The sequence below is a fragment of the Henckelia pumila genome, chromosome 4 (assembly GCF_033568475.1).
Source record: "Henckelia pumila isolate YLH828 chromosome 4, ASM3356847v2, whole genome shotgun sequence".
NCBI lineage: Eukaryota > Viridiplantae > Streptophyta > Magnoliopsida > Lamiales > Gesneriaceae > Henckelia > Henckelia pumila.
Window position 1 is genome coordinate 118,630,069 of NC_133123.1, and position 50,993 is coordinate 118,681,061.

Consider the following 50,993-nt stretch of genomic DNA (forward strand, 5'->3'; position numbering starts at 1 on the left):
TTTAAATTCTAATATTCTTAAAGTATTTTGGATTGAAATTGAATTAAAAAGAAGGCCGAGGACTGAATTGCAATTAATGAAGACTTGAGGGATTAAATTGAAAATATGCAATACATATCTGATTTTATTTGGATTAATCAGTATGTAACGTGTAGTATTCAGAAGAGAATCAGAAATCCGAAGAATAGAGCTCGAACCCCTTTCATTTTCATTGATGTTGATTCTTCAAATAGCCGTAACTTTTGATACGATTGTCCGATTTCGATTCCGAAAAGAGTTCTGGAATCCTTACGATGAGGGCTTCGATCTAATGTAAGTTTCTGATTACTTCGGTATGCTTTATGGAGCGAAATATTGCAAAGATCAGCTTTTGGATTGTATGATCATGTTCTTCAACGTTTATACGATTCGATATCGAAACCGGATCAAAGAATTTATCGTATTTGTATTGAAGCACGATTTCCAGTTTATATATGATGTTTATAACCGCTGGTATGAAGATTAGAAGTATGTTTTGCTGATTTTAATAGACTTGTGAATTGAATTGATGTTAGATTCGAATTCGATATTTCGTCGGTTACTGATTTTCAGTCGCTACGCCATTGATTAATGTTTTGGAGCCGTTTTGATAGCCTATAACTGAGATAAGATATTCGTCTAGATGTTATTGACGATATAGCAATTTTATTTCTCAGTTTCAGACTACTTTTGAAAGCTAACGACTCAAGACTCCGAATTCAAACCAAAGAAGATGAAGTGAGGTTGAAATGAATTGTATTGAAGAGATATTACTGGTTTTGAATAGATTTTGAATTGATTGAATATAATGAAGATTGATATGAATGTTTTGATGCTATGTTTCAGATTTTAAGCGTTCAAAACAGAAAAAATATGAAGGTATAATTACGACATCGCGAGTCAGGGATTTGAAACTCAAGAATGACTTTTCTTGAGTTGTCCCGCCAAAACCACATACGTATTTATTGTTTTGATTTGATTTTGATGTTGTCGATCCATCCGAGGTAGTGGATCTTTGATTTGAGTCGATACGATTAAGATACGAGGCTATATTGAATTGATTCTATGCCAAGGTTGCGGTTAACCTTATTTTCTAGTCCAGAATGACTACGATAGATGGATATCCATGTCAAGATCGGATACAAATCTTGATGGCAATGATGAAATATGAATCAATTCTTAATCGAGATATGCGTTATTTACTCTATTGTTGAGTCGTTACAAATAGAGTTGATATGATTTATTTAACGCTTTATATGTCGATTATACTGAGAATGTTTTCTCACCGGAGTTTATCCGGCTGTTGCTTTGTTTTGTTTGTGTGCATTGCAACAGATGGGGCAGGAGCTAGTCTGAGATGACGTTGATAGCTCGGGAGCGAGATTTAGCAAGTGTGGACTTGGGTTTAAGCTGAAGAATGGTAGTTAGATAGCATTGAATTTGACATGAAACTTGTGATTTAGAAGCTCACTTTTGAGACTTAGTGTAGCTTATCATTTCATGTTCTTACGTTATTCGATTGATGTATTAAATGCATGATTTGATACTTGAAACTTTATACATGTTGATATGCATGTTTTAGAATTTATAAACCATGAATTGAGTTGATATTGAATGCATTTGGACTGATGAGGCAAGGTTTGACAGCAAGATAATATTGCTGTCATTTTCTGGAAAAGGAGCCCGCTCGATCGGGTGAATGTTACCGATCGAGCGAGGCCTGTTTTTATCAGGCAGAAAACTTGAATTTTCCTGCTCGCTTGATCGGTAAGATTTTACCGATCGAGCTAGACCGAAAATGATGCAGACCCGAGAGCTTGATTTTATAGCTCGCTCGATCGGTGAAGTTTGACCGATCGAGCAAGGTGATGGAATTTAAAAAAAATAATTTTGTGCTATTGGTTTATTTATTCTTTTAATGTTTGATTAATTGTTTAATTAATCATTAGTTATCCTAAGATGAGATTAGCAACCGAGGTCCCCACAGATTGACACTGGTGCATCTCATACATTTATAGATGAGAAATTTGTTGCATTACACGCTTTGCCTATTGAGCCTTTGCCTTTTGTATTTGCTATCTCATCGCCTATGAGAAAAGATAAGGTATTTGTGAGCTTCGTCAGAGGATGTGAATTACAATTTGATGGCAATAAGATTGAGCATGATTATGTGGTACTTGAGATATCAATTTAAGTTTTTAATATAGATATTGATGCATTAACCAGTACAGTGCAACTGTAGACTATTTTCAGAAATTAAACAGAATCAGACCAGAAATGACAGTTGAATGGAGATTTTATAGTCTGTGTTCTAAAATTAAGATTCTGTTTATTTGAGTGATATTGATAAGAAAAAAAGATGTAGTCGATAAGATTATGAATTGTGTATCACTAATAAGAGTTTATAAATCTGATAAAGATAGGAAAATCAGTTACAGTTGAGCCTTTCTCTTTCGATTATGCTGAAGTTATTACATCAGACCGGATATATGATTCTTGGATTGCTTGATATCGACTTTGGGGTATTGACTCTCATTTCTTTATATAATAGAGCCTGATTTGATTTACTTACTTTGAGTTATGAGATGCAAGTGAGTTGTTTTCACTTAGCAGAGCTTGTGGTCCAGAATATTTGACTTTAGATGATCATGATTGAGAGATTATTCTCGATCTTAATTCATTTCTTTTGATTCTGAGAATTATTGATCCTTTGATGGATATGTTCAACGTATTTTGAGTTTGTTGGCTCGTAACTGATATAGAGATTTAGAGTACCATTACGATTTGCGGGTTGATCGTGTGATTTGCGAGCACTTGGGAAACAAAAAGAGAGAATTAGATGAGCACTTGATCATTTGATTACAGATTTCTGTGTTTTTTGGCTTGAATTTTCAGACAAAGGCACAAATAAACGGAATTTGTCAATTAAAGATGAGCCAAACTTGCTTGAAATGATTGAAAAAACACAGAATCTAGATCAAAGCATTTAAAATTCAATAGAGAACGTCAGATCAAGACACGAGTTGAGGCATCAGATCAGAGTGTGATGGATTCTGTTGTGAATAATTATATTTTTGTGTCAGATGTTTCAGAAATGAGATATCAGATTCTGAAAGAGACTCACAACAATAAGTTTAATATCCATTCAATAGGTTTGTTGTCAGGAGGAAATGAAAGCAGATGTGACCGAATTTGGGTGTTTCAGTATTTAACTATCAGCAAGAAATTACGATGTGGATCTTGGAGCTTTGAATAGAATGACATTGTAGACTTGAGATATATTTTTTCCAGAGCATAAAACGATTTGAAAAGATAGTCAAGAGGTCATTGAGCTAAACAGTTAGCAATTTAGCATACAGATTAGCTTCCTCGAGTTTTTTGAGGTGATAGAATTGAAGAATTATTCTTCCAGTATCTAAGTTGAGAAGCATCATCCATATTCTCTTCTATGTACTGCATTCAGAAGAGGCAGAATTGGATAAGTATCCAGAGTTATATGATTGAAGTGAGTATTACTTCAGTTTTTTTGGTCAGTTTATCATATATTAAGATTGAATGCGATTTCGAGGACAAAATCATGTCTTATAGGGGGAGAATTGTAAGGCTCCGAAAAAGTTAAGTTATTAATTTTCGAAATTAGAGATTTAAATTCAGAGTTGAAAATATTTAATTTTAGGATATGCGGATATTAAGATTTAAATTCAGGGATTCTTAAATTAAAAGATTAAAATAATGGAATTAGATATTTATGGAATTTGAGATTTAAATTCCGAGTTTCAGAAATAAAAAGGATTGAATTAGAAGTTTCAAATTTGCTCTTGGACTAAATTGTAATTCTTGGAGATTTTTGGGGTCAAAGTGCAAAAATCCTAATGGTGAGTGGGACACTTGTCAAAGAGAGATATTATACATGTAGATATATCATTTCATCATCCTCATTACACGTTGAAGAAGGAGAGAAGGTTGAGAGAAGCCATAGCCACGCTTATTCAAGCTTTCAAAAACCTTCGATTCTAGTCATTCGCCCGTCAGAACTCAAGATTGATCGTATATTTTCGAACACTGCATCGAGAGCTACGTTTTGACGTAAGTTTGGCTAAATTCTATCAAACTTTAATTTTGGGATTTTGTTAGATTCAAATTTTGATAGTATAAAAATGTTCTTGAGCTGGTAGCGATAGCATATCTAAGACGGATCGAGAAAAAATCGTCGTTTGAGCATGTTTTTTAATTTTTGAAGATTTTTGAAAATTCTGAATTTTTGGGGCTATGGATTTCGAAATTTGTGTGTTGATATGAGGATGATATTGTGTTAATATGATTGTATAGATGAGGTTTAAGTTGTTGGTTTTGCTGTTTATAGCTGTTATGACGCCGGTTCGAGAATTGTTGGTTTTGGATTAATTGGTTGATTGAGCTAGTAAACAGACCTTATTCTGTGTGTTCTGATGTATGAACCCCTTAGGTTGTTCCATATAAATGGTTTCTTCAAGGTCACCTTGTAGAAAAACAGTTTTCACATCCATCTGCTCAAGCTCCAAATCGAGCTGGTTCACCAGTGCTAACATAATTTGGATGGAACAATGTTTGACAACTGGAGAATAGACCTCAATAAAATATATCCCTTCTACCTGACCAAAACCCTTTGCAACCAATCTGGCTTTATACTTGATCTGTGTTTTACCAGGAGTTACTTCCTTCTATTTATAGATCTACTTGCACCCCAATGTCTTCTGATGCTTCGTTGTGTCTACTAACTTCCAGGTTTGATTCTTCTCAAGTGAGTTCATCTCTTCATTCATAGCTTTTATCTACTTGTCTTTGTGTTTACTAGTCATAGCTTCATCATATGTATTCGGCTCTGAATACTCCACCTCCTCAGCTACTGTAAGTGCATACCGAGCCAGATTAGCTTCACCAAAACTCTTTGGATCTCTGATCTCCTTTCTAGTTCTGTATCTTGCAAGATTATAAGTACTTAAGTCCTCTTTTGGATCACTTGTTGTCACATTCTCATCTTGAATCTCTTCTGACTCAGTGTCTGGCACAGAAGACTCCTCAAACGGTAATTTAAGATTCTCATTGATCTGACTTTTCTTTTCATCTGTATTCATTTTATATCTCAGTTTGGTTTCATCAAACTTTATATCTCTGGCGTTGAATTACTTTGGACCTCTTGATTCCAGGTTCCAAACTTTATAAACTTTCACACCATCAGGATACCAAATGAATATGCATCTCACTGTCCTTGCTGAAAGAGTGGGTGCCCGGTGAGCCAACTTATGGCTAAGAGCTTTGATGACTCTTTGTATAAATAATCTTTTGTTTAATATAATTTACACTTTTATAATGACGTTTACTTTATCTTTTATCATATTATTATGTTGTGACATACTATAAGATGTTTAGATGAAGACCTTGAATATACTATAGTGTATGTAAGATGTGGTAGCACATGGGGATGGCTATCATGAAACACATCTTATAGTCACTGTATATTCTAAACAGTTCCTAGTCGATTGAGCCGTCCGTTAATAAAGATAAGGATCGCTCGAGATTGAGACTAGCATTTGCGATGCCGAGTACCACGTTTCATTGGTATGGAACATAGAGATGTTCAAAGCATGCAAATGGATATTCATACGATGAATGATCGAACTACCCTATCCGGACTTTCCAAGTGGTTATCACTTATCGAGTGGATAAAGTCCGTGGTTTTGGTTGTACACCATTAGTCCTTACTACTTGAAACATCATTGAGACTCTATATGCTAGTACTGTACTTTGACTCGTTTACCGACTCTATTGGGGTCATCAGGTGTCGGGATTGGGTACAGTTACGACACATATAGGAGTCGATGCTTTGTTGTCAAGGATTCACCACATACTTGCTAGTGTGGATATCCTATGCAATCTGAGGAGATATTAGTGTGACGAATCTCTGGCCAGAGTACATGATGTGTTTTAAGAAATGGTTTCTTAGTAGCACATGCGATGCCACTATTTGATCTTCAAGATGCATTGCATAGTTATCGAATCTTGAACGACTCTCGATTTACCAATGGTTGTTGATTCGATCGGGATATATGGATGAAGGGACCGTACTGTACGCTAACCAAAATCTATTGGTTCTTGCAGGCACTATCAGTGATACTTAGGGAATCATGGGGCGATGTTGCTAGGCGCTCTTACCATGATTCGATGGGCAAGTCGAAAATTGTTGTTCCGAGTCACAAGGAGTTGTGAGCCCACGGCTAGCTGTATCCCTGAACCATTTAGGGTCACACAAGTAATGGATTTTTAATTTCCGTTGAAATAGTTAAATTTAAATAGTTAAATTTAATGAACAAAAAAGTGGGACTTCTTATTTAAGAGTAGAGGAGTAAGATTTCCTAAAATGACATAGGGATGGGCATTTTTGGAAACCACTGAATTCGAATTCAGAAAATTTATCTTGACTCTAAAAGATGCAGAAATGGTTTCTGTGAACATTGGTGAAATTGGTTTATCAATCTGAGTCACGATGAATTTTATATTAATTTCTGAACATGCGGGCTTTGCTTGTCAGGCTTGAACTTATGACTAATGGGCCCTAAGCTGTTAGCAGCCCACATTATAAATAAGTTATTGCAGTACAGAAATTACACAACAGAGGTCACAAAATATTTTCGAAAACCCTAGCTGTGTTTTTAAAAGTGGCCGCCCCCCTCCCTCTCTGCTCGGGAAAATCTAGCCTGTGAATTTTGATTTGCAGTCTGGTTTAACGGATCAAATTCGTTAATTCTCTTCGTAGAAACTTCTGATAGATTTTCTAGTGCAATCTATCAGAGGGATTAAATCTCTGTTCGTGGACCTGATTGAAGAATTGTTCGTCCATCAGTTCCTGGGATATACAACAAGAGCAGAGTAATCTGTTGGTGTCCATAATCTCGATTCGAGATTGGAGGTAAAAATTTAATTGTTATTTAATTTTTACACGCACAATTTAATCGTAAAGTTTTGATACCTATTATGGAATCGTTCCATATAAAATTTTTAAACTTCCGCTGCACCGGGTATCAATTCTGATTTATCTGATCACCGTTCTCCAACAGTGGTATCAGAGCCAGGTTGCTCAGATCAAGCAATTAAATTAATCGATTGTACAAAAATTTTTAAGCCTCGGTTTTTGAAACAAAATAAATTTTTTAAAATAAAATTTTTTTTTTCGGGCAAAACACGGGCAGCGATTGGATCGCTGCCCGGGGGGCAGCGATGGGTTGCCCGGCCCGAGCCCCTTTTGGGGCGCGGGCCGCCCGGGATCGTCCCAGGCGGCCCGGGAAAATTTAATTTTTAATTTTAAATTAAAATTTTAATATGTTAAAATTCTATTTTTGGTCCGATCGAAAATTGTTTTTGATTGGTCCACGAGGCATCGGATCGAATTGTTCGAGTTCAAAAATTTTAAAATTGATTTTTGGATAAATTTGAATTTTTGGAAATTTATAGATTTTATCCGTTAAATCAAATTTTATGAAATTAATTATTTTTGGTACGATTGATGATAAGATATGATCTTATGGAAATATTGAGTAAAATATGATTTTATGTATAAAATTGGATTTTATATGTAAAATATGATTTTATTTGATAAAAAGATAAAATATGATTTTGCATGTAAAATAAGATTTTATATATGGAATATGATTTTATCCTTTTAAATTTAATTGACATTGCATGTTATCCAATAAATTAATTTTAAATTAAATATTATTGGATAAGGATGATCGATTGCCATGACCAATTTTGTAGGTGTATGTTAGGAATTTACATTTGTTTTATTGTTGTAGGATTTATTAATGGGCCTGGTTTATGACCCAATATGAATTGTCATATGTAATAAAAGTGGGCCTGGTTTATGGCCCGTTCCCACCCCTTGAAATGTATCCCCTACTTGTCATAGTTATTTATTGTAAATACATTAGACTTAGTGGGAGATGAAGATTTGAAGACGGAGGTGGGCCCAGCAGACAATAAAGACTGAAGAAATGTAAATTTGAAGCTCAATGTAATAGGATTGCATTGCATACCTGCATATTACCTAGGATTGGACTAAGACTCGTGATTGGCAACCATGGGTCGATTAGAAATGGAATCGATCATCCTATATAATATATGATATTATCGTTGTATGCATGTTTTAGACTAAATTGTATGAATCCCGCAAGCATACAAATTTTAAATGATGAGACAAATTTTCAAATTAAAATTCCTCATTTTAAATATGATTTAAAATTGATATCAAGATAAATAAAGGAAATTTAAATATTGTTTAAATGTTTCTACCTTCCATTAACGATCAATGTATGAGATGCTACCCGCGGATACGGTCCGGCTCATATTATTGGGGGGGCCCGTTCGTCGAAAAGCTGTACATTGGATCGACACATGTTGTAAGTTGGGTGGAACTTCCATGGGATCGGCTCATATTATTGGGGGATCCACATGGCGACCGTCCGTCACAACTTAATATTGATGGGTCATCTTGACATGTCACAATAAACGGCGTCATATTATTGGGCCCTTATTGGACATGAGGTAAAAACTTGGAGGTTGCTTTGGAAGCAATTGGGCTCTACCTTTTGAAAATTATGGTTGGCTGATATTATTCGGGACCATAGTTTGTCAATTGGACTCCATGTTCCCACTAAGGAAAATAGTTTCCCGTTTTCACTAGAAGGTAGTGAAATCGTTAAAATAGTGGGAGTGAGATTCATAAAATAAATTTTGCCTATTTTATGTCTTAGTAAATAAATTAAACAATCACTGATTATTGCCTGTTTCTTTTCAGTATTTCATTAAGATGAATTCGCGCAATCCACTATTCTCTATCCTTGAACAAAATAAATTGACTGGCGCAAACTATACGAAATGGTTCCGTAAGTTGAAGATTGTCTTGACCTCGGAGAAGATGCTCTACGTGTTAGAAAAATCTCCTTCGAAGGAAGCACCAGCTGATATAAGTCCGGAAGAGTTGGCCAAACTTGATACATGGTGGGACCATGATATCAAGGCCAAATGTTATATGCAAGCCTCGATGTTTGATGAACTCCAGAGGCGATTTGAGGATACCGTGAATGCTGCTGACATTCACGTACAACTCAAAGAACTTTTTGGGGCTCAATCGAGAGCTGAAAGGTTCGCTACTGTAAAAGAGCTAATGACGTGTCGCATGCGTGAAGGGACTTCGGTCCGTGATCATGGGGAACGAGTGATTTGGCTCATACAGAAGTTGGTAACGCTTGATTTGGTGTTGGAGCATGAACTCAACGTGGACTTATTACTTCTCTCTCTTCCTTCTTCGTTTGACGGTTTTGTGGTGAATTTCAATATGAACAAGATAGAGGCCTCCCTTGAAGAGATGGTCAATATGCTTGTAACATATGAAGCCACTTTAAAGAAGGATAAACCGGCTCTCTTGGTGGGCTCCTCTTCTTCTGCTAAGAAGGGGCCAAGTACAAAGGGTAAGAAACGTTCTGCCCCACCCAAGAAAACCGGACCCGAGAAGAAGAACAAGACAAAGGCTTCAAACATGGAAAAGTCCAAGGATGTTTGCCATCACTGCAAGAAACCCGGTCATTGGAAACGTAACTGCAAGGAATATCTAGAGCAGTTGCGTACTGCGAAGGGTATGTTCTATATTGAAATAAATGTTTCACTTAATACTACTTCTTGGGTATTGGATACCGGATGTGGATCTCACATTTGCAATGATTTGCAGGTGATGACAAGAAGTCGCAAGCTTAGAATGGGTGAGACCCAGCTGAGGCTCGGAAATGGTTCTAGAGTTGAAGCAAAAGCTGTGGGAGACGTTTATTTAATTTTGCAGAACGATTTTAAGTTACTTTTGAGAGATGTTTTATTTGTTCCAGATTTGATTAAAAACATTATTTCTGTTTCTATGCTTGATAGAGATGGTTTTTCTTGCAATTTTGTGAATGGGATTTGCAATATTTACAAGAATGAATGTTTGATTGGAAATGGACAACTTGAAAACGATCTATATAACTTAAAATTAAAAGACGTTCCAATAAATTATGTTGATAAACCGGTAACAACGAACAAAAGGAAAATCAATAGTCAAAACCCGGCAAACCTTTGGCATGCTAGGCTAGGTCATATTTCCTCAAGGAGGATGAACAAGCTAGTGGGAGAGGGCATGTTTGATATGTCTGATATTAACTCTCTATCTACTTGTGAGTCCTGCCTGAAAGGAAAAATGACTAAATCTCCTTTTAAGGGGAAACCTGAGCGTAGTCAAAATCTGTTGGATTTGATCCATACATATGTTTGTGGTCCATTTAGAATTGGTACTCAATTTGGCCACACCTACTTCATTACCTTTACTGATGATTATTCTAGGTATGGGTATTTATATTTAATGAAATATAAGTCTGAAGCATTTGAAAAGTTCAAAGAATTCAAGGCTGAAGTAGAAAACAAGCTAGGTAAAAGTATTAAAGCACTTCGATCGGATCGAGGTGGAGAATACTTAAGTACCGAGTTTTTGGACTATCTGAAAGAGAATGAGATTCTCTCTCAGTGGACTCCTCCTATGACACCTCAGCTAAATGGTGTATCGGAGCGTCGTAATCGAACTTTGTTGGACATGGTTCGATCCATGATGAGCTTCACTGAGCTTCCACCTTCGTTTTGGGGCTACGCGCTTGAAACGGCGGTATTGTTGTTGAACAACATCCACACCAAAGCAGTGGATAAAACACCATACGAGTTATGGAATGGCAAAGCTCCTAAGTATTCGTACTTGAGGATTTGGGGATGTCCTGCTTACGTGAAGCAGACAGTGGGAGATAAGTTGGATAGTCGATCCACCTTATGTTATTTTGTTGGGTATCCGAAGAATTCAATCGGATATTATTTCTATCATCCTACTGAAACAAAAGTGTTTGTTTCAAGGAATGCCACCTTCTTGGAGAAGGAGTTCTTATTGGATAAGAAAGGCGAGATGATGGAACTCGAAGAAATTCGAGAAGAACCCGAAATACAAAATAATGATCCTACACCTCAGGAACCATTGATGGACACACCTATACCTAGAAAATCCGAGAGGACTTCTAGACCTCCTATTCGATATGGTCTTCTTCTTGAAGGGGATCAAGATGAACCCGATGTTGGATGTGATCCAAGAAACTTCAAGGAAGCAATTTCTGATGCGGATTCAAATTTATGGCTTGAAGCTATGCAGTCGGAAATAGATTCGATGCATATAAACCAAGTTTGGTCTTTAGTAGATCCTCCCGATGGAATTGTTCCAATAGGGTGTAAATGGATCTACAAGAGAAAGCTTGGGCCTGATGGTAAGGTATTGACCTACAAGGCACGATTGGTGGCGAAAGGTTATACTCAAAGACAAGGAGTTGACTATGATGAAACCTTTTCACCAGTTGCAATGTTCAAGTCCATAAGAATCCTTATTGTCATAGCTGCTTGGTATGACTATGAGATATGCAAATGGATGTGAAGACTGCATTTCTTAATGGAAACATTAAGGAAGAGATCTATATGATGCAGCCTGAGGGATACACATCCATGGGAAGCGAGCATAAGGTATGCAAGCTTCAGAGATCAATCTATGGTCTCAAACAAGCATCAAGAAGTTGGAACCAGAAATTTGATGAAACAATAAAGGATTTTGGTTTCATCAAGAACCCGGAGGAACCGTGCGTGTACAAGAAAGTAGTTAAGGATGCTGTGACATTCTTAGTACTTTATGTTGATGACATCCTACTCATTGGGAATGATGTAGGGATGTTGCAGTCAACAAAGATATGGTTATCAGGTAGATTCTCGATGAAGGATTTGGGTGAGGCATCCTATATTCTAGGGATACAGATCTATAGAGATAGATCTAAGAGAATGATAGGACTCACTCAATCAACTTACATCGAAACCATATTGAAAATGTTTTCAATGGATGGGTCCAAGAGAGGACATCTACCTATGTGTCATGGAGTTTCTCTATCCAAGTCCATGTGTCCCAAGACTGATGAAGAGATAGAGAAAATGACACATGTACCATATGCGTCAGCCATAGGTAGTATCATGTATGGGATGATATCTACCAGACCGGATGTAGAATTTGCTCTGAGTGTCACGAGCAGATATCAAGCTAATCCCGGTCAAATGCATTGGAAAGCCGTGAAGGACATTCTTAAGTACTTACGAAGGACTAAGAATATGTTCATGGTATATGGAGGAAGAGAACTGAAATTGGAAGGCTATACCGACTCTAGCTTCCAAAGTGACGTGGATGACTCAAAGTCAACCTCTGGATTTATGTTCATGCTCAATGGCGGTGCTGTCTCTTGGAAGAGTTCCAAGCAGGACACCACAGCGGATTTCACCACTGAGGCAGAATACATTGCGGCATCAGCTGCTGCTAAAGAGGTCGTTTGGATGAGAAATTTCGTCCAAGAGTTGGGCGTTATTCCTGAAGTTGTTGGTCCAGTCCCGGTGTACTGTGACAACACGGGTGCCGTTGCTCAGGCAAAGGAACCAAGGTCTCATCAAAGATCCAAACACGTACTGAGGAAATACCACATCATCCGGAAGATCGTGGAAAGAGGAGACATCACTGTCGAGAGAGTGGCCTCTGCAGACAATATCGCTGATCCACTTACTAAGCCCTTGCCAGGACCATTATTTGACAAACATCGCGAAGCAATGGGACTGCGTAGTATGACTAGTTGGCTTTAGGGCAAGTGGGAGATTGAAAGAGTGGGTGCCCGGTGAGCCAACTTGTGGCTAAGGGCTTTGATGACTCTTTGTATAAACAATCTTTTGTTTAATATAATTTACACTTTTATAATGGCGTTTACTTTATCTTTTATCATATTATTATGTTGTGACATACTATAAGATGTTTAGATGAAGACCTTGAATATACTATAGTGTATGTAAGATATGGTAGCACATGGGGATGGCTATCATGAAACACATCTTATAGTCACTGTATATTCTAAACAGTTCCTAGTCGATTGAGCCGTCCGTTAATAAGGATAAGGATCGCTCGAGATTGAGACTAGCATTTGCGATGCTGAGTACCACGTTTCATTGGTATGGAACATAGAGATGTTCAAAGCATGCAAATGGATATTCATACGATGAATGATCGAACTACCCTATCCGGACTTTCCAAGTGGTTATCACTTATCGAGTGGATAAAGTCCGTGGTTTTGGTTGTACACCATTAGTCCTTACTACTTGAAACATCATTGAGACTCTATATGCTAGTACTGTACTTTGACTCGTTTACCGACTCTATTGGGGTCATCAGGTGTCGGGATTGGGTACAGTTACGACACATATAGGAGTCGATGCTTTGTTGTCAAGGATTCATCACATACTTGCTAGTGTGGATATCCTATGCAATCTCAGGAGATATTAGTGTGACGAATATCTGGCCAGAGTACATGATGTGTTTTAAGAAATGGTTTCTTAGTAGCACATGCGATGTCACTATTTGATCTTCAAGATGCATTGCATAGTTATCGAATCTCGAACGACTCTCGATTTACCAATGGTTGTTGATTCGATCGGGATATATGGATGAAGGGACCGTACTGTACGCTAACCAAAATCTATTGGTTCTTGCAGGCACTATCAGTGATACCTAGGGAATCATGGGGCGATGTTGCTAGGCGCTCTTACCATGATTCGATGGGCAAGTCGGAAATTGTTGTTCCGAGTCACAAGGAGTTGTGAGCCCACGGCTAGCTGTATCCCTGAACCATTGAGGGTCACACAAGTAATGGATTTTTAATTCCCGTTGAGATAATTAAATTTAAAGAGTTAAATTTAATGAACAAAGAAGTGGGACCTTTTATTTAAGAGTAGAGAAGTAAAATTTCCTAAAATGACATAGGGATGGGCATTTTTGGAAACCACTGAATTCGGATTCAGAAAATTTATCTTGACTCTAAAAGATGCAGAAATGGTTTCTGTGAACATTGGTGAAATTGGTTTATCAATCTGAGTCACGATGAATTTTATATTAATTTCTGAACATGCGGGCTTTGCTTGTCAGGCTTGAACTTATGAATAATGGGCCCTAAGCTGTTAGCAGCCCACATTATAAATAAGTTATTGCAGTACAGAAATTACACAACAGAGGTCACAAAATATTTTCGAAAACCCTAGCTGTGTTTTTAAAAGTGGCCGCCCCCCTCCCTCTCTGCTCGGGAAAATCCAGCATGTGAATTTTGAATTTGCAGTCTGGTTTAACGGATCAAATTCGTTAATTCTCTTCGTAGAAACTTCTGATAGATTTTCTAGTGCAATCTATCAGAGGGATTAAATCTCTGTTCGTGGACCTGATTGAAGAATTGTTCGTCCATCAGTTCCTGGGATATACAACAAGAGCAGAGTAATCTGTTGGTGTCCATAATCTCGATTCGAGATTGGAGGTAAAAATTTAATTGTTATTTAATTTTTACATGCACAATTTAATCGTAAAGTTTTGATACCTATTATGGAATCGTTCCATATAAAATTTTTAAACTTCCGCTGCACCGGGTATCAATTCTGATTGATCTGATCACCGTTCTCCAACACTTGCTTCCAACTTGTCCTGTTTCAGATGAGCATATGTAAGACATCCGAATACTCTCAAGTTTGAGTAGTCTATAGGTGTCCCACTCCACTTTTTCATTGGAGTCTTGAAGCCAATTGCACTAGATGGGCACCTATTGACCAAATAGCACACAGTAGATAATGCTTCTCCCAAAAAGACTTAGGAAGAGAAGCATTAATCAACATACATCTGACTCTTTTCAGAAGAGTTCTGTTCATTCTCTCTGCTAGACCATTATGTTGTGGTTTTCCTGCCACTGTTTTGTGTCTAGTAATGTATTTCTCCTTATATAGCTTAATAAACTTATCTGATAAGTATTCCAACCCATTATCTGTTCTCAGATGTTTAACTCTTCGGTCACACTTGTTCTCAATTGCAAGCACCCATTCTTTGAATTTGTCAAAAGCTTCATCCTTAGTCTTTAAGATGAATATCCATACTCTCCTTGAGTAATCATCTATCAACATAAAGTATCTGCCTCCACCATGAGTTTCTGTCCGAGAGGTACCCCATATATCTGAATGAATGTAGGTCAATGGTTGCTCAGTTGTGTGACTTCCTTGACCAAATGCTACTCTTTTTTATTTTCCAAGAGCACAACTATCACACAACTCCAGTGATTCAATCTTATCTCCATCCAACAGACCCTGTTTAGACAGCTCATGTAATTCTTTCTCACTTACATGTCCAAGCCTCAAATGTCCTAGCTTGGTTCTGTCTTGCTGTTCCTGAATACTTGCTGTACTTTCTGTGACTGTCTCACCTTGTAGTACATATAGGAGGTTCCTTTTGACAACTTTCATAATGAGTAGAGATCCTTTTTACACTGAGAGACTTCCTGCTCTGATTTAAGTGAGTATCCTTGAGCATCAAGTGTTCCCAATGATATCAAGTTTCTCTTCAACTCAGGCACATACCTCACATTAGTGAGTACTCTGTAAATCCCATCATGCATCCTTATTCTGATATTCCTAGAGCCCTTTATCCTACATGATTGATTATTCCCCAACAGTACCATGCCCTGATCAGATTCTTCCAACTTTTCAAACCAGGATCTTATAGGACACATGTGGAAGGAGCATCCGGAATCCAATATCCATTCGTGGTTTACATCACCTTTACAAACCACCAATACTTCTGCTGAGTCATATCCACCTGAAGCTATGGCCAGAGTACCATCATCTTTGGGTTTTTCTTGTTGCTTCTCTTTCCTTTCTCGACAATCTCTCCTAAGATGCCCAACCTTATGACATGCAAAGCACTTCAGATTCCCCAAATTTCTGTTCTGGTATCTTCCTTGACTCTTTGATCTGGGTTTTGGCCTATATTTCCCATTGGATGTTCTCTTGTCACTTCTGCACCTTACCATAAGACTCTCTCCATGTGATTCAGTGTTTGTGTTAGACTCTTTGAAGTTTTTTGGATTGAATAGCAGACATAACCTCTTACAACGTTATCGTCTGTTCTCTTCCATAGATCAATGCATCCCTAAAGTTTTCATAGGTTTTAGGGAGTGCATTCAGAGTATCAAAGCCCGATCTTTATCCTCAAACTTTACTTCAATATTCTCCAAGCCATCCAATATCTTGGTGAATTCTTCGATCTGGTCTTCGAGATTCTTATCATCCTTTATCACAAAGGAGTACAACCTCTGTTTCATGTACAAACGGTTAGCCAGGGATTTTGTCGTGTATAAATTCTCGAGTTTAAGCCACACAATCGCTGCAGATTCCTCTCTTGCCACCTCTCTGAGTGGTTTGTCACCCAAACAGAGAATTATCGCACTGTGTGCTTTCTCGAGAAATTCATCCTTATTCTTGATATCATTAGGCATCTCCTCTTTCTTCTTGAGAGCTTTCACCAAACCTTGCTGTATCAGTATTGCTCGCATCTTAATTCTTCAGAGCGAGAAATCGTTCTTGCCAGTAAACTTCTCAATATCAAATTTCATTGATCCCACCATCTTTTCATAGTATTTCACAAACGGCGCCACTTGTTAGGAATCAAATAGAACAAATTCGATATTCCGAGAATTACCAGACAAACACAGACAACAAAACTCAAGAACACAATCTCAACAATGAATAAGAACACACAATGCAGATCAAACAGCAACTCACGCAAAAGCGATTAAACAACACAAGTATTTACGTGGTTCGGCAATGAATTTTCCTACGTCCACGGAAGAGCAACACAAAATTTTTATTAATCATGAACAAGAGTAAAAAATCCAAGCTCAAACCCGATCTTATTACAGAACCAGACTAGACAACTCTAACGCTAGATACAGACTCAATTTAAGCTTTAAATCCTTGAATCTTCATGTCATAATCTACGTCCCAGTTCTCTATCTCTATCTGAATTCTCTCTTCTCTTCTCTTCTCTCTCGAATATTTTCTGGAGATTGAAAAATCTGTTATGTTCATTATTCCATCACGAAAAGTTTTCATCTGCTTATATAGGAAATCCACCGAATTTCTTCTTGGGCTATTAGGTCTACATCCCAATCTTAAAGTCAACAGGCCCAGCTCCAATAAGCTACCAGTTTGATCTTCTCTTCACACTTCGATCTGCCTTCAAGCTTTACTCCAGCTTTACGGACAATCGATCTGACTTTATACCAAGTCACAGTATCCGGGCACTCGATCTGCTTGAACTCATCTGCCCACAGACTTCGATATGATCCCAGTATTTGATCTGGCCATGAACTCATTTGCTCACTGAGTTCACCTGATCTCTACTCGTTTATCTGATCTCATCTTTTTCCTTTCCAGTCGAGCTGACAGAAGCACACTTTAACAGATATGTATCACCAAGTAATAGATATGTCGATAGACATTCTTCATCCGTTAAATATATTGGGCCAAAAATATGATCACAAATATGTGTCAAGTAACTGAATTTCAATTCAATCTCACTCTTATTCAATTCACACTTCTTGTATACCTAATCATTCAGTCTCGATATAGTTGCTCCAGTGTCACCAAAATTTACGACTACATATCGACCGTTTAACCCCGAGCACCGTGCAGGTTCTCCATGATGATTGTTTGCCCATACTCCATTATATCGAAGCAGAACAACATTGTGCATCATTTTTCTGTTACAAAAAATATATATGGTTGTAAATAAAATAAATAGGTCACCGAAAATAAGTTTAGCAAAAATGATAAGTTTCTGATTATTAAAGTTTTGAGTGTTCTGTCTCTATGCCATATTCAATTAAATAGAATTGAAAATAACCAGAATTTAATGTAAGTTTGTAAACAGATGAAATTATTTCACGTCTTATTTAATTTAAATAAATTAATAAATCTAATGGTTGGTATATGAATGAGACACAGACACTTCACTTTCTTTCACAATTTCTTTGCATCATTAATCCCTTAATGTATTATGATATCGGTTCTTCACACAATTTAAAAACAAAGGAATAGCCACCAAATTTTTTTTTTAAAAAAGAACAAATTAAAGGAATAAAAATTAAATAAATATAAACAAAGAACAGAAACGATACTTACAATTAGGGACGCAAACGAGCCGAGCTACTCGTGAGCAGCTCGCGAGTAGCTCGGTCAAAACTCGACTCGAGCTTTGTTTGACCGAGTTCGAGCTCGAGTTCGAGTAGCTCGAACACACATCGAGCTCGAGCTTTCAATGTATGTGATCGAGTAGCTCGCGAGCTACTCGATCACATATATCATGTATATATATATATATAGTATAATATAATATATATATATAAATATAATATATGTAGTGCAAATTGCTCAAAAATCCCCAATGCAAACATGTTTTGCTCTGCACTCCCTAGCCACTTTTTTGTACTACAATTTTTGTTAATTTGTACCACATCTTTTATGATTTTGTACCACATATTGTATTGTTTTGTACCACATTTTATGACTAGAGACCCCAAAGCAAAATATGTTTGCATTTGGAGATTTTTGAGCAAATTTCCCATATGTATATAATATTATATTTATTTATTTATTTATTCATATATTATTTATTTATTTATTTATTTTTCGAGCTCGAGTAACTCGAACTATTGTCGAGCTCGAGCTCGAGTACAAAAATAATTACTCGATCGAGCTCGAGCTCGAGTTCGAATAGTCAAATACGAGTCGAGCTCGAGCTCAAGCTCGATAGTATGATACTCGGCTCGGCTCGGCTCGGCTCGGCTCGACTCAATTGCACCCCTACTTACAATGCTTGTAACATTGAGTGGATGATTTGGAATTTTTTTTTTTTTTTTTTTTTTTGTCTTGGTTATGGAGATGTGGAAGAGGTAGAATTTTAGGAGGGAAAAAAGGTCAAAATAAGTATAATGGAGGAAGATGAGAAGGAATAACAAGGAGGCGGCAACAACGATGAGGAGGCAAAATCAGAATTGAATTTTGGGGGATTAGTCTAATTGGGATTTAAATAATTAAATAACATAAAGATACTTTGGATATATCTAAATTCAAACTCTAAATGAAGATTAGTTTACAAAATAAAAAATTAAGATGATAAAAAATTTAAGTAATGAGTAAAAGAGGGTTATTTTTCAAATTTTCCGGATTTTTATGTGTGTAGTTGCAATCTTCAATTTTCATAATATAATTTAAAATTTTCAAATGCATAAATTATTAAAAAGAAACAAAAATCATACATTTTTACTGTTACCATTTGGTTTGAGTGATGAGATAAATAATGCATAGATAATTAATATAATGTAATAAAAAATAAATAAATAATTATAGTTAATATAGTATTTGATTTGATTGATAGATTATAGTCTATTTGATTTGATTGATTAAATTTTATATAAAAAATATAAATTATTATTTTATTTTTTTAACAATAAATAGAATATGAATAATATTATTTATAAGGGATAATATTGCAATTTAAATTCAGTGATTTTATTGATTTAAGATAAATAATTAATAATTTGATTTAGGTAAAATAAATAATTAATAGATGTATAAATAATATGACAAAAAAAACGTGAAATTGGATAAGATAAATTATAATAGATTAATAATATACCGTACCAAACGGTACCTTAGGTTATAAATGAATTGTGTTTTTTTATTTACAAAATATAATAAAAAAAAAGATATATTTATTATTACTTTATGATATGAGCCCACAACTTTGTGATTTGGAAGGAAAAGAAGTGAAATAAAATAAAATTTTAAAAAGTTGATTGCTTGGAAGTTTTTTAAAGGAAGAAAAAGAAAGGAAGGGATAGGAAAAAATTTTCCATCTCAACTAAAAAATTTTCCTTCCAAAAGTGGACCGAAATGGGAGGAAACACAAACAAAAAAAATTGATTTTAAATAAATTTAACTCATTTTCTTTCTTTTCTTTTTTTAACTCTCAAACAAATAAATACATCATTTCTCTTCTCTCATTTTCCTCACCTTCTTTTCTTTTCTCTTATTTTCTTTTCCCTTTCAACTTCCAAACTAAGTTAGAAAAAAACGCTTGTTTTATTTAGGTTAATGAGACTTTACACTTAAAGTAATACATAAATCATGCATCCAATGATTCATATCTCTACATATGAGCGTAATTAATGATATATTGTTGACGTGACAAATCATGAAACATTATATCTATGATTAAAGTAATGTCCATACAATAAGTTGAACTCGACCCATTATTCACTACTGTTTTTCAAATTAAAACCTCAAACCTTTTGACAACAATGATTAAAGCTTTTTGGTTCAAGTTCTTAATTTGAAAAACCTCTTAAAAATTTGGGCCCGGGAGTTGCCCTTAGCGTCATAACCCTAGCGTCTCTGATTTTACTTTTGTGGTATGGGTAGGGGTGTAAACGAGCCGAGCTACTCATGAGCAACTCGTGAGTAGCTCGGTCAAAGCTCGACTCGAGCTCGAGTAGCTCAAGCATACAATTGAGCTCGAGTCGAGTTTTGAAACTAAGTGATCGAGCTACTCGATAAGCCACATATATATTAAAAATAATATAAATAAATATATATAAATATAATATATATAATATTATATTTAAATATTAATTTATTTATAATATTTATATATTTTATTATATTTATATATTTATTTATTTTATAATATATATATAATATTATATTTATTTATTTATTAATTAATATATTTTTAATTTATATATAGAGTTATTTGCATCAAACACCCTTGTGAAATATTGAAAATGCACACTTCTCCCCTGTGAAATTTTAATAGGCATCTTCAAGGGCTAATTGCATCCACACCCCCTGTGAAAAGTCTAAAAGGCATAAAACCCCCTGTGTAAAATTAATATCATGTTAGACCCTATTTTTTAAAAAAATTAGCATAAAAACCCCTATGAGAGGGTATAAATGTGCCCGAGTTTGTATAACATAGGGGTGAAATGTGCTACATTTTAAAAAACTGAGGGATGCATTAGCCTATTAATATTTCTTAAGGGGTTTTATGTCTTTTAGACTTTTCACATGGGGTGTGGATGCAATTAGCCCGCATCTTCAACCCTAACCTTTAAAAAAAAATAGCACACTCGTCTCTTCAGATGAGTGATTGTTGCGCACACGCCCCTCATGCGACTGGGCAAAGATTTTGATATTTTTTTTTGCATCAAATACCCCTGTGAAATATTAAAAATGCATATTTGACCCATGTGCAAATAATTTTTAAATCTATTCAACCCATAATATACAATTTTTTATTAAAATCTAATTATAAAATATTTAGCAAACACTTTTTCGTTTTATTAATTTTATTTTTAATTTTTAATTTATTATGATTATATAATTATTTTCTAAAAAATATAATTATTATATCTTGTTATCATTATTTTATTAAATTTTCTTCTTGTTTCCAACTTCTCGATTAAAAATGCATTCATAAACGAGATTTAAATACCTAAAAGTACCAAAATATTAAATTAAAACGATAATTTCATGCATATTACTTTTTAATTTAGGATTATAGATTTTTGAACCAAAATCTAAATTTTTTAAAATGCAATGAAGAATTTGCATTAAATAATAATACACAATATTTATTAAGATCTAATTATAAAATATTTTTCAAACATTTTTAATTTTATTTATTTTTATTTTTTAATTTAAATTTATAATTTATAATTAATTTATTTCTAAAAAAATTATTACTTTATCTCGTTATCATTATTTTATCAAATCACTTCGTGTTTTCAACTTTTTCATTAAACATGATTCATAAATAAGGATTTAAATATCTAAAAATACCAAAATATTGAACCAAATAATAAGTTTATGAATGTTACTTTTTCGATTTAGAATTATATAAGCATCTTATTTTTTATTATTTATTACAAATTGTGCAATGCATATTCTCGAAAAATTTAAATTTTGGTTCAATAATATATAGTCCTAAATCGAAAAAGTAATATGTTTAAACTTATCGGTTTAGTTCAATATTTTTGTACTTGAAATTATTTAAATACTTGTTTATGAATTCATGTTTAATGAAAAAGTTGGAAACAAGAAAATAGTTTAATAAATAATGATAACAAGATAAAATAATAATATTTTTTAGAAAATAATTATATAATCATAATAAATTTAAAATTAAAAATAAAACTAATAAAACAAAAAGTGTTTGCTAAATATTTTATAATTAAAATTTTAATAAAAATTGTGTATTATGGGTTGAATAGATTTAAAAATTATCTTCACAGAGGTCAAATATGCATTTTTAATATTTCACATGGGTATTTGGTGCAAAAAAAATATCAAAATCTTTGCTCAATCGCATGACGGGCGCGTGCACAACAATCACTCATATGAAGGGACGAGTGTGCTAATTTTTTAAAAGGTTAAGGTTGAAGATGCCTATTAAAATTTCGCAGGGGAGAAGTGTGCATTTTCAATATTTCACAGGAGTGTTTGGAGCAAATAACTCTATATATATATATATCTATATATATATAGATATATACACACATATATATATATATAAGCTCGAGCTCGAGTACTCGAACTACAAACAAGCTCGAGTTCGAGCTCGAGTAATGTGCTACTCGAGCTCGGCTCGGCTCGATAACACCTCTGAGCGTGGGTACAAGTACGAGGAAAAATAATTGATAAGATCATTCTAACAATCACTGATATTTGGCAAACTTCCATAGGGAATTTCTTTTCTTTGGGGCAACACCAAGTTGAAAGCATTTTAAAAGATTTAAAGTGTGTAGCATAATAAATTTAATATTAGTAGTAAAGTTAAAAACTCTTGCAATTTCAATGTTTGTAAGAATAACTTATTCTATTAGAAATCAAAAGATGAGCAAAATTAACCAGACCTGTAAGATTCTCTAATCAAGTCAAGGATTACAAAAACAATTATTTTCTGGTAAAACTAAAAATTCTAAACCTAAATATTTTTCTTGATTGCAGTTAATACTACCTACCCAATACCATCAAAAATAAATTTCTCAAAACTTCTACACTATACAACTTTCTTTGAACAAATTTAGATTCGTAGCTCCCTCTCAAGCCATTGCTTTGATTTCGTTTTCGTGGCCAGTACAACATCATCGAGGAATCCTCTCTGTGGAAATTCCTCCGGCACAATACCTCGATATATCTCAAATTTCTGTTCCGCTTCATCCTTTTTGTCCAGTAGGCTGTATATAATTCCCTGCAACATGTTTCACCAAGATTTAACCGAGGAATATCTCTCTGTTGTATTGGGATCGAAGTTCAAATGTTGTGCAAGTGACGTAAAACCAGCTTCCCTTGTCATCTTCTATGGACATAGCTAAAGTCATCGTTTAAGTTTCGAAAGGAAAGTTAGCATTAAGTTAAAATAATGATTGCATCATCTCTAATATCTCAGGGTTTCAGGACAACCGGTTTTAGCATTGTCAAGACTAGGAGGTCAAAAGTTCAAAGATTCATAGCATGCAACAAAACCGATTGTAGCTCGGGTGGCCTACCATGATATCCTACCATTTGCACATGTATATTAACTCTCTGGCTTACTCGTGGAGGGTGTGTTGCATTATAAAACTCTTAATTGTACTAGTTTCTATTAACTTGAACTTTTAAGACATGGTTTTTCAACAGCTAGCTAGTAAGTAGCAAAGGCGTTAGGCGCATTTATCAGCAGGAAAGCATACCAACCAAAATCATTGCTGGTATTCAATTATACTCGTAGACCAAAATTATATTTTAACTAAAACTCATGAATATGCCCAGCCTATTTTCTAGATCTAATGAACCATCATTAGAAAGTGAAATAGTACATCTGTAGTGAGGATATTAGAACTGGTGGATGTGGCAATTCAAATTACCTGGCAAAGATAAGGGCGAAAATCCCTTGGATTTTCATCAATCAGAACTTGAAACTTCTCCAAAGCCTCCTCCAAATCACCCTGCAATACAAAATACGTTGAATTCCCTAAATACAATGTACGAGAATATTGCACTTGCGATGAAATTCATTGTCATTTGACCTTGTTTGGAAAATTCATACACTCACAGATTGTCCTTGCTTCATTTTTCAACTTTATGGACTGTGGTTCTTTGGTTATTCGTTTTTCCCATGTTACTTTTCATAGACTATGGTTATGACATGGAGTAGAAACACATAAAACAATACAGCAAAAACGAATAAATGAAATTTAAAAAACCCGAATAAAAGAGGATGGTCTTGCTCTACCTTGATGACATGCATTTGTGCAACTAAAATGCATATGTTCCTCGCTTCATCAACTCTTTTGTCCCGTTGAGCAAACTCTAAAGCCTTTTGTAGCATCTCAAAAACAGCATCCCCTTCACCATTCTTATGCATCACGATTGCTAACCCCTATAAAAAAAACAATCCCCACTTCATGATTCAAAAGCAATTTGGCACAAGAATTGAACGATCGCATACATTGATGTTGTCATTGTTCACACATGAAAAATTAAATGCATTGATATCGTCGTTGATAGTAGAATATGCATTGAATTTGTTGTTGCAAGATTCATAGAGTAAGCAAGGTCATTAAGAAAAGAAGTGGACAATAAGAAGCATGATCTGTGCTCACGGAGCATAAGCAAAAGCTAAACTAAATAAATGACGCAGGGTCTAAATAAAAAAAACAATAAGCCTAAAAATACATGTCATATTCTGTATCTGAAAATTAGTTCCCGAAACTGACCTAATAAATGCATGACATGTAACTAAGGAACTGTCTCAACTATTAGTGTCGCTGAAAATGCTCATGTAAATAAATCAAAATCAGAATCAGAAGCCTCTCAATGGAAACATTTCCTTCGAACTCTTTTCAACTGGCAGAGAACAAACTAATCACTACAGAAGGCAAGTTCAATCGGTTATAGAGTCTTGTTCATCAAGACAATTAATCCATTGACACAAACACATCGTCATCAAAGGGAGGCAACGATAATTAAGTCAAATCATGTCATAATACAGACAAATTTTCACTAGATACAAAGGGAAATATAATCAACGACCCTTTTCAAGTACTATGTATATATATTCATTAATCTTAATTCTTAAACACCAAGCAAAACATTGAGAAAACATGCAAGCAATAGAACATCAAAGGCGAAAGGCGAAAGGCCAACACTGGTCCTTGGAGGAATTTCAGAAAAATGGAAATTTGGAATTTCATATCCACAAGTTGTTGCTACACACAGAATCACACAAATAAATTTTTGGATATCCAAATATGATCTAAATCCATACCAAACCACAAGACTTAGCTTGTCCTTCGAGTATTGCAGTAAAAAGTGCACTACAAAGAGAAAGTAAATATGCAGAGTCGTACGCTTTTAACCGGTTGTAAGGAGATTGTAAGATGTCTATGTAAATTAAAATAAAAGGGTTTTAATAGCTATTTGCTTCAGCTTTCCGGCACCATTTTGCTAACTCATCGAACTTGAAGCTTAAAAAATAGTTCAGTTATTTCCCTTCAAATTCGCTGATCAGGTGGAGCAGAAAGAAGACAAAACTGCAAATATATGGGTGACTACGGTATCTACTGCATAAAAGTAGCAAATCCCTTAATCTACTGCATGCAAGTAGCAAATCCAGAGGTTGTCAAATCCTCAGCAGTCAACATTCAACAGTTTTCCATCTGAATCTTGAACTAGTTCTTGAATAAAGATCAAGCCACAGATATCATCCATAACTATGCCCTGGACAGAGGATTCCTAGTAAACATTAAGCAACCAAGCGCATATGTCATGCAAATTTATAGTAAAGAGAAATGGAAAAAAGGGTCGTTTCTTGTTTTAGTATGGGAACGAGGAGTAATTTACGCATTCACAACACAACCACCAGATAGTTTTAGCTGAGCGCGATCCCGATGAATGAAAAATGATTAAAACTCAATCAATGTGCACAGAAAACAATAGAAAATAATGGAAGGTAAGCAATCTTACATGCAAAGCTCTCAATAAGAAAGGTTTCTGCTTTAGAATGTTGTGGAACAAGCTCTTGGCCTTGGCTAAATCACCCATCATCTCATAACAAAGAGCCTGCAGAAGCCTCCACTCCATTTCATTGGGTTGCAGCTCCATCAACATTTCAACAAATCCCACAGCCTCATCAGTCTTTCCTCTCTTCATCTTCACATTCACAACCATTTTCAACGCCTCTATATTTGTCGGGTTTTCTCGCAATAACCTTAGACACATCAACTCTTCTTCCCCATCTCTCCTACGCTCAAATCTCTCAGTTTCTTGAACAGGAACTGCCAAAACCGGCCTTGATTTCAAAGAACCCATAAAAATCAGCGACCCCACTAGCAAAGTTGCCAACTTTTTTGCACAAACCTGGGAAATGCGTCTCTTGGGTAGTAACAGAAAAGGCAAAAGCGATGGTTTTGATGGCACTTGGAAACGTAATCTGGCGTGGTGATGAAGAGGTGATCTGAGAATCTTGGAGAGAGTAGCACTAGGGAAATATGAAGCCATTTAAGCGAACGCAGGGAAAGGAGACAGACGAACTCTAGAATTTTTCCATACGCTGGTTCCAGAAAATGAACATCAAGAAACACTTTATCCCCCTCAAATCCAATCAAGTTTATGAATGAATAAATTTTGAAATCGATTCCTCAAAAGAGGTTCATGGTGCAAACTAAAGCTTTATAAGCCCGTTTTATAAATATTTTATTCGTATTCGAGCATATCGAACTCGAGCCGAATTCGAACATGTTCGAACTTTTTTTCGAGCCGAGCTCGAGCTAAAATTATTATATTCGATAGTTTGCGAATAGTTCGCGAGCCTTAATATTTAATTAATATAATATAATTATTTAATAAATATATATATTTCGAACTTTTTCGAATATTTTGAGCTTTTCGAACCATAATATCCAAATAATTCACGAATAGGTTCGAATATTTCGAGCCGAACTTGAACTCGAACTTCATTTCGAGCCGAGCTCGAGCCAAAATATTTGAAATTATCGAACTTCGAATCGAGCTCGAACTCGAATATACTCTTATCGAGCCGAATTCGAGCCTTAAAATTTTACCATTATTCGGCTCGATTCGGTTCGTTTGCACCCCTAATTCCTACAAGTTTTGAATTGAAACTAGAACAACCCATGGTGAAGAGGACCGACCCATCAAAACCCCACCGTTTGGTGGTCGAGGATGGGTCAGCTTACCATCCTGGCTGAAAATCCTCAACTCAACGTAATTTAAGATGGATGCGGGTTAGATGGATTGACTTGCGGATTGACTTATTACAAATAAAAAAAATAAAAATCATTACAATTAATTATAAATTTTATTTCATTTCATAAAAATTAATAGAAAAATATTAATAAAACTTTTAATTATTGATTTCTTTTTTTTTTCAACCAATTATTGATTTCATACGTGTAAATTTCATAAAAAGTAATTAATAAAAAAATTCACAAATTTCATTAAAAAAAATTACATATATCACCATAAAGTTTAAAAAAAATTGTCAAGACCCGCCGCGGGTTGGCCCGATTTTAATTGGGTTGAAATAATTTCAACCCAACACACTTAAATTGTGTGGCAAAGCATGCCGACTTGGCAGGTCTACCCAAATTGACGGCTCTATCAATGACATCCCTTGTTTGATTGTTTTAAAAGCAGTATGTTATTTAAAGGTGTCAAAATGGGTTAGTTTACTCGGATTGATCCGCCCGTCATATAAAATAGGTAAATTGGGTTGGATATTTCCAACCCACCAAAATGGCAGGCAACTAATGGTGGGTTGCGATTCGTTGGGGGTCGGCCTTCCTCAACCCACCATATTATACATAAACCAACTAGGTTGGCCCATCTCACCACTTAAAATAAGTGGGGTTAGTTGATATTTTCCCAACCATCTTAAAACAAGGGCGGCTCGACCAGCCCCGCGCTACCTAATACTCGGTTGTGGGTCGACTTGCTTCGATAGTCCATTTTGACACCTCTAATATTACTATTAATTAACATTACACGACTAAATATCATTCAATGAACAACCGTAAGATGCACACAAGACAGATCGGTACGAAAACGACATAAAATGAAGTGCAAAATGACAATACTTATTGTGTCTATCAAACCTCCACACTTTAACTTTTGATTGTCCTCGAGCAAACTTTAGATGAAATTAATTCAAATCTTCGATTCAACGTAAGACACAATCCACCACACATCCACCAACCAAAACTCATCATACTCGATTGAAAGAAAACTGCTTCGAAAATCAAGAAATTTTACTTTCTGTGAGAACCCGATTTTTTTAGGAAAATCCCATAGAAATTGGGATGATGCAACCCCAAGAATTGGGACAAATTCGGCTCATATAGATTAATTGTTGCAACCCTATTTTCAAAACTTGCATCCCAAGAAAATCAAAATTTTAGAAAGGGAATCAATCATGATTAATTAGCCACCTTATTTTCATTCTTTAAAATTGTGATGACCAAAATAAGGGCCCAAATCCTCCTATAAACAGAAAGAATTGAGGCTAAATTTGAAAAGAAACTAAGGTCATTTGTAACCCCATATTCATCATTATGATAAGTCATAATGAGGTTATTAAAATACCATAAAACCAAGGTTAATGACCCTTTTTTAAGGACAATAAAATGTGACCATTAATGCCATTTAAGTGGGAAACTTCCATATACCCTTTTCCCCCATAAATACCACACCAAAGTGAAGGAATGAGCATACCAAACACAAGACTTATTCCTCTAGAAATTCGAGCAAATACGGGTTAGGGTGCTGGAAATTCCATCTAGTATTAGAGCCAAGGTCTGCCCAAGAATCGAGCAAGGAAGTGCTGGCCGATTTCAACAAGGTTTCTGCTAAAGAACAATCAATTGAATCCCCTTCTTTTCGTGTGAATCAGGTAAGTGGGCTTACATATTTTTTAAAATGTTATGTATTGCGTTAAAATTTGGTCGTACACCATTTCGTTCATGTTTTGATATGTATAAATTTGTTCTATTCTTTATGGTACCTTTCATATGCTCTCAGTTTCCTTATGTCTACGCTTTGAAACATAATCATTCAGTTTTGCAATCCGATCATACATCATGTGTTTCGAGTACTCTGATTTGTATACGTTCAGCAACTCTTGTTATTTGTTTGTTATGCTTTGAGTTGTTCACAGCACTGTTATGAATTGATTTTGAAGTGAAAAAAAATATGATATGTTATGGACCTGTATGGTGGGTATAAAATCATACTTATGCCCCTATACGATAGGTATAAAATCGTACTTATGGCCCCCCTTCGGTGGGTATAAAACCGAAACAATGGCATCGTCTCTTAGAGGAGTAACATATAGAAGACAAAAAACAAACCATGAATAATGAAATGAAGTTTCAGTCTCATCTATATGTTTTTGTTCTGTTTCTGATGCGATTTACTGCTTCGTTTTGAATTCTGTTGCTATCATAGTTTGAATCATGTTGTGACACGTCCTGTAACATGTCACATCCAAAATTGTATGTATATGTCATGACTGTTATAAAAATATTTGCAGTCAAGAAATGAACCTTAAATTCTAACACACATCCCATCACTAGATATGTAGTTATCATCTTCTTATCCATAGGAGTAGATACAACTAAGTCAAGATCTAGGAACACATAATGAAATTTATACTTCTTGACAAAACAACTAGATATGAATGAATGCGATGCACCAATATCAATTAAGACAAGTGCATGTATGCCACACAATAAAAAAGTACCTGCTAGAATACGGTCACTTTTAGCATTCTCCTGGTCCTGACTAAGAGCAAACATCTGTCCTTGAGTCGGAGTTCACAGAGTAGAAGTACTCGGAGGTACTGACGGCTGATATGGCTGGACATAAGCTTGAGATCCACTAACAGTTCCAAAACTAGTGCCTTTTTTCCGATGAGGACAATCTCGACGCAGATGCCCTTTCTCGCCGCAAATAAAAAACGCTCCAGATGCCCTCCAACATTCCTCAGTCGGGTGATTCTTGCCGCAGTTATCACAACGTCCTTCCTTCTTCTTCTTTTTCCCAAACTGGAAAAATCCTTGTGCTCCAGAAGAAGTAGAAGTCGAAGTAGAAGTCGAAGTAGAAGTAGAACTCTGCTTCTTGAAAGGCTGTGAGCGGGGTCCAAGTGATCCACTGGGTTGCGAAGGCATTAGTGCCTTTGCACGCCTCGCACTGTTATCTTCCTAGAGGCAGTGATTAACCAGAGTCTCATAAGATTTCGGATCATCACAGATCGTGACCCGATCAAAGATTTCCTAGTTTAGTCCTTGAAAGAACAGATCATATTTGAACTCCTCACTTGCATTAATATAAGAAAAGAACGACAACAGATCTATGAATATTTGGTGGTATTCGTCGATAGTCATCAAACTTTGCTTCAAAGTAAGCAATTCCATAGATCGCGCTTGGTGAACAGCTCGAGGAAAGTAAAATTTCCAAAATTATCGACGGAAGTCTTCCCATGTTACCTGGCTTTTTTCTGTTAGTACCTAGGCAGACTTCGCTTTCCACCATTTCCTAGATCGCCCCTATAACATGAATTCAATCAACTCCATCTTTTTCTCTTCAGTGCAAGCAAAAGCTTCGAAACTATTTTCGATCCTGTCCAACCAATCCTCAACAATCTCAGGGTTCTCACCTCCTACCAAGGGTTTTGCCCCAACCTGGAAGAACTTGTTCAAGGTGTAGCGGCGTCGACCCTCATGATGATGATGTCCACATTCTGCAGGACCTATCACATGATGTCCCTCTCCTTGCCCGACCATTATTCTGCAAGGATTATCAACTATTAAATCCCGATTCATCATACTAAGTCCCAAATGAGCAAATTAGCATGCTCCGATACCATAAATATAGTGACCCGCCCGGATCACCTACTAGCTAACAGTCTTAAGCATGTCATTAGTTTAATATAAAAACATTAATTATTCAAACTTAACAGAGTTTATTCCGAAAACTTAAAAACTAGTTAAACACAAGATAAAACGGCGGAATACAACCGGCATTAGAAACCCAAGTGTTTTCACCCAAAATATATATAACATAAAATGACTGTAGCAAGTAACTTCTGGCATCTCCAGAACATGCAACTAACCTTGCTTTGATCCACCCACGCCATCCAGCCTGAGACATGCCCCGTAAAATGGAGTGTCCAAGATAATACCAAAGACGTGAGTGACTAACGCCCAGTACGTAAATATGAGTATATTTTATGAAATTTACGCTCGCAAGCAAACGATTATCAATTTTTAGTAAAGTGATAAATAGAGTGTCGATCCCCGTGAAAATATTCAGTACTTGTAATTATAATAGTCTAAATTTTATCTATAAAATTAATAATTTAGAAGGTTTACAGAAAAATAAAATAATCAATGGACTTTAATAGCACACTAATAATTTTCAGAGACTAATCAATCAGAGGAAAAATGGTCTAGAGGTTTAGATTTCACCTGGTTTCAATAACAATCACTCCTAATTAATTTATTTTCATAAATTCCTTTCAATTAATAGCCATGAACACTTAAATTATTCTATTTCCCTCTCCCGAGCAACAAATAGATTATATTAACTACAGTTCAATTCTAATATCCCTATTAAAAATCTACTTGCAGTGATCTATGTAAAACAATGTTCTTTTTAAAGCTCTTTTAAAATTATATATTTTTCGGAGTTATATAAATAATTAACAGTGTTTTTTCTATTGGTCCTATTCAAAATCTCCTCTCCCGAGTACCAGATTTCAAATAAATATTACAATTTAATTATTGATCAATTAATTGAAAGACATTTAATTTTAGAAAAACAATTAATCCAGAGGAACTCAATTCAATAAAATCAAAAACTTGTAATTTATTTCATAATAATATTCTGATAAACACAAAACATGTTTAGAAAAATAAACATAAATGAGAAATAAATATAAATAATAATGAAAGAAAACAAATTCAAATTTTGTTGTCGTGTCCGAACTCTCAATCTTCAAACTATGTTTTTCAATTAAGCACAGATTTCTTTCCTCCAAAATTCTCGATTAGCTTCTCCCAATTATTTCTCTGTAGCGGCGGCTCTCTTTTCTTCATTCTGACTCCAGATTTCCTTTTATACGTCACACAGAAGCCCAATAAAAAGCCCAACAAAAATATGAAAATTTTCTTCCTGATATAATTAAAACACTGAGAATTAGATGGGGCGGGCGCTCAATATAACTGCGTGGGCGCACATAAGCTTCGCAATTTAATTCCCACATCTTCATGAAAATAGCGTGTTAGCCTTTAGTTTAACTCCTTAACGCTAAAAGTTAGCGCTCTCTTTTCTTCTTCTTTCTTCTACATCGTTCATTCTCTTCCTTTTTTTTCCTTTTTCTTTTACCTTTTCTTTTATTCTTTTTCTTCTTTATTCTTTACAACTTCTTTTCTCATTTTTATTCTGTTCTCTTCTCAATTCGTATTTTTCTTCTGCTTTTCATAATAATTCAATAATTTCCTACAACCACACAAACAACAAAATTTGCGCATAAATCTGCTCGAAACAAAACAATAAACCATTAAAATCATAATCAATTTAAGTGTATAAAATACACTTATCAAATTTCCCCAAAATAGCAAAACTATTAAAACAAAACAAACAAACCAACTTCACACTAACAAAGATAAAATCAATTAAGCAAACCAATAAGCCTCAGATAACCAACAATTAATCCATGTATAGTTAATTTTCTCAAGAGTTCTCGTGCGTGTGTGAATTACCAATCCCTGTCTATCCACCTAGCTTTTGATCCATTAATGTAACAAGTTCGTTTCATAGAATCATCAACTCCGCTCTCTAGTTTCAAAACACTTTTCACCAAGTTCAAATTCTACTAACTAAGATCAAAAGAACTTTTCAAGTTATTTCATATTATTATTATTATTTTTTTCATAAAATTACCGGATTTTGCACCCAATTTTTATTTAGCCCCATTTATCCGCCGACTTAGTCTCGTCTATAGCTCGGATGGAACATCAACCCCATTATTTTTTTTTTCGCAAACTTAGCCATCGACCAGTGAATAGAATTTCAAACACTTTCCAAGCCCGGATGGAGTTGTAAAATTTTTTCAAAAATTTATTTTTTTCACTTTTGCAACCCCATTTATTTCGCATACTTAGCCAATGACAAAGGAATTAGGTTTCAATTCCTCATCAATGACCCGGATGGAGTTGCTATTAAGTTATTGCCTAAATTATTTCTAAGCTTGTAGAAGTCTACCTCAGTTTCAAGCATAAATCATCAAAGTTAGGAGTCAAATCATCCAATTCACTCACAACATCGCAAAGCTTTTCTAATCACTAGGGTCTAGACAATCATGACATAGTGCATATTTTTGTGAGAACTCAAGAAAAATTTCACCAATACTAGATTTAAAATTCTATTTTCACCTCATTCATCATCATAGGCCAAACACCACTAATCAACAATATCATATAAAGTACATCTCAACATAAAATTCAATTTCTAACATCAACTTCTTCAACTTCAGACATGCAAAAATATTATTCACCCCCCAAACTTATTACAATCATTGTTCTCAATGATTAAATGCAAGAAAAATAAAAAAGACTTGTACCTTTGGCCAGGGACGGATCTAAATATTGGAATTAGGGTAGGCTTGAACTTAAAGTAATAAATTATATATTATGATAAAAATACATAATAAATTTTATTAATTATATATTTTAAAACTCATCTGAAAATTTCATGAATTTAGAGTAATGCTACAATAAGACTCAATTTTCATTTTTTCCAACCACTAAAATTTATTTTGATGTAACAATGAATAATTTCATTATTCAAATAATATATTTTGCTCTCAAATCATGAAAAATATCACTTTTCAATACATTTATATCACACAACTATTATAATTTTAGAAATTAATACGAAACAAAAAATATATTTTGTTTGTATCTGTATTTGAAACTTGAGAGATCGAAGTCATAAACTGGATTTTATAAAAAAATATAAAAAAAACAAGCATACAAAATTTAAATTTACTATACTAATAATTATTTTGAAATTATATATATACATATATATATGAAACAAAAAAAAGGTTTTGCTATAGCCTAGTGATTGTCGTGTTTTGTTTGCATATTTTGTTGTTATTTTGTTAGTAGTTTACATGAATTTATTTGTTTTTGTTCATATTTTATCTTAGTTTTGTCTTTTGCATGCATTTACATTCATAACATACTCCCAGGTTTAATGTGTAGGAGATTTCAAGTTGAAGGAAAAAAGGACAGATTGTTGGTGAATTTTCATGCGCTCGATCCCACGTACTCATAGGATCGAGCGCGACATCTGAATTATGAAGGCAGTGGGCACTCCATTTTCCGCGCGCTCGAGCGGATGTACTCGCGTAATCGAGCGCGCTCGAGAAGTTTCAAAATAGTGAGATCGCATTTTTGATGCGCTCGAGCGCGCTAGCCTGTTCGGGAATTTTATTTTAATTTTGAAAACTTTGTTATTTTGGACTCTAGGCTTTATTAGGTTTTTGAATTCCGTTTTTGAGAGATTTATCAGACTTTAGACATTCTCTCTAGGCGGCTAGGTTTTAATTTTACATCTCTCTCAAGTTTTCTCCTTTTCTCTTGAATTTTTCTTGATTTTGTGATGAATTGTTGTAACTAACTTTTATACTTGGTTGAGGGATATAAAACCTTGATATAATTTATTCATGAGATTTGATTTGCAGTGTTTAATTTTTATTAAGTACCGATATTTGATCTGTTTGATTTTATGTTTGTATGCAAGATTTTAGGATTGACCATCTTAGAATTTTGTTTTACAAGCTATAACTAAATTAGAATTTGAATCCGTAATTGTTTGAATTAACTAATTTGCAAAGCAACTACGTTTGGTATTTTCTGCTGTTGAATTTATTGAATCGTAGGATCAAGTATTGACTAGGCTAAATACAACCGCTGGAGTTTGTGTTGTCTAGGTTCTTCAGTTTTACTAGTTTGAATGCTACCGTAAATTTAAATCTAGATTTCTGGAATCCGGGTTAATTTATTGGTAAGGGTTAATCTAGAATGCTGTTTTCTAATTAGCTAAACTTAAGGTGGAACAAGAATTTGGTTTCCAATGACGAATAGTTGATAGGATTAATTATTTTTAGGGAATCGATGATTGAATGAATTAATATCAAGGGTATAGTCCACTGATACCAAGTCTCGTCTCTTATTAATTTCTCTAGTTTAATTTTCAATCTTGCATGCTAGTGATCATATTTATTCTAATTGTTTGAAGTTTTCAGTAGTTAATCTCAAACCTCAAAACCCCTTTTTGTTTATTAAGAACACAATTAAATTTACTTTTCCTCGTGGGAACGATCCCTACTCACACTACTACATTTTTCATTGTTTAATCTGAGTTGGGTTAATTTGGACGTGACATGACTAAGCGCTACCAAATTTTGGCTCCGTTGTCGGGGAGTGGTATTTAATTTATTGTGTTCTATTTATTTTTGTTTTGTTCTGTTTTATCTCACTCTCTTCTTTTTTCTTTGTTTCTAGTTCTCTCCTGTTCATACTTTCAGGTGATTTTGCTGAAGAAGACTTTCTCTACGACCCGGAGATTGAAAGAACTTTGCACAGGCGAAGGAGAGAACTTCGTAGGCAACAACAAGAAGCAGCTGCTCGAGCTGCTTTTCCTGAAGAAGAGATGGCTGCTAATGCGAATCTAAGTCTTAGACAATTGGGCACTCCTGATCCCAATCAACAACCTTTATGCGTTACTTTTCCTACACTAGAAAATAATGCTACTTTTGAGCTTAAATCTGGATTAATTCACTTATTACCCTCCTTTCATGGTCTTGCAGGTGAGGACCCGAATAAACACTTGATGGAATTCCATGTGGTTTGCACGAGTATGAAGCCCCATGGAGTGACAGAGGAGCAGATTCAGCTGAGAGCTTTTATTTTCTCTTTGAAGAGTGCTGCTAAGGATTGGCTATACTACTTGCCCTCTGGTTCTATCACAACGTGGACGAAGATGAAAAGGATCTTTCTGGAGAAATATTTCCCAGCATCTAGAGCTACGAACATCCGGAAGGAAATCTATGGAATCAAGCAATACTCCGGAGAATCACTACACGAGTACTGGGAGCGTTTCAAGAAGCTTTGTGCTAGCTGTCCGCAGCACCAGATAAGTGAAAATCAATTGATACAATTTTGCTATGAAAGTTTGTTACATCATGACAGGAGTATGCTAGACGCAGCCAGTGGAGGAGTTTTTGTGAACAAAACTCCAGTACAAGCAAGGAATCTGATAGAGAGTATGGCTGCCAGTTCTCAACAATTTGGCACCATCAGGAATGAGCATGCACCAAAGAAGAACACCGAGGTAAATGTCTCTTCCCTTGAGCAGCAATTAATTTAATTGACATCTTTTGTGCGTCAGATGGCTGTAGGGAATGGACAGACTGCAAAATCATGTGGGATTTGTGCTGCTGTGGGACATGCTACTGATATGTGTCCCACACTTCAAGGAATCGGTGGAACAGGTCAATGCTACTGGAGGATTTCCTGGACCACCACACCGGAAATATGATCCCTATTCCAACACATACAATCCTGGTTGGAAGGATCATCCAAATTTAAGATATGGGAACCCTCAAGCAAATCAATCGGGGCCTTAAGCACCACCGCACAATCAAGCTTATAGGCCACCGTACCCTCAACAACAGCAGCGACCTCAGATACCAACACCAGGTGAGTTTCTTGAAAATATCGTTAAGGATCTTGCAACTAACACTGTAGCTTTTCAACAGGAAACAAGAGCAAGTATCCAAAACCTGAACACCCAGATGGGACAGCTCGCCACCGCCATGAATAAACTAGAAGAACATCATTCCAATGCTTTACCTTCCCAACCAATTCCGAACCCAAGAGAAAACGCAAGTGCAATCACTCTAAGGAATGGAAAGGAGTTGAAGATCAAGGAGAAAGAAGTGGAGGCTTCACCCAACGAGAAGCCACAAGAAGAACCGAAGGCGACTGATGGCAAAGAAACCAAGGAAGATGCACCAAGAGGTAAGTTTCCTCCACTTTTTGAATATAAGCCCGTTGCCCCTTTTCCCTTAGCACTTAAGGAATCTAGAAAAGATGAAGGGATAAAGGATCTTTATGAGACTTTTCATCGATGTGAGGTGAATATTCCGTTGTTAGATGCTATTAAGCAGGTGCCTCAATATGCAAAGTTCTTGAAAGAACTGTGCACAGCAAAGAGGAAACAGACACTGAAGGGTTGTCAAAAAATGGAACTTGGTGAGAACGTATCTGCTGTGATCCAACAAAAATTGCCCGCAAAATTCAAGGATCCAGGTATGTTTTCTATTCCATGCACAATAGGAAATGTTAGACTTGAGAAGGCCATGCTAGATCTAGGAGCATCAATCAATGTTATGCCATATTCTATCTATGCATCCTTGAAACTTGGTCCATTGAACAAAACTGGTATTGTTATTCAACTAGCTGATAGGTCTAATGCATACCCTAAGGGAGTAGTAGAAGATGTGCTAGTGCAAGTAAATGAATTGGTATTTCCTGCCGATTTTTATGTGCTAGAGATGGAAAACGGTGATCATAATAGTCCTATTTTGTTAGGCAGACCATTTTTGAAAACTTCCATGACTAAAATTGATGTTCACAGTGGCACACTCACTATGAAATTTGATGGCGAGGTTGTCAAATTTAATATTTATGATGCCATGAAATTTCCTGACAGTGATGATTGCATTTTTTCTGTTGATATTGTGGATTACTTGGCCCAAGATTATTGTGTGTATGCAGGAAAAGATGATCTAGAGGTGACACTCATTGCACCCATTCAGCAGGAAGATGGAATTGGAATCAGTGAAGAAGTAAAAGAGATTGAGAGAATTCTGAACAATTCGCCTGAGCTACCTTAGTCAGGTAATGTATCTTATTTATCTCTACCAATCTCTAACACTAGGTGCCTTCCATCTGTCTTGCAGGCACCAGTGATCGAACTAAAGACACTTCCAAACCATCTTAAGTATGTTTTTCTTGGAGAAGGAGAAACATTACTAGTCATCATCTCAAATAGTTTGGAAGCCGATCAAGAGGAATAGTTAGTCAAAGTATTGCAAGAGCACAAGACTGCTATTGGATGGACCATAGCAGACATCAAGGGAATTAGCCCTTCTACATGCATGCACATAATTTTGATGGAGGAAGGAGCGAGTCCCTCGCGTCATCCACAAAGGAAGTTGAACCCACCCATGATGGAGGTGGTAAAAGCTGAAATTCTAAAACAACTTGAAGTTGGGGTCATCTACCCAATTTTTGATAGTCAGTGGGTCAGTCCGATCCAAGTGGTACCCAAGAAAACCGGAATTACTGTGGTGAAAAATAAGGATGAAGAGATGGTTCCCACCCGTATTCAAAATGGGTGGAGGGTTTGTATTGATTATAGGAAGCTGAATGTCGGAACCCGAAAGGACCACTTTCCTTTATCCTTTATTGATCAAATGATTGAACCTTTAGCATGTCATCCTTATTATTGTTTTCTTGATGGGTATTCTAGTTATTTCCAGATTGCTATTGCGCTAGAGGATCAGGAAAAGACGACATTCACTTGCCCATTTGGCACCTTTGCATATCGACGAATGCCTTTTGGACTCTGCAATGCACCGACCACTTTCCAACGGTGTATGGTTAGTATCTTTTCAGATTTCATTGAGCATATCTTGGAAGTTTTTATGGATGATTTTACTGTCTATGGTGATTCATTCGAAAACTGTCTGTCTAACCTTGCACTTGTCCTTAAGAGATGCGTCGAAACCAACTTAGTTTTAAATTCTGAAAAATGTCACTTTATGGTTGGGCAAGATGTTGTATTGGGGCATGTCGTTTCATCTAAGGGAATAGAGGTAGATAAGGCTAAAATTGATATTATTCAGTCTCTCCCTTATCCCACATGTGTGCGGGAAGTGCGTTCCTTTCTTGGCCATGCAGGTTTCTACAGGAGGTACATTCAGGATTTCGCCAAGATCGCATCCCCCATGTGCAAATTGTTGCAAAAAGATGTCCCGTTTGAGTTTGATGCACCATGCAAAACATCTTTTGACAAACTCAAAGAATCATTGACATCTGCACCAATAATCCAACCATCGGATTGGAGCAAGCCATTCGAGATCATGTGTGATGCCAGTGACTATGCAGTTGGCGCTGTTTTAGGCAAAAAGTTGGGAAAGCATCGCATGCTATATACTACGCTTCGCGTATCCTGAACGATGCCCAACGGAACTACTCCACCACTGAAAAGGAGCTTTTAGCTGTAGTTTTTGCATTATAAAAATTTCGCTCTTATTTACTTGATGCTAAAGTCGTTGTTTATTCTGATCATGCAGCTCTTCGCTTTCTGATGGCGAAGAAGGAGGCAAAACCAAGGCTGATACGATGGATACTACTGTTGAGCGAATTTGATGTGGAAATTAAGGACAAAAGAGGGATCGAGAATCGAGTTGCTGACCACTTGAGTCGCCTAGTTCATATTGATGAGGAGCTGAATTTGCGAGATGAATTTCCTGATGAGCAATTATTTTCAGCAAGCGCTGAATTACCCTGGTACGCAAATATTGTGAATTATTTAGTTACTAATGGGTTTTCCTCTAAATTTTCAAGGGCGCAAAAGGACAAAGTGAGAAGCGATGCCAAGTATTATGTGTGGGATGATCCATACTTGTGGAAACACTGCGCTGATCAAGTTATACGTCGATGTGTATCCACGAGCGAGATAATCCCTATCCTTATGTTTTTTCATTCTTATGCATGTGGTGGCCATTTTGGAGCGCAAAGGACAGCAAGAAAAGTGTTAGATTGCGGATTTTTCTTGCCATCTTTATTTTGAGACGCTTACGTGTTTTGTAAGTCGTGCGCTCAATGCCAAAAGACAGGTAATATCTCCCAATGTAAGGAGATTCCCCAGCAACCTATTTTAGTTTGTGAAATTTTGATGTTTGGGGCATCGACTTCATAAGACATTTTCCTAGTTCATATGGGTTTATATATATATATTGCTGGCTGTGGACTATGTCTCGAAATGGGTGGAAGCAAAGGCCACCCGGACTGACGATTCTAAAGTTGTTGCAAAATTTATCAAGCACAACCGTTTCTCTAGGTTTGGGATTCCACGAGCTCTCATCAGCGATAGAGGCACACACTTCTGCAACCGAACTGTGGCTAGTTTGCTTAAAAAGTACCATGTGACGCATAGGATCTCCACTCCATACCATCCACAATCCAATGGTCAAGCTGAGGTCTCGAACAGAGAAATTAAATCCATCCTAGAAAAGACCGTAAATCCGATAAGAAAGGACTGGAACTTGCGTTTGGATGATGCTTTGTGGGCGTATAGAACCGCGTTCAAGACGCCGATTGGAATGTCTCCATATCGGCTGATTTTTGGAAAACCATGCCATCTGCCAGTGGAATTGGAGCATAGAGCCTATTGGGCTATAAAAAACTTTAACATGCAGATGGATGAGAGTGGCGAGCACCGAAAGCTGCAGTTGCAAGAATTGGAAGAAATCCGCAATGATGCTTATGCCAGCTCCAAGATTTACAAGGACAAAACAAAGGCCTTCCACGACAAGATGATCTCTAGACGAAATTTTGAAGTCGGTCAAAAAGTTTTGCTCTATTATTAACGACTTCGGTTATTTCCAGGTAAGTTACGTTCACGTTGGAATGGACCGTTTGTTGTAACTAATGTCTTTTCTCATGGTGCAGTCGAAATTCAAAGCTTGGATACATCCAAAACATTCAAGGTGAATGGCCACTGGCTTAAACACTACTATGAAGGAGTCCAAGCGAACGTAGGAGGGGACGAGCATGATATTACTCTAGATGCTCCGCCAAATGTCGACTAAATCGCGGCAAGCAGTTGAGCTATAGACTGACTGTAAATTTAGCGCTGACTGGGAGGCAAACCAGTGTTTCTTTTCCTTTTGCTTTTATTTGATTTTATTTTTTCTGGTTTATTTTTGCATTCTTTTATTTTTCGGAAAATTTTGGAAAATTATAAAAAATATTTTTTTTTGGCATTGTGCGCTCGATCGCACGAACTCACACGATCGAGTGCACGTTATTTCACTAGTTCTCTGCCCGGATTTTTTTAAGACGCGCTCGATCTTGCATACTCACGCGATCGAGCGCGCGGTTTGAACCCAATTCTATGCCCCCGCTTTTTAGGAAGCACGCTCGATCGCACGAACTCACGCGATCGAGCGCGCTATCCTGGGCGTGTTATTTCTTCCCTTTTTTTTCTTTCTCCCCTCACTTTTTCCTTCCCCTTACTCGGTTTCCCTAGAACACTAAACCCCCAATTTTCAAATTTTTCCAATCCTCACAAATTTCTCTTCATCCATTGCAGGCATCTTTCCAAGGATTGCAATCATAATCCTTTCTCTCCTCTCCACTTCTCCAACGCCTGATTTTGCTCAGAAACACCGACATTCTTAGTGCACGCCAAGTGTTCGATATATTTCCCCGATCAAGTTTCTTGCTCTTCTAACACCATTATGGGCCCGAAACGCACTTGAGAGCGCGGCGAATCTTCTCGCCAAGGAACAAGGGATGCCCACGATCCAATCCACCCAGCCGGCCAATTCGTCAACCAAGCGGCTCGGGAAAGATACGATCATGCAAAAACCCATCGCTCCCCTATTACTAAGAGGGGTTTTGACATAGAGGCTTACGACAGCGATGTGGCTAACCAAGTCGTGAATCATGGGTGGGCAAAATTTGCTCGACAACTGTCTCCGGTTATTGTCCCTATTGTGAGGGAATTTTACGATAATGTTGCGGAGCGCGCGGATAGTAAGGCCTTCGTTCGAGGCATTCTGGTTTCATATGCGCCCCAAGATCTGAATAGCCTTTTGGAGATGCCCGACGTCGATGATAGTTTGACCAGAGCATAGATTTCGCCCCGGATTTGCACGAGGTCATTCAGCAAGTATGCATGGCAGGGAGCTGCCTGGCAGGATCCGGTTACATTCAAGTGCTTTAAAGAGAAATACCTGCTGATGGATCCGCCCACTTGGTACATTTTTGTAGCCCGCCGTCTGATGCCCATTTCACACACGAGTGAAGTGCATATTGAGCGTGCTGTGCTCCTCTACGCTCTTGATCTCAATCTGCCAGTCAATGCGGGCCGAGTGATTCACGCACAGATGCGGCATTCTATAGCTACCAGGACATCGACTCTTTTCTTTCCAATGATCATCACGCAGCTATGCTTGCGTGCCGGTGTTCCGCATCGACCCGATGAGGAATGGCTGCCACCCTCTTGATCTCAATCTGCCAGTCAATGCGGGCCGAGTGATTCACGCACAGATGCGGCATTCTATAGCTACCAGGACATCGACTCTTTTCTTTCCAATGATCATCACGTAGCTATGCTTGCGTGCCGGTGTGCCGCATCGACCCGATGAGGAATGGCTGCCACCCATGCGCCCCATTGACAGTGCGACCATCAACGCTAAGTGTGCCTATCGGATGAGCCAATTCATAGTGGACGATCGCTTTGTGCCAGTCCCCGATCCAGTATGCCCTCCGCCACTCCCCCGCCGAACTACTACTGTCACTGTTAGGGTATTGGCCCACCAGGCTCAGTATCAAAATGCCTTCAATGCCGCTGTAGCCTCGAATTCTCAGGCCTTGGACTTCATTTGCCGAGGCATTTCAGAGCGATTCGGGATCGACCCTACCACGCTTCCACCGGCTGTCCCATTTCCACAGCCTTCCGACTTTCAAGGTGCCAATTCTGTCCTTCCTCCCGAGCATGAAGAGGAAGACCCCGCCGACCATTGAACCAGGGGAGTTTCGCTTTACATTTTCGCTTAGAATTTTGTTCACTACAAAAAAACTCGGTTTTTAGCGATGTTTTTAAGGGTCTTAAATCGTCGCTAAATTTAAAATAGCGATGATTTAGCGACATTTTAAACAATCGTCCTTATTTCCTTCGTCGTGGTTTTTAACGACTAAATGTAAGACAAAATTTAAAGACAAAATTTAATTGCGTCGCTATTAGCGACATATATTTTAATTAGTCATAAATAAATACGGAATAATTATTTAGTCGTAAATGCCGAATAATTTTTACATGTTCGTCCCTAATTTTAATGACAACTATTCGATGTTGTCTCTATTAGCGACGGAATTTTTAAATTAGTCGCTAATGTTGTTGTGTACAAAATTAACGACGACCTTTGTTGTTAAAGTTCGTACTAAATAGCAACTAAAATTATATAATATGAACGTCGCATTCCTTTTTTGCAACGTGTTTAAAAATTTTGTCGCTCAAATTAGCGACGAATATTTAATATTAGTCGTTAATTTGAATTAGCGACACCCATCTTATAATTAGTCGCTATTAAGACGGTTTTTTAAAATTCGTCGTGAAATTTAGGGACGAATTATAAAATTCGTCGCTATTTAGCTTGTTTTCTTGTAGTGGTTTACGTTGTTAGGTTGTGTTTATGTTAGCATGCATTGGGGACAATGCTTAGTTTATGTGGGGTGGGGGGGGGGGGGGGGGGGGGGGTTGTTTTCATTGCATGCATTTTGTTTCCTTTGTTTGTATTGCATTCTTGTGTTGTGTTATTGCATAGTAATTTGTTTTTGTCGGTTGTGTTGTTTGTGTCTTGTAATGCACGAGTTGGGGATGAGATTTTATCCTATGATGAGATGGTTGAAAAAAATGATGAATTTTTTTTAAAAAATTTCACTCTTGATCAGATTTGAGAAACCGTAGGTTGTTTGTTGAATAATCTTAAGCACACATGTTTAATCGGTGAAGTGTAGCGATGTATTAGATATCGTGAATGTCTGTTGGACCATTGCACGACAATAAGTGTTTGTGAAACTTGATAGTGCTTGAATTTTGATTATTTCTTTGATGTGGCATATACTTTATTGGGCGCACCTAAATTATTTTGTTTTAAGAAGGAAAATCAATTTTTGGAAACCAATTAACTCCATCTGGGTTGTGAGCAAGATGTTTGAAATCCTATTCATCTTGTTTGTGGCTAAGTTTGCGGATAAAATGGGGTTACAAATTTGAAAAGTTTTGAAATACAATTCCATCCGGGCTTGAAATGTGAATGAAATTCTATTCATTATTTCATAGCTAAGTTTGCGGACATAATGGGATTGTAGTTCCATTTGGGATATAGACGAGGGGATTGAAATTCGAATCCTATCTAGTTATAGCTAAGTATGCGGGTAATTATTGAGACTTTAAAAATTTTGGGTGCAAAATCCAACGGTGCGTAATTATTCTCAAGGAAGTTGTGTTGTGTTGAAGGATTGTTGAGAGAAGGGTTCTTGATGGTGAGACTTGCACTGAATTGTTATAGGACGGCGAACAGTCTTGAAACTTTGTCTTTTGAAGTTGCATGTAACTGGGGTAACATGACACACACAGACGTTCGTATTCAACTGAAGGTGTATCATTGATGATTGAGAGTAGCTATGAATTTGTTTTAGATGGAAGTAGTTTTCTTTGAGGCTATGTTGTGCATGCTCATCTTTGCTTATGTATTTGTTGTTTCATTCTATTTTTGCATGACTTGCTCGAGGGCGAGCAAGGATTAAGTGTGGGGGTATTTGATAGTCGTGTTTTGTTTGTATATTTTATTGTTATTTTGTTAGTAGTTTGCACGCATTTATTTGTTTTTGTTCATGTTTCATCATAGTTTTGTCTTTTGCATGCATTTACATTCATAACATACTCCCGGATTTAATGTGTAGGAGATTTCAAGTTGAAGGAAAAAAGGACAGATTGTTGGTGAATTTTCATGCGCTCGATCCCACGTACTCATAGGATCGAGCGCGACATCTGAATTATGAAGGCAGTGGGTACTCCATTTTCCGCGCGCTCGAGCGGATGTACTCGCGCAATCGAGAAGTTTCAAAACAGTAAGATCGCATATTTTGATGCGCTCGAGCGGACGTACTCATGCGCTCGAGCACGCTAGCCTGTTCGGGAATTTTATTTTAATTTCGGAAACTTTGTTATTTTGGAATCTAGGCTTTATTAGGTTTTTGAAACCGTTTTTGAGAGATTTATCAGACTTTAGACATTCTCTCTTGGCGGCTAGGTTTTAATTTTACATCTCTCTCAAGTTTTCTTCTTTTCTCTTGAATTTTTCTTGATTTTGTGATGAATTGTTGTAACTAACTTTTATACTTGGTTGAAGGAGATGAAACCTTGATATAATTTATTCATGAGATTCGATTTGCAGTGTTTAATTTTTATTAAGTACCGATATTTGATCTGTTTGATTTTATGTTTGTATGCGAGATTTTAGGATTGACCATCTTAGAATTTTGTTTTACAAGCTATAGCTAATTTAGAATTCGAATCTGTAATTGTTTGAATTAACTAATTTGCGAAGACACTACGTTTGATATTTATTTATTGAATCGTAGGATCAAGTATTGACTAGGCTAAATACAACCACTGCAGTTTGTGTTGTCTAGGTTCGTCAGTTTTACTAGTTTGAATGCTACCGTAAATTTAAATCTAGATCGCTGGAATCCGGGTTAATTTATTGGTAAGGGTTAATCTAGAATGCTGTTTTCTAATTAGCTAAACTTAAGGTGGAACAGGAATTTGGTTTCCAATGACGAATAGTTGATAGGATTAATTATTTTTAGGGAATCGATGATTGAATGAATGAATATCAAGGGTGTAGTCGACTGATACCAAGTCTCGTCTCTTATTAATTTTTCTAGTTTAATTTTCAATCTTGCATGCTAGTGATCATATTTATTCTAATTGTTTGAAGTTTTCAGTAGTTAATCTCAAACCTCAAAACCCCTTTTTGTTTATTAAGAACACAATTAAATTTACATTTCCTCGTGGAAACGATCCCTACTCACACTACTACATTTTTCATTGTTTAATCTGAGTTGGATTAATTTGGGCGTGACACGACTAAGCGCTACCACCTAGCACAACCCATATGTGGATTCGTCCATGCCTTTGACACCAAGCATCAGGACCCGGTGTCATCAACATCTCCATGGAAAGAACTCGTAGCAGTAGAACCATCAGAAGCCGACCATCGGAGGATGTTATAAGTAACAACCACAACCGTGAGCACCCATTTTTTCCTCAGAAGATCATAAGCACGATAGCACAATGTGGAGCGCCCTTTAAGAGCTGGTTAGCACATGGTATAGCGCGGATTAGGACGCGCGTTAGCGCATGATATAGGACAGATGAGAAGCGCAATCGCGCTAGGAATGGCGGGCTTTGGATGCGCGATAGCACTAATGCAAGCACTGTTGAGTAGCGCCCTTCCTTCGTGCGTCTGCTTTTCATGTTGCGCGCTTGGTTAGCGCGATAGTGCATGTTCTTGCGCAGTTGGTATGCGCAATAGTACAAGGAGTTGCACAATTGAAGATTATTGGATCGCAGAGGGTACGCGGGCGCTCAAGAGAAATTGCTCGCGGCGCGCACTTCAAAATCACTTTCTTCCAGACGTAGTGCGGGCGCGCAGATTAAGAGGGGCGGGCGCGCCTCTATCTCGAAATGGAGATTTTTAAGTCTGAAAATTTTTTAAAATTGATAAAAATTAGGCTTCAAAAATTGATACTAATGTACAAAAAAAATTAATCAACAAAAATTAAATAAAATGAAAACAAAAGTAAGTAAAATAAAAGAAAAGAAAAAACTTGGGTTGCCTCCCAAGTAGCGCTTGGTTAATAGTCGTCAGCCCGACTTTCACCGGTCTTAGGCGGTCTTTCCCTTATTTTTCACACGCCAAATATATTTCACGAAACGCCTTTTAAATTTTGCCTTTTTTCGTGGTTTTCTTATTTGATAAATTTAGCTCTCTCTCTTTTGGCGATTCAACCGCAATAACAGCTTTTTGACAGCCCTCGAGCTTCACAACCCGCTCAATCAAGCACAGTTGTTCAATAGGAGAGTTAGGTGCCTTCATAAATATGTAGAAAATCTCTCTTTCACCTTACACACCCATCGACAATTCTCCATTCTTGACATCAATTTTTGCATCCGTTCTTCAATAGGGGAGTTAGGTGCCTTCATAAATATGTTGAAAATCACTCTTTCACCTTCCACACCCATCGACAATTCGCGATTCTTGACATCAATTTTTGCATTCTCCGTAGGAAAAAATGGTCTTCCAAAAATCAATGGAGCACCATGATCAGCTTCCATGTCTAAGATCACAAAGTCATCCAAAAATATGAATTTATCCACCTTGACTAGCACATCTTCAACAATACCCCGTGGATATGTGATGCTTCTATCTGCCAACTACAATGTGATCGATGTCGGCTTCATCTCTCCAAGATCCAATGCCCTGTAAACAGAAAATGACATTAAATTAATATTGTCCCCTAAATCACATAATGCAGTAGTAACATGAGATCCACCAATAGAACAAGGAATAGTAAAATTATCTGGATCTTTCAGCTTTTGTGGCATTTTCTTTTGAAGCACCGCACTGCATTCTTCCGTTAGATTCACCACCTCATTCTCTAGCAGCCTCCTTTTCTTGGACATCACCTCCTTGATGAACTTCGCGTAGTTCGGCATTTTCTCCAAAGCATCAGCAAAAGGGATGTTGATATGAATTTTCTTGAAAATCTCCAAGAATTTGGGACTGCTCATCCAATGGCTTTTTCTTGAACCTCTGAGGATATGGAAGTGGAGGCTTGTACATCGGTTTCCGCTCAGGTTCAATCTCCTTCTCTTCGACTTTCTTCTCTTCAACTGCACCTTTTTCAGATGTCTTGCTCTCAGATTTGCCTTCTTCATTATTCACTTGCTTCCCACTCCTCAACATGATAGCATTACACTGCTCCTTCGGATTTACCTCTGTGTTTCTTGGAAACTGGCCTATGTTGTTATCTTTCAAGGCATTCGCCAGCTGCCCAATGCTAGTCTCCATGGATTGAAGCACAACACCCATACTGGCCACATGTGTCTCTAAGCTATCAAGGTGAGACTCAGTTCTCGCCATCCTCTTGCTCGATTTCTGCACAAAATTACTAACAACATCCTCCAAAGGCGGCTTACCTTCACCCTTTTGAAAAAATTTCATGATTTCTCAAACTTGGGTGATAAGTATTGGGCAAAGGATTACCTCTGTAGCCTTCATAACCTCTTTGATTTATGTACCGCACTTGTTCATGATGGTGAGATTCTTCCATAGCACCTGTCATACCTGCTGATTCTGCAACACTCACTTTATTCAACGCGGCCACTTGTGTAGTCAGTGTAGATAATTGGGAAGTAATATATGTGAGAGGATCCACTGCATATACTCCAACAGGCTTCTTGACTCCCATACGTTCAGATGGTCATTGGAAACTGTTGATGGTCATCTATCCAGCATATCGTAGGCCTTAGTGGGATCCTTTGCAAATATGGTTCCTCCAGCAGCAGAATCCACAGACATCCTCGTAGGCGCATTCAGTCCATTGTAGAACCACTCGATGTGCTCCCAATCTGCAAAATTGTGGTTAGGACAACGTATAAGTATCTTTGTACCTTTCCCATGCCTCGTAGAGCTGTTCAGTGTCCATTGTCCTGAAAGTGCTGATTTCTATCTTCAGTTGGATGGACTTGGCAGGTGGAAAATATTTCGCTAAAAATTTAACCGCCATATCCTCTCATGTAGTAATACTAACCAACGGCAATAATTGTAGCCAACTTCTAGCCTGATCCTTGAGAGAAAACGAAAACAAGCGTAAGCGTATAAAATCCTCAGGAACACCATTCATTTTTACCGTATCAGTTATTTTTAAGAAAGTATGCAGGTGTAGGTGAGGATCAGCTGTGGCGCTTTCATTGAACTTGTTCTGCTGAACCATGTTGATCAAGGCCGGATTTACAAAATTATTGGCATTTATCGTCCCTCAAGTTATTACAAAATAATGAGCCTGGATCGTTGCCCGAAAGTGGTCTCTGATTGGTACTAAGGGAGCTTGATTTACATTCTCTTCAGCCATTCTATCTATTTCTTCTCTTCTCGCTCTTCTCAAAGTACGTGCAGTTTGCTCGATCTCCAGATTAAAAAGTAGAGAATTCGCGCTTTGAGATCTTCGCATAAACTGCAATTAAAAACACAAAGAGATCAATTAGAAATTTAAATTAAAATAAAAAAACTCTAAATTAAAACTTAGACTAATTGGTAACAAGACTAAACAAAATCAACAAATACTCCCTGGCAACGGCGCCAAAAACTTGTTGCGAAATTTACGCTCGCAAGCGCACGATTGTCAAGTTTTAGTAAAGTGATAAATAGAGTGTCGATCCCACGAGGAGTAACGTGAAAATATTTAGTACTTGTAATTATAATAGTCTAAATTTTATCTAGAAAATTAATAATTTAGAAGGTTTGCAGAAAAATAAAATAATCAATGGACTTTAATAACACGCACAAAATTTTCAGAGATTAATCAATCAGAGAAAAAATGGTCTAGAGGTTTAGATTTCACCTGCTTTTAACAACAATCACTCCTAATAAATTTATTTTCATAAATTCCTTTCAATTAATAGCCAAGAATACTTAAATTATTATATTTCCCTCTCCCAAGCAACAAATAGAGTATATCAACTACAGTTCAATTCCAACATCCCTATTAAGAATCTACTTGCAGAGAGCTATGTAAAACAATGTTCTTTTTAAAGCTGTGTTAAAATTATATACTATCTCGAGTTATATAAATAATTAACAGTGTTATTTCTATTGGTTCTATTCAAAATCTCCTCTTCCGAGTGCAAGATTTGAAATAAATATTACAATTCAATTATTGATCAATTAATTGAAAGACATTCAATTCTAAAAAAATAATTAATCCAGAGGAACTCAATTCAATAAAATCAAAACCTTGTAAATGTGTCTACACCAGGTTCCATCTGACCTCTAGACTCTAAAAATTTAGTTCATAATAATATTCTGATAAACACAAAACATGTTTAGAAAAATAAACATCAAATCAGAAATAAATATAAATAATAATGAAAGAAAACAAAGTCAAATTTTGATGCCGTGTCCGAACTCTCAATCTTCAAACTATGTTCTTCAATTAAGCACATATTTCTTTCCTCCCAAATTCTCGATTAGCTTCTCCCAATTATTTCTCTGTAGCGGCGGCTCTCCTTCCTTCATTCTGGCTCTAGATTTCCTTTTATACGTCTGATAAGTGCATTTTGTGTGCATTATTTTGTGATAGGTTTATGTCTATTTTGTGTTCTTTTCATATTATTTTTATGTGTTTTTATGTATTTTAGTGCATGCTTGTGTATTTCACTCCTCGGGTTAATTTTGTAGGAAAATGAATTGTTGAAGAGTGAATTACAGAGCAGCTTTGTTCAAAAAATCAAATTTAATTTTAAAGAGATCCAAATCCGATCTGCACTGTACAGAATAAATTTCAAGATTTTTTGAAGCTTATGTTCAAATTTCAGCTCGATCCGACGGCTAGATCTTGAGATATGAATTTTCCAAAATTGTCGGTCGCAGCAGAAATTTTGTACTGCGCGCGCGCGAGAATCAAGCTCGCCCGCGCGCGAATAAAAGTTTCAGAAGTCTGTTTTTTTTGTTCTGCGCGCGCGCACATGTTCCGACATCAGATTTGTTCCGAAAAGTCCTTGTTTTGAAAGGAAATTAATTGGTAGGCGTTTCGGACCATATAAATAGAAGATATAACATATTTTTGGGGGTTCGGAAGTTCCAGAACGCAGACAACGCAAGGGAGGCGGCTACAAGGCTTGGGAGAGAAGATTTCTCTTCTTCTTCTTTATTTATTTTT

The 50,993-nt window shown here is 36.5% G+C and overlaps 1 protein-coding gene across 2 annotated transcripts; it reads right to left on the reverse strand.

Moving 5' to 3' along the window:
• Positions 1 to 22,973: 22,973 nt before the first annotated feature.
• Positions 22,974 to 26,711, reverse strand: LOC140867003 (protein SLOW GREEN 1, chloroplastic). Of its 2 annotated transcripts, none has more exons than XM_073272069.1 (4): positions 26,059 to 26,711; positions 24,326 to 24,472; positions 23,958 to 24,038; positions 22,974 to 23,302 (listed from the first exon to the last, which is right to left on the reverse strand). In XM_073272069.1, exons 1-4 carry the CDS (start codon positions 26,590 to 26,592, stop codon positions 23,135 to 23,137), a joined length of 930 nt encoding a protein of 309 aa, XP_073128170.1. In that variant the 5' UTR covers positions 26,593 to 26,711; the 3' UTR covers positions 22,974 to 23,134. The 2 variants fall into 2 exon arrangements, with proteins under 2 accessions (XP_073128170.1, XP_073128171.1); XM_073272070.1 differs by lacking the exon at positions 22,974 to 23,302 and adding an exon at positions 23,323 to 23,422.
• Between the last annotated feature and the right edge of the window lie 24,282 nt (positions 26,712 to 50,993).

Coding starts and splice junctions, on each gene's coding strand:
- LOC140867003 (XM_073272069.1), bottom strand. CDS start 26,592: ATGGCTTCATATTTCCCTAGTGCTACTCTCTCCAAGATTCTCAGATCA. Junction 24,039..24,325: donor CACAAATGCATGTCATCAAG/GTAGAGCAAGAC, acceptor TTTGTATTGCAG/GGTGATTTGGAGGAGGCTTT. Junction 23,303..23,957: donor TTCGCCCTTATCTTTGCCAG/GTAATTTGAATT, acceptor AACATGTTGCAG/GGAATTATATACAGCCTACT.